At 35.7% G+C, this 72,089-nt stretch overlaps 3 protein-coding genes, 1 long non-coding RNA gene and 2 pseudogenes across 4 annotated transcripts in view; 2 read left to right on the forward strand and 4 right to left on the reverse strand.

Annotated features, from left to right (window-relative positions):
- LOC146937715 (putative disease resistance protein RGA1) overlaps window positions 1-1,784 on the reverse strand; it is a 4,006-nt gene extending 2,222 nt beyond the window's left edge. Inside the window, exon 1 of the mRNA XM_085751892.1 lies at window positions 1-1,784. This exon is cut by the window's left edge and continues 981 nt beyond it. Within this exon, the coding sequence (XP_085608018.1) occupies window positions 1-1,616 (1,616 nt within the window). The 5' untranslated portion in view covers window positions 1,617-1,784.
- Window positions 1,785-26,659: 24,875 nt separating this feature from the next.
- Window positions 26,660-41,202, reverse strand: LOC146937716 (uncharacterized). The gene is made up of 3 exons (XR_015031020.1): window positions 41,074-41,202; window positions 40,893-40,954; window positions 26,660-26,956 (listed from the first exon to the last, which is right to left on the reverse strand). It is a non-coding gene; the product is annotated as an uncharacterized LOC146937716 (long non-coding RNA).
- LOC146937717 (uncharacterized) lies at window positions 29,032-32,459 on the forward strand (annotated as a pseudogene).
- On the forward strand, window positions 34,916-40,084 carry LOC146937718 (uncharacterized). Its single transcript, XM_085757373.1, has 4 exons — window positions 34,916-35,755; window positions 36,098-36,397; window positions 38,975-39,073; window positions 39,479-40,084. Exons 1-4 carry the CDS (start codon window positions 34,916-34,918, stop codon window positions 40,013-40,015), a joined length of 1,776 nt encoding a protein of 591 aa, XP_085613499.1. The 3' UTR covers window positions 40,016-40,084.
- Window positions 41,203-45,467: 4,265 nt separating the features above from the next.
- Window positions 45,468-46,637, reverse strand: LOC146937719 (uncharacterized). The gene is made up of 3 exons (XM_085749507.1): window positions 46,255-46,637; window positions 46,079-46,160; window positions 45,468-45,932 (listed from the first exon to the last, which is right to left on the reverse strand). The coding sequence occupies exons 1-3, from the start codon at window positions 46,635-46,637 to the stop codon at window positions 45,468-45,470; spliced, it is 930 nt and encodes a 309-aa protein (XP_085605633.1).
- A 3,801-nt stretch (window positions 46,638-50,438) lies between these two features.
- LOC146937720 (uncharacterized) lies at window positions 50,439-51,958 on the reverse strand (annotated as a pseudogene).
- Window positions 51,959-72,089: the final 20,131 nt, after the last annotated feature.

Raw genomic sequence — 72,089 nt, forward strand, 5'->3', positions numbered from 1 at the left:
GACAGATGAAGGACATTCTCGAATATATTTTCATTATGAAATTTCAACAATTGAAACTCATCTTTTGCAACATACAATGCAAGATCATGCACTAAATCATGCAATTTAAATGAACAAACACCACCGCCAAAGTCTATAAAATCTTGAAGAAATGATCTAGACTGAAGCTCGTACAAACACTGAATGCTAATATCTTCCAAGGTTTTACCCCTAATTGGTGGCGGAAGAAAACCAAGTGCCTCCCATAGCACACTAACATCAAAGTTATGAAAATCAAAGTCCTTTTCAAAGAGGGAGAAGCAAGCAAAACATCGCTTTAAATAAGAAGGTAATTGATCATAACTTAATTTGATAGCAGGCAAAATGTCATCTTCTTTTTGTGGTAAATTCCAAATCTCACTGTCTCTGATGAACTTCCACTCTTCTATGTCAACTTTTAAGAATAGAGAACACCCCAATGTTCTTAGGGCCAAAGGAATCCCTCCACATTTTTTTACAATTTCATTCCCAATTTCCATCAATTCTGGATAATTTTTCTCTTCTCCTTCTTTAAAAGCCCATTTGACAAATACAGACAAGGAATCCTCTGTAGAAAGACCTTCCAGTTCCAAAATATATGATGTGTTGGTGCCCATCATTTTGGCAATTGAGTGGCTACGTGTAGTCACCAAGACTTTACTTCCTTCAGCACCTAGTTGTATTAAATTCTTCAACTCAACCCATTTGACAAGATCCTCATTCCATACATCGTCCAAGACGAGTAAGAACTTTTTACCAGCAATCACGTTCCTTAGACGATTTTGTAGCTGCTCCAAATCAAGGTTTCTAAAGTTCTCTTGGTGAATTGGGTTAGGATCAGCAGCAGAACCACTAACACTAGCTGAATTGAGGATTTTAACAAGCAGATTCTCAAGTTGAAAATCATCAGAGACACACACCCACATCTTCAACGAAAAATGCTCATCTAAACTCTTATCATTAAAAACCGCCTTTGCAAGTGTAGTTTTTCCTAATCCTCCAATTCCAACAATAGGAATAACAGAGAGACGATTACTATTACCACTATCTTGCAATAACAGATTAATGATTTTTTGTTTATCATGTTTTCTTCCTATCACATCAGAATCACTCACATATGAATGTGTCAATTCGCGCCTTTTGACAACACGATTATCACTATCATTGATTTGAAGACCAAACTTATGCCTATCAGCAGCAACCTTATCAAATCTCTCTTTGATGTGTTTGATTTGATGCACCATTTTAAGGCGATAAACAAGAGGATTAGAATTTGAGAAGAAACGTATTACCTTCCTTTTGATGCTACCTGAAGTGTTGATGATGTGCTTTCGCAAGGCCTCGCACTCGAAATCATCGATTACATCTTCAGCATGGTAGAAAACGCGCTTAATCTGTTTCAGCCATTCACGTAGTTCATTATTCTGCCATTGCTTTTGTTCAGCGTGCAACAACACTGCTTTGACGAGTGAGACAGTGTTTTTTATTTCTTGAAGATCGTCGTAGACACCGAGCGCTAGGGAAGCTTGTTCCACAGCAACGGATGCAAGTTTTCCGATGAATGATTCTGCCACGCCAAAGAGGAGTGATTCTGCCATTTTGTTTGGTTTTGGAAGCAATCAGGTAAAGCTCAAAGCACTTTGGAGGATAAGGTGGAAGATTAAGAGCCAAGAAGCAAAAGTGAAAGCAATCGGGTTAAAGCTCAATTGGTTTTCAGCTTTCTAGTGTCTATTTGCCACAAGAAGTAGGTCATCAGAAGTAATTGTAAATTTGATTTTGAAGTAAAGAAGTTGTACTTAAGAATGAAATAGATAAAAGATGACAAAGTTTTGGATAAGCAAGGAATAATTTCATGGAGAAGCATAAAGATGTTCAACTTTTTGTCTAAACGTTCCTAACTTACACAAACAGCATAAAGATTCTAAACTTTTTGTCATGTAAAAGTTACTTAATGATGGAGGGAATAGCATTAACTGAATGAAAACAAATGTATACTTTAGTTATTATATGTGCATTTTATTACATTATTACTTTCTTCTATGTACAGCAATGAAAGGCATTGCTGCAGTATCAGAGATTCTTTGCTTGTGCATTACTTGACAGCAAAACATTTTAATAGTATAAACAGATTATTATAGGGGATATTAAAGGTAAGGTCATACTAACTAGTGTCCTAGGGCACTTGTTAGCATTTCCGTTTAGATAAAAATGATTCTTATCTATTTATGTTGTTTGGATAGTTTAGATTAAAATTGCTTTTGCATATAACTGCCGAAATAGGTTTTAATGTTGTATTTAAAAGTATGATTTTGAAAAAATTGTCAAAGAGCATAAACACAATAAATGGTTGGAATCAATTCCATACAACGTAGAAGCTATCCAATGTAGCTTTGTGCTGGATCGATTCCAACGTCTAAAATTACGTTAAAAAATAATAAACCATGTGTTGCTTTCGAAAATATATAGTAGTATGTAGATTGGATATTCTAATCGTGTTATTTAAAGCGGCATTACCATAAGATATACTCTTGGACACTAATTTTTAGAAGATAGCCAAATACTTATGTAAGGTGTAAATACAAAAGTTTTTGTATACACCTTGTTTCAAAATATGCACTAATTCCTTGTATATCAAGTCATCCATAGAACTGAATGCTAGACTAATGACAAACCCTTTGGAACTTTGATTGGTTGGCCCAAAGCACAAAATATGGTGAATTCTTTATAACCCATAAATAAAAGGTGTATAAAGCTATCCATACTAAGTTGATACCAATCAAAATCATTTATTTGTCTTTCCTTATAAAAGTAATGTAGTTGTCACCATAAAACATAGTAAAAGTCAATGACTTCATCTAGCTGGGAAACAAATCGTAATCCAAAGTTCAAACCGAAGCAAGAGAGTTGTTTCATTTCATGCATAAATAACAAAAAAAAAAAAAAATATTCGTGTCGTGTCACATTGCTATTCTGTTCTTTTTCAATCTCTTTGTGTCTATTCCAGTTTCAGACTAAGACAGACAGGTTGGTGTTGTGTTAAATGCCTTTCAGTTTTGCATGCAAAGAGTTTGATAAAAGTTCTGATTGAATGTGGTGGCATTGATACTGGTCTCTTAAATGAACAAGAGTTATGGCGTAACTTCAAGTCCAAGAAATATGTGTTCGCTTGTTTCTACAAGGCTTATTCTCACCTTCCGATGCAAAAATTGGGTAGTGAGGTCAGTGGCTCAGTATGGTGTAGACATGTTCATTGCACTACTAGACTTCTGGGAAGTGTTGCAAAAACCTTATTAGTTTTGTACGTTAACAAAAATGGTCACAATGATGAGTCTCTGTTATGTCTGATAAACTACATTAATGAAGAACGCACAATCTGTAGATGAAGTCCAGAACAATGCCGCAAAAGATCCATATACACATTTCATATTCTTTTGAAAAGTAGACATCTCATATTCTTAATTTCATTATTCCCTTTCTGCATAGTTTACTCACTTTATGTTTTTGTTTTAGGAACTGTAAACACAACAGAAATACTCAACTCGCCCATAATTAAATTATAAGGTTAGTCTTAAATTGTACATTTTTTCTTTTTGTTTGCTTTTAGTTTTAACCTTCTGTTGAGTGGTTGGTGGAATCACTTTTTCCTTTAATTCTGCACTGCATACATTATATGTGGCTTTCCTACATAAGTTCTTCGGTCTTCACAATAAGTTCTTCATAATGAAGCCTAATTTAAAGGGTTTTGTCTGATGAATAACCAAACATGCAGTTTATGGTAGATCATGGTATTAATAGCTAATCTTCTGTGATTCTGTACCACCATTGTTCAGTTACAATAAACATGTACCTAATATGGACAATATAATTCATTGCAATTCTACAACTAATCAATAACTAACTTTTATGCATATCAACAGTCAGCGTGGAATAACTTGGTGATATTTTTTCTATTAAAATGTTTTTTTTAGATAGCTGCACAGGCCCAAAAGATGGTGGAAGCATCTGAAGAGAAGGCAAAAAAAACCAGAAAAGAGGCACCAAGTGTTGAAAAAGAAGAGAGAGGAAAAAAACTGTGTGCTGTGTGTAAGAGTAATAAGAAGAGAGTGAGAGCAAGGAAAAGAGAAAGGGACGTAGGGCAGAGAAAGCACTTATAAGATTGTTTGAGAAATGTTTATCCAAACATGACCCTATTTATTTTTTAAAACAAAACAACTGAGAATTTAATGCAAATAATGTTCTCTCTCCTGTGTTTCCTATATACATTTCATTTCCTACCTAATTTGAATTCAAATCATAATTTTTGTCAGACTGCTTGATATTTCAGCTAGGGATATACATGTTTTCATTGTGTGGTTTTTGTCTTTAATAGAATTTGTATTTTTCGGTGAACGAGGAGATGTGTTTTTCAGGCGTTTGCTTTGAGAGATGCTGGTGATTTGGTTGAGAATGCAACAAGTTACGTCAGCTTAGAGCCTTGAAATCATTTTGGGAGGACTCCACCTTGTACTGAAGTACTCATTATAGCCAAAATTGAAAAGGTTGTTGTTAGGATGGTGGATCCAAATCCTATTGTGGCTTCCAAAGGGGTGGATAGATTGAGAGGTGTTGGAATTGAAGTTGTTGTTGGTGTCAAAGAAGAATTGTGCAAGAGCCTCAATTAGGCTGGAGGCATATATTCATCGCATTTTGGCCAGAAAGCCTCGGGTAATTCATTTTCATCTATGTTTTAATGTATATACCCCACCACCTGCTTTTCACAAAAGATTAATTTTGGTTGTTTCTAGTGTTGTGAATTCTGGATCGTGGAAAATAGAAGTTCATTCAAATTCTGATATGCTATAGTGATGTAGGGTCGGTGTGGCTGCTATTTGACAACATTTTGTACTAAATAGCGTATTGCGGAATAATAGTGTTTAGTTCAACGGTAACTATTTATTTGAGTTCAAATTGGAGTTTGGTTTTGGATTTATTGACCGCCCTGCATTATTATTGATAGCAATTTGGCAAGTGTACCAAAACTATCGAAGTAGTAATAAATATCGATCCACAAGGACTGTGTTAATTTCAATTCTAGCAAGCGCATTATTCGTTAGGATGTGTAAAGATTATAATGGTTGCCGTAGGCAGAAGATTTTTGGTTCAATACTTGGTAAATAAAGTGTGAGAGAAAATTACTTTGAGATGAATGATTAAGCCGGTGAATCCGCCATTTGCTTTATATGACTAGTTTACCTCTCTTTACTCTCAATTACTATTCATTCTTTACGACAAATTAACTAAGTGGTTTTGATCAATCTCTTGACTCAAAACCCTTTCCTAAGTTATAACCCTATTAATCTCTTAACCAGATTGAATAACCGTGGAAGCAAAGACAGAACGTTAATTTATATGTCATAACTCTCAATTTCCTATCTCTAGGTTCCTAGTGTTGAGTTAAACAGAATTATTATTTCAGGATTAAAAGCTAGGGCTAGTAGTCATTCAATTCCTAAGATCAATTTATTTGATTGCAAGAAGCTAGGGTTAATAGTCATACAAACAATCATATGAAAAGCAATGAACACAAATAATTCTGAATAAAGACTGAATAACATTGATAATAAAGAGAGTTCAACTACTGATTCATATATTACAATAGGTTCATCATGGCTTAATCAAACTAAGAGTTTAGCTACTCATAACTAAACAATCATAAGCATAAACAAGAGAAAACATACATAAATCCGACCAACGGAGAGTTGGTATGAGATTCAGGGCTTGTTCTTCGGTCTCCTGGTGTCTCCTATGCCCAAAATCACAGTAATAATCGGTACCCTAATCCTTGCCTGCAGCTGGCTTTATATAGAAAGAATTTTAGCGTTTCAGAAAAGCCCATCATCATGCCACGTTATGACCCAATTGTGGCATGATCTCCTCATTAATTTGACGTGGCAGCAAGTCCATTGAACAATCGTGGCACGTTTCGTGTTGCTTTGTGCCACAAAATTTCCAAAACGTAACTATGGACTCCACATCCCTTCAATGTGCCACGTTCCTTGATCAACGTGGCACGATTCTTCATACTTAAGCAAAATTTCCTCTTTTTCTCAATTTCTTCCTTTGGGCTCTTATACCGGTTTTTGCTCTGACTTCACCATGAATTACAAGTAGTTGACTCTCTAATTACCAAAATAAAAACATAATCAAGACTAAAAAACTAGTGTTGATGCACAGTCATCACAACCCCAAACTTAAACCATTATTTGTCCTCAAGGAATCCAATTTGCAAATGGAAAAATCGCAGTAAGGTAACAAATTACCAACCAATGATATGTTCAAATTTCCGGTGTAATGATGTACCAGATGCCTAGCTCTTACCTCCAAATCCACAACTCCGCGCATATGTTTGAATAGGTTCACTCAATCATCATGCATGTCCGCTGTATTACCATAAGCTTGAGAAATTTCTAAACTGTCAATCAAAGTCAGAGTTAAGTACACACTTTTAAGGTCTTTCAGGGTTATAACGGGGCTTAGGTGAAAGGTGGATATATTTTGGGAAGTAGTGTTATAGAACAATGAAGTTAAGCTCATTCTACTTGGATATCTTTGATAACATCACAGTAAACCAATTCCTTCCTTCCAAATTTAAAACAGAAGAGTACTAGAGAACCTTTATTTTTCTTTCGAGACATATAAGCATTGTTGGTCTCATACACAAATTTCTTTGCTTTTCATTTTTTTTTCTGCACATTTTCAAGTGCTTTTTGCTTTGTTTTTCAAGAGATAAAATATAAAATTTAACGATTTGTCTTCTCTTGGTTCTCTAGTACCCCCACCCCAAACTTAGTAAGTTGCTAATTCCAGAAGCAACCCCAAACTTGAACATTTCACACAACCTAAATAGCTTAACTTCAAACAATTAATTGGGACTAAAAACCCAAGGTGCTTTTGGCTTTACAAAGGATAAATAACAAATAAATCAGGGTAGGCTCAAAAAGGCTCAAGGTACCAAGCACTTTGCCTTAGTGTGTACAAAAAAAGACCAATCAACAAATAGAGAAATATCGTAAGTTCTAGAAATAGCAGTTGCATGGAACACTCATATATGTAAAATTGGAAAAATAAAATTTTAGGCTATGGACCTTACAAGTTGAGTTATCTGGGAGTTGTGGCTACCTACTTCCTTTGTCGTACACTTCCCTTTGAATCAATTAGGCATCACCCTCCTTTGAACTTTTTGAGATAATTGGCATAACACTGTTATGAGACTGATAAATTTCCAAAAACAAACAGATTCATTAATAATAAACAAAGGAAAGCATTACAAACGGGGGATTAAAAACAAACTGACACGGCAACACAATGTTCGACACAAATTAAAAGTACAAATATAAAGGAACAAGAAATAGAAAGCTGAAAACTAAAATCTTGGACTCCAAGTCCAATCACTACTCATCATCCTCAGTATCGTCAGATTGCCCCTGCAAGCCAGCATAGAAATCATTAGCCCTCTGCTCACTGGCTGTCTTCCCACGCACAAAGTCGGCTCTAACACGATGCTCCCTTTCACCTGCACGTCATCTCTGATCCATAAAATAAGTCTCCATGTTTTCTTCAGTGCCAAATCGATCAAAGGCATTGCTCTGAAGAGATCTCTGACGGTGCTGATCAGCAGCAAGGGAAAGCTCCGCTCCAAAATAAGGATCGTCCACATACGCTGTGATGATGTGTCTTGGGCCCAGTTGGCCATTCCACATATGTAATCGAGCATCATCGGGTGTAGAGGTGGGTGTTGAGGTACATCCTCCTGCATAGGCTGCGCTTGAGGGGGTCCTCCATGAGCTTGGTGGCCCTACTGTCCTTCATGAACCTTCTTCCTCTCAAACTTCACCAGGGCTGTATCATCAATGTCCCCCTTAGACTTCAACATAATATCCCCATGTTCTTCCGGGACACCTTCTTTCTTGCACAAAGCATTAATTAGACAACAATGCCCCAAATGCACTGATGTCCCACAATCTGCCATCTGTTGAATGCTTAAGTTGAGCAGTCGCCCAACATTTATCTCATAGCCAAAGATAATAGCCTCCACAATATACAACCTCTCCATAGGCAATTCAGAAGTTGCAGAAACACTCTCCAATGTAGAATGAATGAAGCCCAAGCCTTGTATTGTGGCTTGAGATCCATCACATCCATCCGAGTAGGCAGTCCAGTGGCTCTAGATCTCACATAATCAGTACCTTCTTCCCCAATTTCCTGCAATATCTGCTGAAGCTCATCATCAGACGGAAAATTTCTCGTGCTTCTCTACCTCCTAAACTCAACATGGCATTGTCTTGGTGGCTTTATCCCTAGAAATGCATTGATGGCTCTAGGGCTGTAATCAACCAGCTTTCCATGGTCAAACACAACATGAAACGTCGATAAGCATTCGCAAAAAATTCGAGAGCGATGGTTCGATTGCTGTCTTTAGTGACGATGTTGTTGAACTTCTTCCACCCAAGAGTATTCATGGTTGTTTCGATCTGGGGGTACCTTTGAAGATTGATGAAATTGAACTTACGTTCACCAGAAAACTTAAACCCCTTGATTTTCTCAAAACGTTCGGCATGCTCGTCATCCTCAAATTTATCATAGGTAGGTTGTTGTGGTGGTTGGGTTGGTTGAGTGTTGCGGGTTCCTCTAGCACGTTTGTGGGATGATGAGGCCATTTATGGAGTTAGGTTGAGTGGGTTTGATAGATTAAGAATTGTTGGAGAAAAATGTGGTTTTGTAAAGTTAGGGTTTGGTTGGATTTGTGGGAAATAATGATGGGTTTGTGAAATTGATAGGTTAGGACATTTGTAAGGCTGATGAAGATGAATATTTGGTGGTTAGGGACGAATTTGAAGGGTTGGAGATATGTTCCTGGTATTTATTGAAAACAGAAATCGTGCCACGTTTAAAGGGGATCGTGCCACGATGCAGGTTTAACGGTCAAATGATTTCAAACTTCCCACTCACGTGCCACGATTCAAGCTAACGTGTCACGATCATGGTCCTGGGCTTCCATCGCGCCACGATCATAGTTCTTCCAGCAAAATGTGCCACGATTTGAAAACCAACGTGCCACAAAATTTCCAGTGGCTTTCCTCATTATTGTTGCTTTCAAATCGTGCCACGATGAAGGACAGGCGTGTCACGATGGTTATGACTTAGAAAAAAAATTTGTTTCCAACTTTCATAAAAATCTTTTTGCTGTTTTTGTTTGTAAAAATGCAATAAATAAATATAAACAATACCTGAGCGGATCTAAATCCGATGGGTTGTCTCCAATCTAGCGCTTCTTTACCGTCACTAGCTTGACTTATAATGACCCCTAAGGATCATTTAACACCACTCCTGCTCTATTCTTTGGGAGTTCTCCTCCAAGGTAAGGTTTCAACCTTTGAGCATTAATCTTGAAGGTTTCCTGTTCTCCAGGCTTACTCAGCTCCACCGCTCCATAGGGAGAAATGCTTACAACCATGAATGGCCCGAACCACTTGGATTTTAACTTCCTGGGGAATAACTTCAACCTAGAATTAAACAACAAAACAAATTGTCCAATATACAACTCTCTCCTCACTAAACCCTTGTCATGATACCTCTTGGTTTTCTCTTTGTAGATTACGGTGTTCTCATACGCACGTAACCTCATCTCCTCTAGCTCATTAAGCTTTAACAACCTTTTCTTTCCAGCTGAAGTTTGATCAAAATTTAGGGATTTGATAGCCCAATAAGCTTTATGTTCTAATTCAACTGGGAGATGACAAGCCTTTCCATAGACCAACTGATAGGGCGACAACCCAAGGTGCGTCTTAAATGCAGTCCTATATGCCCAAAGAGCGTCATCTAACTTCCTAGACCAATCTTTCCTAGAAGACGCTACAGTTTTCTCCAAAATTTGTTTCAACTGACGGTTTGAAACCTCCACTTGACCACTAGTTTGAGGGTGGTAGGGAGTTGCAACTTTATGCTTGATGTTATACTTTTTAAGCACGGTTTCAAGAAGATTGTTGCAAAAGTGCTTCCCCCCATCACTGATCAAAACTCTAGGGGTTCAAAACCTAGTGAAAATATTCTTCTTTAAGAAGTTGACCACATTTTTGGCATCATTAGCAACACAGGGTATCACTTCATCCCATTTGGTGACATAATCAACACACACAAGTATATGGAGATAAGAGTAAGAGGAGGGAAATGGTCCCATAAAATCTATGCCCCAACAATCAAAAGGTTCAACTTCAATGATTCCTGTTAGGGGCATTTCATTCCTCTTAGAGATACTACCTATTCTTTGGCATTCATCACACCGCTTTACGAACTCTTGGCAATCCTTGAAAAGAGTGGGCCACCAGAAGCCACTTTGCAAGACTTTTGCAGTGGTTCTTTCTCCACTATGGTGGCTCCCATAACCTGAGCTTTGGCAGTGCCACATAATACTATTGGCTTCTGTACCTGCAACACAACGTCTAATCAAACTGTCAGCACTTAACTTAAATAGATAAGGATCATCCCACAGATAGTGGTTTGCATCTTGAAGAACTTTTTCCTCTGATGCTGCTCCATGTCATCAGGAACTATGTTACCGGCCTTAAAATTCTCCATGTCGGCAAACCACGGTCTTTCTCCAATAGCAAACAACTTTTCATCTGGGAACTCGGCCGTGATGGCCTTCTCTTTCCTTGTCACCTCCTCATTTTCCAACCTTGAGAGGTGATCAGCTATCACGTTCTCTACTCCTTTCTTATCACGAATCTCAAGATCAAATTCTTGCAACAAAAGGATCCACCTCAACATTTGAGGTTTCGAATCCCCTTTCGTCAAGAGATATTTAAGAGCTGCATGATATGTAAAAACAATGACTTTGAAGCCTATTAGATAAGAACGAAATTTCTCCAATGCAAAGATTACTTCAAGCAATTTCCTTTTCAGTGGTGGAATAATTAACTTGATTTTCATTTAAAACTTTACTTGCATAGTAAATTGCATGGAAAAATTTGTGCTTTCGTTGGCCTAGGACTGCACCAACAACATAATCACTTGCATCGCACATAAGTTCAAAAGGTAGATCCCAATAGAGTGCAATTATTATTGGTGCAGTCACCAACTTGGTTTTAATCAAAGAAAAAGCATTTAAACATTCAGAATTAAAATTAAAATCATTTTTTTTTGACCAAGAGGTTACAAAGGGGCTTGGAAATTTTAGAAAAATCTTTTATTAAACGCCGATAGAAACCGGCATGCCCGAAGAAACTCCTCACTCCTTTAACATTAATAGGTGTAGGAAGTTTCTCTATAACCTCTATCTTAGCTTGATCCACCTCTATGCCTTAGCACTTATCTTATGCCCCAAAACTATACCTTCAGTTACCATAAAATGACATTTTTCCCAATTCAAAACAAGGTTAGTTTCGGTGCATCTTTTAAGGACATCATCTAAGTGAAACAATCATTGATCAAAAGACTTACCAAACACAGAAAAATCGTCCATAAATACCTCAATGTTCTTTTCTATCATGTCAGAGAAGATGGAGAGCATACGCACCTTTGAAAGGTCGCCGACGCATTACACAGCCCAAAGGGCATTCTCCTATAAGCAAACACAACAAAAGGACAAGTGAAGGCAGTCTTCTCTTGATCTGATCCAAGAAACAGTAAAAGGCTTGGCCAGCCAACCTCTCTAGCATTTGATCCATGAATGGTAACGGAAAGTGGTCTTTCCTTGTAGCGGTGTTCAATCTCTGGTAATCTATGCACATTCTCCAACCGGTGATGGTGCGGGTGGGTATCAATCAAATCATTTTTTTCATTAGCCACCACCTTCATTCCTCCCTTTTTAGGCACCACATGAACAGGACTTACCCAAGAGCTATCAGAGATAGGGTAAATCATACCTGCATCCAACAACTTTAACACTTCCTTCTTAACCACTGCCTTCATTGTCGGGTTTAGTCTTCTTTGAGGTTGAACCATAGGTTTATATTCAGACTCCGTGTGTATTTTTTGCATGCAATAAGCTGGACTAATACCCTTTAAATTAGAAATGCTCCACCCCAATGCTCCTTGGTTGCTTCTGAACACCCTCATGAGTTTCTCTTCTTCTAGAGGTGTCAATGTACTACTGATGATTGTTGATTTTTAAAAATCCTTGTTTAGAAAGACATACTTCAAGTGAGAAGGGAGTTCTTTTAATTCTGGATTTTTCTCTTTTTCACTACTCAAAGTTTGTGACCCCCCATACTTTTCACCAAGGATGTCTTCAATTTTTGGAGGTTGTATCTGCTACACGTTTGCCTCAAGTTGCTCAATACATTCCTTTACCTCAACATCTTCAACGTTTTCACCACTCTCTATAGAATTAACAATTGTCTTCTCCATAGGTTGTGATGGTTGAGGCTCACGGGACTTATCTTCATCTAATTCTTCAATAACATCAATCGGGTAACACTTAGGATTTTCAGCTTGATGCTTCATGGCTTCGAAGATATTAAACTCCACTTGCTCATTGTGGAATCTCAACATAAGCTGGCCCATTTCAACATCAATCAAAGCACGGCCTGTTGCAAGGAAGGGTCTTCCTAGAATGAGTGGCATGTCTTCATCTTCAGCCATATCTAAGATCACAAAATCAACAGGAAATACTAGCTCATTAACTTTAACGAGCACATCTTCAAGCCCACCAAAAGGGTAAGAGATTGACCGATCAGCTAGAGTGAGGGTCATTCTTGTTGGCTTTGGCCACCACATCCAATCTTCTTCATCATTGAAAGAGGCATCAAGTTGATACTTGCCCCTACATCACATAAAGCTCTACCAATGTCTACCGGTCCAATCGAGCAAGGGATAGTAAAAGCACCAGGATCTTTTAGCTTTGGTGGGAGTTTCTTTTGGAGAATAGCACTACAATTTTTGGAAAGAGAAATGTTCTCATCATCTTTTGGCTTTCTTCTACCCGTTAGCAAGTCTTTCATGAACTTCGCATAAACTGGCATTTGATCAAGAGCTTCACCGAAAGGGATATTCACTTGAAGTTGTGAGAAAAGTTGAATGAACTTCTTGAATTGACCTTCTTCCTTCTTCTTCTTCTTCTTCTTGGCTAAATGAGGGTAGGGAAGCTTCACATATGATGGAACAACTTGTGGTTTATCTCCATCCTTCAATATTTGGCTCTTAGACTTCCTCAAGATTGAGTCTTCATCTATTAAGTTCTCACTTTTTTTTGCCTATATTTTTTTCTTCCTTTCATTTTTAACTACTCTTGATCATTCTCATTTTCAACTACGCCATGTTCAATTTCTTTTTCAACTACATCCTCAACATTATTTTCAACTTCGCCATCTTTTTCTACCTCCATTACTACTTCATCAACCTTCTTTGAAGCTTTTGGAACTAAAGGTGTTAGAACCTTTTTGCTCCTCAATTCAATAGCATTGCAATACTCATTCTTAGGGTTTTCTTGTATGTTACCTGAAAATCCCCCTTTGTTCTGTTCAGCCAATTGCTTAGCTAATTGTCCCAGCTGAGTTTCAAGCATCTTTCTGGAGGCTTCATTGTTCTTTCTTTCAGCCTCTTGACTCTTCTTCATCTCTTCAAAGTTTCCTTGAGTCATCTTCATGAAGTTAATCATAGTTTCCTCAAGAGCTGAAGGCTTTCTTTGTTGTTGTTGTTGAGGATTAGGCATTGGAGGGTTCAAGGTGTTGTTATTTGAGTAGCTTAAGTTGGGATGCTTGTTGAAGCCTGAATTGTGTTATTGATTCTGCCTTTGATAGCTCCCCATGTAGTTGGCTTCCTCACTAGATCCTTCGGGTACACATTCTCTGTTAGCATGTCCTTCTCCACACAAATCACATCTGACGGCAGCCACTTGTTGTTGCTTGTTAGCCATAGTGAAACCGTGAAACTCCTTAGTTAGAGTCTCCAATTGCTTGTTCATGGATGCTTGGTTAGCTAATATTGCAGTTTGGTCACTCACCCCAAAAATTCCCCTTTTCTTCTTGTCAGCATCCGCACGATATTCATTTGCGGCCATGCTTTCAATTAGAGCTTGGACTTCATGATCAATTTTGGATTTCAGACTTCCACCAGTAGAGGCATCAAGGAACGTCCTATTGTTATGTGTTAAACCCTCAGTAAAGATTTGGAGGTATTGCTTGTCAGTGAATTCATGGTTATAACATCTCTTAAGAAGCAAGTTGAATCGTTCCTAAGCATCATATAGTGACTCACTCTCCCCTTGCCTAAAGTTTGAGATCTCTTGTTTCTTGTCAAGATATTTTGCCATAGGAAAGTATTTCTCTAGGAATTTTAGCTCCAGTTTATCCCATGTTTGAATTGTTCCAGTTGGAAAAGATAGCAACCAATCCTTGGCTCTTCTGGTTAAGGTGAATGGAAACAACCTAAGTCTCTTCTGACTCTCCGTAACATTAACTAGTGGTACACAAAACTCGCATGTTTCAGCAAAGTGACTCATGTGTTCATGAGGACTCATAATGTCGGTCCCGTCAAACTGTTTCTCCTTCAGCCCATTCTGAACAGATGTCTTGATATCAAAAGCCACAGATTAGCAGGTTGAAAAGTATGAGTTAGGCGACCACGATGAGTAGCTAGACCATAGTCTCCCAACTCCGGTCTTGGTGGTACATGTTCTCCCATAATGATAGATTTAGGAGAAGAGGTTGTTTCAGATTCAGTAGGTGTCGGCTTCGGTACCGGTACTCGTGCACTCGGTGGGACTGATTGAGACAACCTTAGCAACCGGACTGCTTTCCGAAGTGCTCTAGCAGTCCTTTCTATTTCCGGATCGTACTCTAAGCCGTCAGAGCTTATTTTACCTCGCATAAACAGCAAAATACCTTAGTAGCACTGCACGAAATAAAGTAATTAATGAATACTGAAACAAAGAAATTTTCAAAACAGAAAATTAAATTTGCAGAAATCCTAAATTATAACGTAATTGCCTTGTTGAAATAAATCAACAGTCCCCGGCAACGGAGCCAAAAACTTGATAGCAATTTGGCAAGTGTACCAAAACTATCGAAGTAGTAATAAAAATCGATCCGCAAGGACAGTGTTTATTTCAATTCTAGCAAGCGCGTTATTCGTTAGGATGTGTAAAGATTATAATGGTTGCCGTAGGCAGAAGATTTTTGGTTCAATACTTGGTAAATAAAGTGTGAGAGAAAATTACTTTGAGATGAATGATTAAGCCGGTGAATCCGCTATTGCTTTATATGACTAGTTTACCTCTCTTTACTCTCAATTACTATTCATTCTTTACGACAAATTAACTAAGTGGTTTTGATCAATCTCTTGACTCAAAACCCTTTCCTAAGTTATAACCCTATTAATCTCTTAACCAGATTAAATAATCGTGGAAGCAAAGTCAGAACGTTAATTTATATGTCATAACTCTCAATTTCATATCTCTAGGTTCCTAGTGTTGAGTTAAACAGAATTATTATTTCAGGATTAAAAGCTAAGGCTAGTAGTCATTCAATTCCTAAGATCAATTTGTTTGATTGTAAGAAGCTAGGGTTAATAGTCATACAAACAATCATATGAAAAGCAATGAACACAAATAATTCTGAATAAAGACTGAATAACATTGATAATAAAGAGAGTTCAACTATTGATTCATATATTACAATAGGTTCATCATGGCTTAATCAAACTAAGAGTTTAGCTACTCATAACTAAACAATCATAAGCATAAACAAGAGAAAACATACATAAATCCGACCAACGGAGAGTTGGTATGAGATTTAGGGCTTGTTCTTCGGTCTCCTGGTGTCTCCTATGCTCAAAATCGCAGTAATAATTAGTACCCTAATCCTTGCTTGCAGCTGGCTTTATATAGAAAGAATTTTAGGGTTTCAGAAAAGCCCATCATCGTGCCACGCTATGACCCAATCGTGGCACGATCTCCTCATTGATCTGACGTGGCAGCAAGTCCATTGAACAATCGTGGCACGTTTTGTGTTGCTTCGTGCCATGAAATTTCCAGAATGTAACTATGGACTCCACATCCCTTCAACATGCCACGTTCCTTGATCAACGTGGCACGATTCTTCATACTTAGGCAAAATTTCCTCTTTTTCTCAATTTCTTCCTTTGGGCTCTTGTACCTGTTTTTGCTCTGACTTCACCATGAATTACAAGTAGTTGACTCTCTAATTACCAAAATAAAGACATAAACAAGACTAAAAAACTAGTGTTGATGCACAGTGATCAATTATTTTAATTCTCGGAAAGACATACGTTTCATCACTTAGTATTTTCCTGCATCACATGTATTCTCCTTTTGTCAATGGGAACTTGTTGGACTCACTTGGGAAGTGCAGTTTGCAACTTTGGTGGATACTATTCTATGTTATTACCAGAATACGATGTAGTTATATTGTCTTCTTCCTTATTTCGCGAAAATTTGTCAGTAGACTAAGTACCCACATTTCAAGAATCTTGAGGCATTCAACCTATGGAGATTAAAATGTATATAGATTCAACCTTGAGGCATGCAAAATATATAATTTATTTCTTGTCCTTTAATATATGATAGGCTTAATTGCACTTTTGGCCCCCTATCTTTCCAAAACTTGCGGTTACAGCCCCCTAACTAATTTAAATACAAAACAGCCCCATAAGTATTGAATCTTTGGCAATTTTGGCCCCCAACGCTGACGTGGCACACTAAATGAGGTGCCACGTGTCATTTTTTTTATTTTTTTTGGCCTTGGGGGGCCAAAAACTGCCAAAAATTCAATACTTAGGGGGCTGTTTTGTATTTAAATTAGTTAGGGGGCTGTAACCGCAAGTTTTGGAAAGATAGGGGGCCAAAAGTGCAATTAAGCCTATATGATATAATTATATTGAGGCAGTTTTTTTTACTTTGTCTTATCTGTAGAAAAATATTGTTTTATTTGTTGTTCATTTTCAAAGATCAATACAAACATTAATGATTTGATTTGTTAAGTGACTTAAGTTATTTATAGCAGAGAAAAAATGGATGAAAGACATAAATTATTATTTGCATTTGAAGTTAAAAGAAATATAACTTTATTTTTCATTTTGAATTTAATCTTTTCAAACATAAGATAAGCCTCATCTATCAAAACGTTGCCCGGTGTCCGACACGTCAGTAGTGTCCAACACCTACACGATATTTATACACATGATTACATTCAATTATGTTATTTTTTTCAAATAGTTATCGGCATGAATCTGTTAGTATCATGTATGTGCTTCATTGATTATAAGTAGCTTCCCAATTTGCACAAGTATATCAGTGATCAATCCTAACCACAAATCACCACAACAATAACACAATATCTATTCATTCATTATTGTTGTTATTATCTGTTTTCAATTCATAATTCCTAATTTTTGTCATAAATTGGATTTTATGCATGTTTTGGTGCTTGTAGCTCTAATTAAGTTGTCTTTTTTATTTCAGTTTATACTTGCAAGTTTGGAATCCTGTCCTGCATACATTTGTCAATCAAGCACCAACTTATTAACATCCTGCTCCACACACATATGTCAATCAAACACTGACTAATTACTTTCCTTTATCATATTATTATAGAAATTGAAATTGTAATTGACAAAGAAGATTAGTAGTATGTATGGATTTAATTTTAATTTAGGGGTAGTCAAAGTCATTTCAGCAACATATCATTGATTTTAATTTGGTTGTTGAGTTGAATTATTTTTGCTTGTAACTTGAAGAATGGATGTGAATTTTGGGTCATCTTTTTTGAAAGATGTCTCAAATATTTCTACTGCACTATTTTCCTTGCACTTTGCATATTAAACCAGTGTCATTATACCTTAATCCCTGCATTTTTACCATCATGCATACCATGCAGTTTTATAATCACTGCATATTGTAATCCATGCACTTATACTATCATACACACTTGCATATTAAATTTCAAATTACACATTGCATATTAAACATCCAATTACAAACTTTAGCACATACAACTTCAAATATCAAATTACAACTCATATAGTTCACTTAAAATTATACCAGATAAATTTTCAATATAAATTAAAATGATAGTTCACTTAAATGATTTGATATGATAGTTTACTCAAATGACTTGGTAAAAACAAATAACTTTCAACTTCAAACATCTTTATTGACTTGCATCAGAAATTCACCATCCTAAAATCAAATAAACACATGGTTATAGACCATTGAATTTATTTCCAATTTGAATATATCAAATTAATGTTAACCTTAGATTGCTTTCATTATTCATCTTTCCAAGCCACAAAATGTTGGGTTGAAGCTTAAACGTGAGTGTGTGAAGAGGAATATTAATAAAATGTGTAGTGGTATTAGCATTAATAGGAATCATGATGCAAAACGGCCAAAATAAATATCACACAACATACCACTTCAACTTTGCCTAGAGCATTTTTCAATTTTCCTTTTAGTTGTTGATTTTCGTTTGACAGAGCCTCAAACTGCATATATGCTTGTAAGTCAGTACACAACTTATATGAAATATGGGATAATCAGACCCCCAAAAATAGTAAGCTTAAACGTGGCATCATGATTTTTTTTCTTTTCTAAAATGAATAAATTAAAAACAAAACCTGCTTATGGGAATCAATGTATATTCTCCGATAACCGAGTGCCATCGATGGGGCTTCATATAAGCCAACATTTCCATCAACCTGTTATGTATTTAGAATATACTCTTCAATGAGGCATCACACTTATAACAACAAAAATAACAATGTCTTAAGTTTGGGTATACAGTTTACCTCGGCTTTCAACGATTATATGATCTTATACAAATCATCAATTTTCTTAGTCAACTTTTACATCCACACTCTTTTCACTTACATTTTCAGTAGTCAAGTTCAAACTCAGACTCGGAACAAATATCACAAATTGATATTTTCATCAAAGATTGAAACATGATAGTTAACTCTCTAAAGTGAGAGTTCACTTCATAGAAGATAAATCCGAAATGGTGAAATTCATTGTTGAGAATGATACTAAAATGGTTGTCATTATTCACCGCTCAACTTATAAAATAACACATCATGTTGTAAGTGTACTTTTTATACTGTTTACACATACATTTTTTTTAGAAGTGTACTTCTGAACGACACAATTATTGTTTTTTTTAATGTTTATATATACAAATTCCTACTGAGTGGTAGACAAAGTCTTTCCCATTCAAATATAGTATATAGGAACCAGAAATATGGTTTACAATAAAAAAGTTAAAAGTTATTATTTCAATATACTTATTGTTTTTATCTGCTGTTTATTTTTCAATCAGTGTTTGAAATACTCACTTTACTCTCTAAAGTGACTTCCCTTCTTTAGAGGACCCAAATTCGATTCAACCACGATGAACACACACCACTCACACAAAATCGTATACCATGTTAAAAACAGATAACCATAAAAAGTGAAAATATCTTTAAAAAATGGTAAAAAATACTTCAAAAATTAGATAAAAGAAGTAAGTTTTCCACAAAGTGAAAGCTCTAATATTTCTCCACATTCATCCATGCAAACATTAGAAAATCGGAAAACCCTACCTAAACTATAGCCCTAAACAAGATCTGTCAAAAAAAATAACCAAAATAGGAACACGGTAATAGAAACACAACAACAACTACAACAACAAGAAAACAATAATAACGTAAATGTAAACATAAAACAAAAACGAAACAACGGAAGAAAAAAAAAACAGAGAGAGAAACAAAGAGAAATAGAAATTTTCATGTAGATGAAGCTCAAATTGATGTTAAAAAGACAATATTGAGTGAACATATATGATTCTATATATTATTTGTTTATTCAACCATAAATCCATCTATTTAGATGCACTAAAGCAAACAATAAATCAATATTTGATAAACAAATATCGCAAATTGATATTTTCATCAAAGATTGAAACATGATAGTTAACTCTCTAAAGTGAGAGTTCACTTCAAAGAAGATTAATCCGAAATGGTGAAATCCATTGTTGAGAATGATACTAAAAAGTTTGTTATTATTCACCGCTCAACTTATAAAATAACACATCATGTTGAAAGTGTATTTTTTATACTGTTTACATGTACATTTTTTATTTTTAGAAGTGTACTTCTGAACGACACAATTACTGTTTTTTTTAATGTTTACATATACAAATTCCTACTAAGTGGTAGACAAAGTCTTTCCCATTCAAATATAGTATATAGGAAGCACAAATATGGTTTACCATAAAAAAGTTAAAAGTTATTATTTCAACATACTTATTGTTTTTATCTGCTGTTTATTTTTCAATCAGTGTTTGAAATACTCACTTTACTCTCTAAAGTGACTTCCCTTCTTTAGAGGACCCAAATTCGATTCAACCACGATGAACACACACCACTCACACAAAATCGTATACCATGTTAAAAACAGATAACCATAAAAAGTGAAAATATCTTTAAAAAATGGTAAAAAATACTTCAAAAATTAGATAAAAGAAGTAAGTTTTCCACAAAGTGAAAGCTCTAATATTTCTCCACATTCATCCATGCAAACATTAGAAAATCGGAAAACCCTACCTAAACTATAGCCCTAAACAAGATCTGTCAAAAAAAATAACCAAAATAGGAACACGGTAATAGAAACACAACAACAACTACAACAACAAGAAAACAATAATAACGTAAATGTAAACATAAAACAAAAACGAAACAACGGAAGAAAAAAAAAACAGAGAGAGAAACAAAGAGAAATAGAAATTTTCATGTAGATGAAGCTCAAATTGATGTTAAAAAGACAATATTGAGTGAACATATATGATTCTATATATTATTTGTTTATTCAACCATAAATCCATCTATTTAGATGCACTAAAGCAAACAATAAATCAATATTTGATAAACAAATATCGCAAATTGATATTTTCATCAAAGATTGAAACATGATAGTTAACTCTCTAAAGTGAGAGTTCACTTCAAAGAAGATTAATCCGAAATGGTGAAATCCATTGTTGAGAATGATACTAAAAAGTTTGTTATTATTCACCGCTCAACTTATAAAATAACACATCATGTTGAAAGTGTATTTTTTATACTGTTTACATGTACATTTTTTATTTTTAGAAGTGTACTTCTGAACGACACAATTACTGTTTTTTTTAATGTTTACATATACAAATTCCTACTAAGTGGTAGACAAAGTCTTTCCCATTCAAATATAGTATATAGGAAGCACAAATATGGTTTACCATAAAAAAGTTAAAAGTTATTATTTCAACATACTTATTGTTTTTATCTGCTGTTTATTTTTCAATCAGTGTTTTAAATACTCACTTTACTCTCTAAAGTGACTTCCTCACTTTAGAGGAGCCAAATTCGATTCAACCACCATGAACACACATCACCCACAGAAAATCGTATACCATGTTAAAAACATATAACAATAAAAAGTGAAAATATCTTTAAAAAAATGGTAATAAATACTTTAAAAATTAGATAAAAGAAGTAAGTTTTCCACAAAGAGAAAGCTCTCATATTTCTCCACATTCATCCATGCAAACATTGGAAAATCAGAAAACCCTACCAAAACTATAGCTCTAAACAAGATTTGTCAAAAAAAAAAATAACCAAAATAGGAACATGGTAAGCCATCGATGGGGCTTCATATAAGCCAACATTTCCATCAACCTGTTATGTATTCAAAATATACTCACCAAAAATAACAATGTCTTAAGTTTGGGTATATAGTATACCTCGGCTTTCAACGATTCTATGATCTTATACAAATCATAGATTTTCTTAGTCAGCTTTTACATGCACACTCTTTTCACTTACGTTTTCAGTAGGCAAGTTCAAGCTCAGACTCGGGCCCAAGCAATAACTGTTCCATTTGAGCATTTGGCTTAGTAAATGCATGTTCAATTTGAGCATGTTTGTTGTGGTACCACTTGCTTATTTTAAGTATTTTCCTATAGCAATACTCGAAATTGCTAAGTCTGTGTACTCTCCAGTGGCAATACTTAAACTGGCTCAGTTTGAGTATCTATTAGATTTTGTTGTGGCAATACTTGCTTGGTAGTTTGAGCATCAGTTTCATCTTTCTCACCATCTCTAACAGTCAAATCCACAAAGCATTTAACGCCCAACTTCAAATTGGTGGATTTAACTTTAACAACCCTGCTTCTAATGCGTTCAAAACGCCTCACACTCATATTACAATTTTGTCGGGTTGTGGGTTTCTGGGTTCACTGGGTTTTACTTTTCGGATATTTCGGTTTATGAACAAATTCAAGCAGAGAAGAAAATCAAGAGAAATAAATTTTTTAATGTACATGAAGCTCAATTTGATATTAAAAAGACAATACTAAGTGAACATATATCATTCTATATATTATTTGTTTATTCAACCATAAATCCATCAAGTTAGATGCACTAAAGCAAACAATAAATCAATATTTGATATTACATGTGGAACAAATATCACAAATTGATATTTTTATCAAAGATTGAAACATGATAGTTAACTCTCTAAAGTGAGAGTTCACTTCATAGAAGATAAATCTGAAATGGTGAAATTCATTGTTGAGAATGATACTAAAAAGGGTGTTATTACTCACCGCTCAACTTATAAAATAACACATCATGTTGAAAGTGTACTTTTTATACTGTTTACATATACATTTTTTTTAGAAGTGTACTTCTGAACGACACAATTTTTTTTTTTTAATGTTTACATATACAAATTTCTACTGAGTGGTAGACAAAGTCTTTCCCATTCAAATATAGTATATAGGAAGCACAAATATGGTTTACCATAAAAAAGTTAAAAGTTATTATTTCAACATGCTTATTGTTTTTGTCTGCTGTTTATTTTTCAATCAGTGTTTGAAATACTCACTTTACTCTCTAAAGTGACTTCCTCACTTTAGAGGAGCCAAATTCGATTCAACCACCATGAAGACACACCACTCACACAAAATCGTATACCATGTTAAAAACAGATAACCATAAAAGTGAAAATATCTTTAAAAAATCGTAAAAAATACTTCAAAAGTTAGATAAAAGAGGTAAGTTTTCCACAAAGTGAAAGCTCTCATATTTCTCTACATTCATCCATGCAAACATTGGAAAATCAAAAAACCCTACCTAAACTATAGCCCTAAAGAAGATCTGTCAAAAAAAAAACCAAAATAGGAACATGGTAATAGAAACACAACAACAACAACAACAACAACAACAACAACAACAACAACAACAACAAGAAGAAAACAATAATAATGTAAATGTAAACAGATTACAAAAACGAAACAACAGAAGGAAAAAAAACAGAGAGAGAAACAAAGAGAAATAGAAATTTTAATGTAGATGAAGCTCAATTTGATGTTAAAAAGACAATATTGAGTGAACATATATGATTCTATCTATTATTTGTTTATTCAGCAATAAATCCATCAATTTAGATGCACTAAAGCAAACAATTCATTTTTTTTCATAAATCAATATTTGATATTACATGTGGAACAAATATCACAAATTGATATTTTCATCAATGATTGAAACATGATAGTTAACTCTCTAAAGTGAGAGTCCACTTCATAGAAGATAAATCCGAAATGGTGAAATTCATTGTTGAGACTGGTACTAAAAAGGGTGTTATTTTTCACCGCTCAACTAAAAAGGGTGTTATTCTTCATTCTCTTTTTCTTACTACAATATCAAAAGGTATATGGTTAAATAAATCAAGTCAACTAAAAGCTCAAGGAATTAATATATTCAGTTTTATTAGTGTCTTGTAACCTGTAAATATCGTCAAGATCAGATGCTACACCAGGAACAAAATAAGACAACAGACAAAATTTTAATTATTTCATTTGCACGAAGCAACCACATTCAAATTAGTACATATTATTTTATAAAGTTTTTTTGAAAACCGTTTGTTGATTTACACCTAAATGCTTGAGCTTTTGAGACAGTAGTCAGTTCATAACATGATATTAGAGCTTCGATGACAACGAGATTGGAAGTTTAATATTTTTCGCTAAAGCCCACTAAAAGGAGTAATAGAAAGAAAAAAAGGAAGTTGGAGGCAACAAAATTATGATATCAGATAAAAATAAAAAATACATTCACAATAATAGAAATCATAATGCAACATGGCCAAAATAAATATCACACAACATACCACTTCAACTTTGCCTAGAGCATTTTTCAATTTTTCTTTTAGTTGTTGATTTTCTTTTGACAAAGCCTCAAACTGCATATATGCTTGTAAGTCAGTACACAACTTATATGAAATATGGGATAATCAGACCCCAAAAGTAGTAGGCTTAAAAATGGCGTCAGGATTTTTTTTTCTTTCTAAAATGAATAAATTTAAAACAAAACCTTCTTCTGCGAATCAATGTATATCCTCCGATAACCGAGTGCCATCGATGGGGCTTCATATAAGCCAACATTTCCATCAACCTGTTATGTATTCAAATTATACTCACCAATGAGGCATCAAACTTATAATAACAAAAATAACAGGCTTTCAACGATTCTATGATCTTATACAAATCATCGATTTTCTTAGTCAACTTTTACATGCACACTCTTTTCACTTACATTTTCAGTAGGCAAGTTTAAGCTCGGACTCGGGCTCAAGCAATAATTGTTCCATTTGAGCATTTGGTTTAGTAAATGCAGGTTCAATTTGAGCATGTTGTTGTGGTACCTCTTGCTTATTTTGAGTGTTTTCCTATCGCAATACTCGAAATTGCTAAGTCTCAGTACTCTCCAGTGGCAATACTTAAACTGGCTCAGTTTGAGTATCTGTTGGATTTGGTTGTGGCAATACTTGCTTAGTAGTTTGAACATCAGTTTCATCTTTCTCGCTATCTCTAACAGTCAAATCCACAAAGCATTTAACACCCAGCTTCAAACTGGTGGATTTAACTTTAACAATCCTGATTCTAACGCGTTCAGAACGCCTCACACTCATATTACAATTTTGTCGGGTTGTGGGTTTCCGGGTTCACTGGGTTTTACTTTTCGGATATTTCGGTTTATGAACAAATTCAAGCACAGAAGAAAATCAAGAGAAATAAATTTTTTAATGTAGATGAAGCTCAATTTGATATTAAAAAGACAATACTGAGTGAACATATATCATTCTATATATTATTTGTTTATTCAACCATAAATCCATCAATTTAGATGCACTAAAGCAAACAATAAATCAATATTTGATATTACATGTGGAACAAATATCACAAATTGATATTTTTATCAAAGATTGAAACATGATAGTTAACTCAATAAGATGAGAGTTCACTTCATAGAAGATAAATCCAAAATGGTGAAATTCATTGTTGAGAATGATACTAAAAAGGGTGTTATTGCTCACCGCTCAACTTATAAAATAACACATCATGTTGAAAGTGTACTTTTTATACTGTTTACATATGTTGAAAGTGTACTTCTGAACGACACAATTATTGTTTTTTTTAATGTTTACATATACAAATTCCTACTGAGTGGTAGACAAAGTCTTTCCCATTCAAATATAGTATATATGAAGCACAAATATGGTTTACCATAAAAAAGTTAAAAGTTATTATTTCAACATACTTAGTGTTTTTATCTGCTGTTTATTTTTCAATCAGTGTTTGAAATACTCACTTTATGGAAACAATAATAACGTAATAACAACAACAACAACAACAACAACAACAAGAAAACAATAATAACGTAAATGTAAACAGAAAACAAAAATGAAACAACGGAAGAAAAAAAAACAGAGAGAGAAACAAAGAGAAATAGAAATTTTAATGTAGATGAAGCTCAATTTGATGTTAAAAAGACAATATTGAGTGAACATATATGATTCTATATATTATTTGTTTATTCAACAATAAATCCATCAATTTAGATGCACTAAAGCAAACAATTCATTTTTTTTTCATAAATCAATATTTGATATTACATGTGGAACAAATATCACAAATTGATATTTTCATCAATGATTGAAACATGATAGTTAACTCTCTAAAGTGAGAGTCCACTTCATAATAGATAAATCCGAAATGGTGAAATCCATTGTTGAGACTGATACAAAAAAGGGTGTTATTTTTTACTTCTCAACTAAAAAGGGTGTTATTTTTTACGCAACGCCACAAAAACGTGGACAGAAGGCGAAAAATCGTTGTCTAAACATTTAATCCACGGATATAAGGGTGTGGCATATACGGCCGTTGCCTAAAGTATAAGCCACGGTTTTTGCACTTTTTGCAACGGAATCAAAATACGGTGGTCTGAATGCATCTAAATGCCACGGTTTTTATGAAAGTTTGAGGCTACGGTTTCCAAATTAACAACGATAGCTAACCGTGGCCTATATGTTTAAGCTACGGAATTAACAATTGCTATACACTTTAGACTATATGTATTAAGCGTTGCCTATTTACTTAACCTACATATATAAAACCGTGGCCTTACACATATTAAGAAAAAAAAAATAGTGCAGTTTTGTTTCGCTTTTTTTTCCCTGCAACTTAAACACAATCAATATGATACTTTGCTTATATATCCAATCTTGTGTCTTATGATAGTCTTTTAAAATTGACAATTATCAAATTTATGTAAAACAATTACATTAAAATACTTATGAAAACAATCATTTTTATTCACTACATCAAAGAATAATTTCACAACAAACAATAGTATATAAAGTTCAACTCTTTCTGAAGTTAAATATACAACATAAACACATTCACAAACAACATTCTTAACTTATAATCTCATTCTAAAGTGGAAAGTGCTAGTGAATGTGGAAATTATACTACACCAGATAATGAAGCTCTTAAGCTAGCTCCTTGTGCAATAGCATCACAAGATGAAAATGCTAATGTCTCAAATTTGTTGGCCTTACGTTGAAAAAATTGGTCAAATCTTCCCACATCTGTAATGCACAATTAAACCAATAAAAACACACATTAATGCTTTCAGTAATTATGTTATTTTTAAGTTGAGTTTCGATATGCGACATATGCCTAAGACACTCTAATTTGAAAAAAATTGAACCTTACAATAAGTAGGAATCCAATAACATAGTTTATCAACTTAGTTTCAATTACAAGGACTTATTTATGTCGCTTATCCAACACCCAATTACTAATTAATTTCAAATACGTAAAGGAACAACCTTAAATTCACAATTTCCCGATCCAACACGGGATTAGAATTGATATCGACATTAACTCTCATTCCAACCTCTATGGATCAAAGTCCAAAAACAAAGCACATACCAAGAAAGGTCCTAATGACATAAACAATTTGTACTAACTAAGAAGCCATACTTAGATTCAATGTCCGCTAGCTCCAATTTTTTATCATCGTCTATTAATATAAAAAAACATTCCAAATCATAAGCCACACTATTTCAAATATATTTTTTTTGTAATAAGTCACACTATATTCAAATTCAAAATCAATGTCCCACTAATATAAAAACAAAGAATCAATTTATAAAGTTGAAAGCTCCAATTTTTAATTCAAAATTCACTAGCTCATTGTACAAAAATTCACAATTGAATGAGTTACTCTTCTTTTTATAAATGTGAGTTGAGCACTTTTATACTTAAAATTAGAAGTGTAAGCAATTAAAGTAATTTCTAAGGTCAAAATAAACACAAAATTAATGCTAAAATTCGGATTTAGAAGAGCATGGGAAATTAGAGTTCAATACAAATTGGGAATCTTTTCTTTAGGTTTACAAACTGAACATCATGATTAAATTAAACATGTCACTACAAGAAATTCTAGATTTTCCTACGAAAGTTACCTAGGAAATTTCCGAGGAAATGTTTTCCGACGAATTACCGACGAAAATTTCGTCGAAAAGCATCTGTCAGTCAAAGGGGGTCCCATATACGCAGAAAAGTGGGGCGTGGCAGCTTGTGAATGGCTGTGATTACCGCGGAAACTTTTCGTCGGAAAGCTTCGGTCCACATGCAGAATAACGTTCGGAAAAGGGTGCGTGGCAGTTTGTAATTGGCTTGATTTACCGAGGAAAAATTTCGTCGGAAATCACCGGCCCCACACAGGAAATTAAAGCGCAGAGATCCGTTGGTGTTACCGTTGGCAGCTTGTGTACATATATGCTTCTGCATTCTAACTCACAGACCAATTCCAAATATTTTCCTTACCATTTTCTTCACTTATTCTCAATCAAATTTTTCTTAATATCACTCAAATTTTATTCTTCATTATTTACACTATTCTCCATCATTTTATCATCATTGTTAAAGTTGCTGGCACAGGTTATTATTGTTATTTTTTTATATTGATTTCAATTTTATGTGTTTGAATTTATATATTTTTAATGTAGTTATTAAAATAAGTTACATTTTTTTTTATATAGTTTTGTTGGTTCCGATCCATTTTGAGGTTGGTGTTGTTGTTCGTTGCCGTTGATTTTGCTGCCTCCGCTTAGTTCATCGATTTATTATTTGAGGTTGGTATATTTCTAACTTACTTTAAATAATTGCTACAATGGTATGATTAGTAATAAATATTAGTTATTAATTAGAAAGATAGTTAGTAAAATTATATTGTAAATAAAAATGTTATTGGGATTTTTCTTAAAAAAATGCTAGTCGGATTAACTTCTTCAAAAAATATTTAGTGGGGCTAAATTAAATTTCAACTTATTAGTGTTGATCTTTCAAAAAAAAAAAAAAACTTTTTAGTGTTAGAGAGTATAATTAAAAAAGTGTTAGCTTGTAGAAAAACTTGTAGTTTAATTAGTTAAAATGGTTATTAGAAAAATAGTAAGTAAAATTATATTATAATAAAATTATATTATTTATATATTGTTAATTTAGTTATTAAAATATATATGTTGCATAAAATATGACTAAAGTATAAAATATTATATAATTTTTATGCGATAGCATGTTTATTTTGTACAAATTTCTAAACATTTAGGTGATTAGAAAATGGAACTAATTTGAGTCAATTGCAGCGACGCGAAAAATGGATCAACATATTTTCCATCGTAGTTGGATGTATGATAGAAAATATCCGAGGAAAGGGACACTTAAGGCGGCTTTTGTGGATGGAGTTCGTGATTTTGTTGCTTACGCCATGTCGCAACATGCCTTTCAATTGGAGGGAGGGATAAGATGTTCGTGTGTTAAATGTACGTGTAGGTTGATTCGGAGCCCAAAAGATGTTCTAAACCATTTAAAGGAGCTTGGTTTTATGGAGAATTATTATGTGTGGATTTATCATGGTGAACAAGAGCCGACAAATAATACCGAGCCTGGTGTTAATATGCACGCTTCAAGCAGTGGGGAGCGTATGGAGTGTGAAAACTTTGGCGTGATGGAAGATATGGTCGGTGATGCTCTTGGGGTGAACTTGTCTTACAACGAGGGTGGCGAAGAGGAAACAATCCTGAATGAGAAGGCGTTGAAGTTTTACGAAATGATGAAAGAAGTAAACAAGCCGTTGTTTGAAGGATCGTCTGATTCTAAGTTATCCATGAGTGCGAGGCTTATAGCTGCCGCGTCAGATTGGAGTGTAGCTGAAGAAGGCACAGAGTGTTATACAAAAATCATGAGGGACGCAACTCCTATAAAGGACAATTTGCCCTTGACTTTTTATGAGGCTCAAAAGTTGGTGGAGAAGTTGGGATTGGAAGTTAAAACTATCGATTGTTGCGTTAACGGGTGCATGTTGTTTTACAACAACGAATTTGGTAAAAATGATGGGGCGTTGGTGGCGTGTAAATTTTGCAATGCACCGAGGTATGAAGTATGTGATGATGCTAATTCTCGGAAGCAGAAACGAGTCTCAGTCAAGTCAATGTTTTATCTGCCAATAATACCAAGATTGCAGAGATTGTTTGCATCAACTCACACGGCTGGTAAAATGATGTGGCATTATTACAATAAAACTAATTCAGGTGTGATGCGACATCCTTGTGACGGGGTGGCATGGAAGCACTTTGATAAAGTACATCGTGAATTTGAAGAAGATCCACGTAATGTGAGGCTTGGATTATGCTCTGATGGCTTTATTCCGTATATCCAAGCATCAGTAACGCCTTATTCTTGTTGGCCAATTCTTCTTACTCCGTATAATCTTCCTCCTGAGATGTGCATGTTAAAGCCTTATTTGTTTTTGAGTTGTATTGTACCATGACATACGAGCCCCTTAGATGGTATAGATGTGTATCTACAACCCTTAATTGATGATTTGAATAGATTGTGGATCGGTGTATCGACATATGATATTGCAAGGAAGGAGAATTTTAGAATGAGGGTAGCTTTGATGTGGACTATTAACGACTTTCCTGCATATGGAATGTTGTCTGGATGGTCGACTCATGGCAGATTGGCTTGTCCACATTGCATGGAACACACAAAGGCCATATATTTGCATCACGGAAGAAAGCATTCGTGGTTTGATTGCCATCGTCCATTTTTACCAGCGACACATGAATTTCGTAAGAAGAGGAATTTGTTTACTAAAGGAAAAACAGAACAAGATGGTCCGCCTCCTAGGACAACATCAGAGGAAGTATTCCGTAGAGTCAATGAACTAGGACTTTTGAAATTCTCAGATGTTGGCAAAAGAGTCAGACACCCAGAATATGGTGACAACCACCATTGGACCAAAAGAAGTATCTTCTGGGATCTCCCTTACTGGAAAGATAATTTACTGAGACATAATCTTGATGTTATGCATATTGAAAAGAATTTTTGCGACAATATAATTCACACAGTGATGAATGTTTTTGGTAAAACAAAAGATAATGAGAAGGCTAGAATGGACTTGCCATTGCATTGTAAGAGACCAGATATGGAGCTACAACTTCTTCCAAATGGAAAATATCTAAAACCCAAGGTTGTTTATAGTCTAACTGCCGATGAAGCAAAATCTGTTTGTTAGTGGTTGAAAGAATTGAGAATGCTAGACAGATATTGTTCTAACTTGTCGAGGTGTGCAGATGTCAACTCTGGAAAACTGCGTGGAATGAAAAGTCATGATTCCCACATTTTCTTGGAACGCTTACTTCAATTGCATTTAGTTCATTGCCAAACAATGTTATAAACCCATTGACTGAAATTAGCCAATTTTTTAAAGACTTGTGTGCTTCAACCTTGAGGATGGATGAACTTGTTAAAATGGATCAGAATGTTCCTATCACTCTTTGTAAACTGGAGCAAGTTTTTCCCCCGGGTTTCTTTGATTCTATGGAACATCTTCCAGTGTATCTCGCTTATGAATCTTGGCTCGGTGGACCTATTCAATATAGGTAGATGTATCCTTTTGAAAGGTTCATGGGTGTTGCAAAGCGAATGGTGAGAAATAAAGCAAGGGTTGAGGGATCAATAGTTGCAGCTTACGTGCGTCGGGAAACAAACTATTTCATCTCTCATTACTTCAACCGGCTTATGTTGAACCCAAGAAATACACGAAATGAAGTTATTGTTGAAAGTGAAGGGTTTCAGTCTGCCTTATCAGTTTTTCGTGACCACGAACGTCTTTGTCATCCTGGGAAATTTTACTGGATGAACGACGCAGAGTTGCAGTCAGCGACAATTCATGTGATGATTAATTGCAACGAAGTTGGACCATACATTCAGATATTTCAAGGATTAAATATCGGTAACATATATACAAGTTTTCAAGGATGGTTTAAGCATCAATTGTTAAATTCTCATCGGAATACACAAATATATCATTTGAGGGGATTAGTCGAAGGTCCGGTAAGAAAACTCAAACAATGGGACATTTACTTTGTCAATGGATTTAAATTTCATACTCAATCACGATCAGTGGGCAAAAAAATAATTAACAGTGGTGTTTACGTCAAAGGAATCAGTGATGGAGGTGAAGATGACTTCTATGGTGTGATCAAACACATATTTGAAGTAACTTACCTACATGTAAATGAACCTAACAAAGTTGTATTGTTTTATTGTAACTGGTTTGACCCTGCAAATGGGATGAAAATTGATCCAAAGCATAAAATTGTTGATGTACGAATGAACAGAATGTATAATGCATTTGACCCTTTCATTTTGGTAAGTAAAGTTAGTCAAGTGTATTATGTACCTTATCCTTCTCATCACCGACGCAAACATGGATGGTGTGCTGCTATCAAGCGTAAACCAAGAGGTCAAATTGAGACAGAAGTTTCAGATAAAGAAATACCTTACCAAGTTGATGAAATATCACATGTTCCAAATGTGATTGAAGTTGATCCTGTTACAGATTTGGTTGATAGAAATGTTGACAGTCAACAAGTTGATGCTGAAATGTTAGCTCAAATGTTACTTATTGACACTGACAGTGGGGAAGATTCAAGCAATTCTAGAGACAACAGAGAAGATGCAAATGACTCTGACAACAATAATGTGGATGATTTTTATCGTGACAATGATGAATAACCCTTGATATAAAACACATGATGTCTTTGATGTAATTATTTTATCATAATAATGACACATTTATGTTCAATGTAATGATTTTATCATATAGTTATCTATCTAATGTATTTATTTAACTTTTTATATCATTTATTATCTATTTAATATATTAAAAAAAATAAAATTAAATTTTATAAGAAATTAAATTATTTATAGGATCCTTAAAAAAAAAATTAAATTTTTTATTGGATATTGTAAAAAATAAAAGTCAAATTCCATTCCAATTTCAGTCTCCCTCTTTTCACTCAAGCTGGGTCGCAGGTTTTTCACACTCCCCCTCTTTTCCAAATTCCAATTTCAGTCTCCCTCCACACCTCCAAAACACTTCATCCCTAAATTTCACTTTCCCCCCAAATATAAAACCTAAGTCTCCATACACACCTCCAAAACACTTTAATCCCTAAATTTCACTTTCCTCCCAAATCTAAAACCTAAGTCTCCATACACACCTCCAAAACCGAATCAAAGCAATCGGTTGGAGTTATTGAGTCCGAACATGGTAATCGCACATGGTAATCGAAGCAAATTTTGAGTTCCCTGTTGCTTTCATTTGTGCACTTCTGCGACTATAATCTTCTCCAATTCCTCAATCTCAATCTCACCTCCAAAACCGAATCGAAACAATCGAAGCTTTCCTTCACCGTTCCTCTTCTTCCTTTCCTTCACCGTTCCTCATTCCTTCACTCAATCGAAGCATAACTCTTCACTGTTCCTTGGTTCCTTCACTCAATCGATTCTGCTTCAAATCTCCTTTCCCAACTCAAGGTACACTCTAACCCTAGTTTCTTTCTTACAGTAATGTTGTTTTTTATTATATTTTTTATTTAATTAGTTAATTTGTAACCTAAGGAATAAAATAAAATGAAGAGGGGTTGTGAGAAATTGGGTTTTACTCTTGATTTTAATGTATATATAACCTAAAAAAGAAACATATTTTAAAGAGAAACTGTAGAAAAATTTATGGGTGAGGAACAGTGAATTATTTAAAAATTCTTCTGTAGACAATTTTTTGTGTTCCTTTTGTTTTCAATCCTTTGCCATGTTTACGGAGCCTTGAATGTTACGCTTATGGGAGATTATAAGTTTTTTTTGAATCAACATATTTTCTTGAATTGTTATGTATGGTTGAGACGTGTCTAAAAGTATGCTCTTATAATTACATTGATTTTTGTTGATGTTCTTTTGACTGTGGTGTTCTGTTTAGAAAGTAGATGTAGAATCAATTGAGTAAGTTAAAGAAAGAATAGATTGAAAATTCTGCAATTTGCAGCTTGGCTACCCTGTTAGTAAATTGATCATAGATTTTTAGAAATAGATCATTTGAGAGTGAAACTTGAACCTTTGTAAAGTAGACAAAAATACCTACATAATAGGCTCAAGAATAGTTGAATTTCATTGAGTAAAGTATGAGAAATTCATGTTGTAAGTTGAGTAAAAGTTTCTGCCCTGTTTCTGTACATGTACATGTTCTTTAGTAAAACTGTACCTGTACTTTGATTAGATTCTGATAGTAGATTGTTTTGTGCCTTTTTTCCTTTGAGTTCCAGATTGTTTAGGCAAGCGGACTGGGGACAAGATCGAAACACAACTTAGGACTGTAAGAGCCGAGGCGTCTTCACAATCCATTGCTGCAACTAGGTAATAACTTGAGGTGTTATGGGAATAGTTTATTTTCTTGAATTGTTATGCATGGTTGAGACGTGTCTATAAGTATGCTCTTATAATTACATTGATTTTTGTTGATTTTCTTTTGACTGTGGTGTTCTGTTTAGAAAGTAGATGTAGAATCAATTGAGTAAGTTAAAGAAAGAATAGATTGAAAATTCTGCAATTTGCAGCTTGGCTACCCTGTTAGTAAATTGATCATAGATTTTTATACATAGATCATTTGAGAGTGAAACTTGAACCTTTGAAAAATAGACAAAAATACCTACATAATAGGCTCAAGAATAGTTGAATTTCATTGAGTAAAGTATGAGAAATTCATGTTGTAAGTTGAGTAAAAGTTTCTGCCCTGTTTCTGTACCTGTACATGTTCTTTAGTAAAACTGTACAAATTTTTATCCCGTAATTTTACTATTGAGTTTTCGTCAGTTTTTCATTGTGTATGATGATGACGTCGATGGTTATATTGTGAATTTGAACGAACAAGAATAATAGTTTGTTATCATTTTAGTTTATTCGTTGATCTATTTGCTGTTTGTTGGATGACACTCTTATTATTGTTGTCCTTGTTTTTTTGGTAATTTTCGCAGTGGTGGTCTGTTCGATTTCAGTGTTTGTTTGTTAATTCTGCTACTATGGTGTTTTATTATCTAAAACTTATAAAAATGATTGACACAAATTTAAGGTCTAGTGTTTTATCATCAGATTCTTGTGTGTGTGCGTGTGTATTAATTGTTGTGTATTGTATAATTATGCCAGGGATGTCTGGACGAGACAATGATAGGGGTAAGGCTCATGCTATACCTCATGGGAAGAAAAATAAGTTTCGAAATAGAATAGATGTAACCTCAGACCCTACCAGACAGTGGGTTCGGCCGACGGGGGTTACCTTCCGTAACATTGATGAACGGAATGGTACTCCTATTCCTACTGCTACTACTCCACCACCTACTCCACCACCTTTCTCCACTCCATTCCCAACTATTCTTCCAGCAGCTACTACTAGTCAGCCCCCCATACATTCTATGCCTGGTTTTGCAATGCCCGGATTTACTCCGCCATCCACACATTCGCCAGGTTACAACACCACCCCATATATTCATCCCGCATCATTTTCAGCAGCTTCTACTAGTCAGCCCCCCGCACATTCTATGCCTGGTTTTGCCATTCCCGGATTTACTCTGTCATCCACACATTCGCCAGGCTACAACACCACCCCATATATTCCTCCCACATCATTTTCAACAGCTACTACTAGTCAGTCCCCCACACATTCTATGCCTGGTTGTACCATGCCCGGATTTACTCCGCGATCTACACATTCGCCAGGTTACAACACCACCCCATATATTGTCCGAGAGGGCTTTAACACATTCGTTCCACCACCATTATCAAACCTGGAGAGGATGCAAGACATTATGAGAGAGGGAAATTTCCTAGATTTAATGCAACTTACTGAACAACCACAACAACAACAACAACAACAACAAAACAACCAAGATGAAGAGGTACCGTCTGGGGGCGATCAGCAACGACGACCACCACGACGTCACATCAATGAAGCATGGGAGTATGTGGATGATCTTCTTGTGGTTACACCGACACCTGAAACGTAAGTAATAAAAATTTAATTTGTTACTTATGTTTGACTTAATTCTTATTATTTTTTAAATGCATAATTTAATTAACAATTCAAATTTTGTAAGTCGGAGCCATCCAAGGGAGTATCAGAATATATTAGATTGGCGATCCATTTGTTTTACCCTAAACATAAGTGTTGGGTTGTATACAAAGATCTTACTGTCGACGACAGGGCCACAATTTTTAATTACTTTTCGGTAAACACATTTTATTGAATATTAAATAATTGTATTTACTTTATAATATGGTTTATTTTTTAAATTATTGAGTGTCTAATAATTTTTTTATTGTAGAAATTTTGTGTATGGCAACCTCATCATCACGCTCTTGTAGAAAAAAACTTTCATAAGGTAGCTGCAAAACGTTTATCTGATTTTTATTATGATGAACAGAAAGAATTGAAGAAACGCAAGGGCATTTATCGTCCGTCTTGGATCGGAGAAAAAAGCTGGGAGTTATTAAACAAGTATTGGATGGAAGATCCACATTTTAACAACCGGTCCAAAGCTAACAAGGTGAACAGGGCATCTAATGTAGGAGGACAGTTGCACGCACAAGGCTGTGTCAGTACCGCTACCCATGCTAGAAATTTGGTAAAAAAATATTAACTGTTTATATTTAACTATTTATATTTCTATATATGTATATATTAAATTTGCCAAATGTTCTAATTGGTTAATATTTTTGTGTGTGCAATTAGAAAATAACTTTGCAAAGAGATCCTTGTAACACCCATACTAGACGTATCTAGAAAGTCTAGCACGTGTGTTGAATTTAGTACTGGATACATTAAAATATACAACAATAAAATTTTCGAATGAATATTTATACAACAAATTGCGTTCGTGCATACAATAACATACACATCTCAACCATACATAGAATTTACATCCTTGTTTTCCTTGGCATCTTGAAGCAATACGAACGCGCACTTGTTGAAACATCCATCCGGCTTCAAGCTTGCATAACATCCTGCTTATCTTAAACAAATAAGGATTGGGATGAGACATAATGTCTCAGTGAGTTCCCCTAAATCCTAGGCTATAGGCAACCTCAAGGGAAAACCTACGGTCACCACGTGTCTACTTTACAACCTGACGGTTGATTATACGTGTGTGGGGACTTGCATACTTAGACGGTCGTGCATACTAGGCGTCATAGTCTTATCTCACTTGTTATAGGCTTCACTTCCTATACGTGTCATGGCGGTCGAGGGGAAAATCTAGGACCGCATTGCCAAGAATACACTTTAAGTATCAAGGCCTAAACATAACATAATCATGGCACGATTCTAAACCGGACGATTAGGGGAAACCTAATATCGTCATCGGTATCACATTCATAACTTGCTCTCTACATAACTTGTACTTGTCTTAAAGCATCTAATGCTCTTATTCTTATACATAATCGTGCATGGAATCATAATCATATCATACATAAACGTACTTAAGTTCATTCATATTGGTTAGCGTTGAACAAACAATATTATCTTGATTCATTTTACGGATAGTCCCGGGTGGAGTAACCCCGAGATCAATCCCATACATGACCGACGTACGTACATCGGACTCCCTCAGTGTCGTGCGGGTCCCTTGCGGCTTAAACCGTTCCCCTTAGGTCGAGAACCTCCCGTATCCCCCTGGCGTGGATAACAAGAGACACGAACACCTACATCTTGTTTACTCGGTGACATGCGGGTCCCTTACGGCTTAAATCGTTCTCATCATGAGAACCCCTTGTATTCCCCTGATGTGGATAGCAAGAGACATGCCACCTACACTTATTAAGTCATAGTCTTGTCGTGCATATAAGTCAAACATATACATACTTGCTTGTTTACCTCGGAACCTTAATCGATCCGATTAGCGGTAACTTATACTTGTTCATGTACATACTTATTCAAGGTGGAGAGATTAACTATCCTATCCACATCTTAACATACTTGTTCTATCATTCTTAATCATGTGCGAATATAATATAATTAGCGTCTTAACATCCTAGGATTTCTTGCTACACTTGCTAGTTCTCGACTACTATGTCGAGGCTCTAGTTTTCCCTTACTTATGGATAACTTGCTACCCGTCTCTTGTCATGAATTCTCTCGTATGCCATGCCTTACTAACATGCTTAATACTTGCTTCACATCATAAGAATCATGCTTTCTTTGATCATCATTTAGGACCTTGGTTTGAGGGGTTTACATTCGTAAAAAGACACCACGGAGAAAACCGCATCGCGAATCCCCATGCCTGCCTGAGGCAAGCAAAACAGTGAGATTTCTCACTGTCTTACTCGCCTAGGCGAGTGATTTCACTGGGGAGGCGAGTGGTAGCTCGCCGTGGCGAGTTGGGGGCGAGCAGGACCCCCCTTTCGGAGTTCTAGCTCGCCGTGGAGAGTAATAGCTCGCCGTGGCGAGTTAGGACAGTCCAGAACACTTAAAAATGGTATTTTTGACCCAAAAACCTCAAACCAAGTGTCTCTATGTGTTTTGGAACATATTTGATCATTGGAAACTTATAAAACATGCATATGACAAGTATTAACATGTATAGCATGCATGACATAAAAAGGGGCAACTAGACTAATACATAAACCCTAGAATTTCATGTTATTCATACTAAACATACATGGCATAATCATAATCCCAAAGGGTAGGAAAACTAGCTATGGAACTCACCTCATAAGTTCTTGAAGCATCAATAAGCTCCTAAGCAAAAACCCTAGCTTCTTGCTCAAAACCAAACCCTAGATTATGAATCCATTCTTGGAAGAAAGATTAGAGAAAACCAACAAATCCCAAGCTTCCTTGAGTTAGAGAGATCAAAGGGGAGTAAGATGAATTCACTTATCATGGGAGGAAGAAGATTTAGAAAGATTGGTGAAGATAAGAGAGGAAGAGGGCGTGAGACTAGAGAGAGAAGGGAGGGGAAAAATCTTTGCCATTTTAGAGAGAGAAAGAAAATAGAGAATGAGATATTTTTGGGATAAAATCAATTAAATATCCTTCCCACGTGAAATTACCAATTTGCCCTTGCCTTGATCGTGTTAAAAACGACTCTGATAATTTTCCCGTAAATAGCTGACATGTCATAAAATATTTCCCATTAACTTACTTGTCATGAATTTAATTCCTCTGGCACGATCGACTGGTAATATCTCGATACTGACAGGCGGGATATTACAATCCTTATCCGGAAGAGATCCATGAAGAGACTCGTTTCAGTCAGCGTAAGGGTCGGTATGTCGATGCTCGAGCTAGCAATACCCGGGTAAATTTGTAATCATTTTCTGTTCTCTGCTGTGTTCAAATGATGAACTATTCATTTTAATGGATTGTGTTTATGGTTGGATGACTGAATGAGGTCTGTCTAAGTTGCAATGTATGTTGGAAATTTGGGTCCTTATGTGGTAATTTGCAATGTCTATGTGGTAATTCTTTTCAATGTCTATGAGTGGTAATTTGCATCTGTTTTGGTGTTGAGCTAACAGCACAACTCTAAGAACACTAGCAGGAAACATTGGATTTCTAGTAGTTTAGACTTTAGTGAGAAGAAACTATGTTGTTGCTGCTGCACATCCTCAAATAGCTAGAAATTATGCTCTACAAATAGCTTGCTGATGTGTGTTTGTTTTGTATCGATTTTGACTTTATTATTTATTACTTTTATTTATAGGACGATTATGACACGAATGTAGCGAAGTACTTGGCAGAGAATTATGGGATTCCATCATATCCAGAAATTCCCTACCCCATTAAACTTCAATTATGGGGAAAGGCTACAGGAAAAGGAAGACCGGGTAGAATGTACGGTCTTGGGCCGTTAGCCGACAATGTGGTACATGGAAATTTGTTTTATGTTCCTCCTCCACCAGAGTCCTCATCTCGTTCTAGAGAGTTGCCTCTTGAAATGCAATCAATGATACAACGAATGAACCAAGAGTTGCAATCTCAAAAGGAGGTGTTTGCAAGGAAAGAAGAATCAAAGAATGAGTTAAGGGAATTGTTGGCCAAACAGGCAGAGGAAATGAGAAAATTACAAAGGATGGTTACAAAAAGGATGGGTGGCATGAAGAGTAGGAAGACATCTGAATCATCATCGCCATCGAGTCAATTATCACTGTCGGTTCAAGAAGACCAAATACATGACGACAACGACGACAACGTTGATGATGAGGAGGACGAGGTGAGGGATGATGATGATAGCGAGTAATTTTTATTCTTGTTGTGTATTCAGCTGTTTTTTTTTTGAGGTAATGTATTCAGCTGTTTTTTGGTTAGGGACTAGTTTGGGGCGGGCACTTTTGGGGTGTTTTAGGTGGTTTGCAGTGGTTATGTTCCACTGTCAAAGAAAATGCTAGTTGCCCCAATTATCAACATGATGTCTTTCATCGGAAACAACTTTTTTTTTGAAATTTTGGCGTAATTTTTTTATTTTCGTTTTTTTTGAAATTTTGATGCGTTTTTGCCCCAATTATTTTATTTTAATTAATTAATTTACCGACGAAAATTTTGTCGGAAACAATATCAAATATTTTGGCGCCTCTTTTGAATAATTCCGTGCCTTTTTCAAAATCAAAATTTGAATTTAATTTTTTAATTTAAATATAATTATTTCCTAGGAACATTTCGTCGGAAAGCATGTGTCAGACGACAGTCTGCAAACTGTTTTCCTGCCAACAGCTCCTCGGTAATTTCCTCGGAAATTCTCGGATACATAATTTCCTCAGAAATTCCTCGAAAAGTCGTAGGAACAAGTCCAAAATTTCCTATGGCTACTTTCCTCGGTAATTTCCTCGGAAAACAATGTTTTCGACGAATTTGGGATGTTTTCCGAGGAAAAAATTCCTAGGAAAATCCAGGATTTCTTGTAGTGTGTTAGCTCCATCTATCTTAAAAAAATATGTCTATTTTTTTAAGCAAAATAGAGGAGGTAGAAGGGCTGCCATCCACCAAGATTCATTGAAAACAAAAAGAACAAGTACAAAGAGCTTCTAAATAAGGATAATAAGGTTTTCTCTTCAACAACAAAATATGAGCCTCTAAATTTTGAAGAATTAATTGAGTAAGCTAGAAGAATATATACTTACCCAAAAGAGAGAAAACACACACAATTATGTCACTTTTCCGGCGCATGGTGGTGATAATTGAGCTACAAGAAAAGAAAAAAAAAAGAAAAACAATAAGAGGAAAGAAAAATCTTAGTGCACGGTGAGAAAATATGAACAAAGAAGAAGAAAAACAAATCAAAGTTGCCAAAAACGTGCTTACCGTAGAAGAGGAAGAAAAAGGGTCGACGAAAAAGTTTCTCCTTTCGTGAAATTAATAGGACCAATGGAAAGATCTCGTCGAGAGGATGAAGAAAATTGTCTTACTTTGTTCGATCGGTGAAAACGGCGCCGGAAAGAAGGTGGCGGTGGTGGTTTGTCAAAGGAAGGGGAAGGTCGCGTTGCTTTCTTTCATTTATGGGAGAGAGAGAAGATATGATATGTGGTGTGGGGTAGGTTCAAGTGAAAAAGACATAAAATAAACAAAAATAAAATATGTGGCTAGTGTATGTCCAACGAAAGAAGATAAGGATAAATAAAAATAAATATCTCTCATGGCAAAAAAATAAAACAAATATCTCATTAAATGTAATCTTATTAATGGTTGAGATATCACTATTAAAAACAAAATTAAATAAAATATCTAAAGGACTAAAAAGGAAAAGTTTCAATTGGAAAATTACTCTTTTTTTGGTACATGGAGAGAAAGAAAAAAGAAAACAAACAAACAATTATCTAGTAAAAGTAACCCCACTAGCGTCAGCTAGTAGGAGGAGACTAATCCCAACTGGTGGAACAATGATTGGGTTATAAGCCTCAAGATTGCGAGCTCCCATCTTAGCAAAGTAGTCAGCACACGCGTTGCCCTCCCGAAGAGTATGCAATAAATTGACTTTCCAGTTGTAACACCCCGTTTTCCCAACGTAAAAATTTCATAACAATTATCAGAGTTTTTCATCACAAAACGGAATGTCACATTTCTTAAAAATCATAAATGGAATAAATAATAATTTATCCTTCAAAACGTTCAACAACATAATATATAAAACTTCGCAGCAGAATAGTTTGACAACTTAAATAATCTTTGGCACAAGGGCCTCAATATAAAATCTCATAAAACTTAGTTCAACATCAATTCTTGAAAGATTCATAAAGTAATATGTAAGGAACAGAAAGTAAAGACATAATCCCATCCTGTTACGTATCAGAGCACCTAAGACACACACACACACTTGTGAGGAGTCCACTCACGACCGCAACTAATCTTGGTTACCTGCAAGTTACCCATACGAAGAGCAACATTTTCAAGCAGAATGGGTGAGATTTCCCAAAACAATAATATTAGGCATATAATTCAACAATTATATCTAACATCTTAAACTTCATTAACTAGCATCATTAATCTTCCTACATTAGTCATAAACTTCATCATACATCATCAAAAATACAATCATGAACATCATCATATATCTTCATAAATATAATCATAAGACATCATCTTATAGCATCATAAGTACAAACATAAACGTCATCATATATCATCATAAATATATTCATAAAAGCATTATCGCATATCATCAAATACTAATCGCAAACAATCATCACATATCATCAAATAATAAACATAACATCGTCACATATCATCAATTAATAATCATAACATCGTCACATATCATCATCTAATAGACATAGACACCATATCATAAATCATATAGCATCATATCATAAATCATATAGCATCAACATAACATCATCATCATAAACCACTTCATAATCAATCATCATAAACAACTTCATAATCATTCATCATAAACAACTTCACAATCATTCATCATAAACAACTTCATAATCATTCATCATAAACAACTTCATAATCATTCATCATAAACATCTTCATAATCATTCATCTATAGTCACTTCGTTAACTTAACATCTTGACTCGACAATGCATCTAAACTCGACTATGCAACTCTTAACGTCTTAAACCATCTCGAATCATCATGAAATACAAATACATGTGGTACCATTCTAGGGCATAAGCCCTCATCGTCGTTGAGCATAAATATACTCCTAGGGCATAAGCCCTCATCGTCGTGGGTTGAGCAAAAGCTCCTAGGGCATAAGCCCTCATCGTCTTGGGTTGAGCAAAAGCTCCAGGGCATGAGCCCTCATCTATAAATGAGTATGCATGGACTCAACATCTTACGTCTTAGAAACTTCATGAACATCTATGACATCTTAACAACTTGACGACTTCATAACGACAAGACGACTTAACAACTTCATATCATCTTAACGTCATAACATCTTAACATCTTAGCATCTTTAAACATCATATATAATTCACATTAATACTCATATAACAATATCACATTGATAATATTAACAGCAACATGACAGCACACAATTAATTCATCATATATCATCGTATTCAAGTATCAACAATTCATCATGCATCTTTGCAAGAACATAAACAATCATGCACAACATATTTTCATGTCAAACCAAGGCTACTGGAAAGATATCACAATTATCAACAACTTTCATGTTTACAACAAAGATCAATTCAAAACAGAAACATATGAACAAAACGCAAAAACATGAAACAGAGAATGCTGTCACCGTACAATTTCGCTAAGACCTCCTTGGAGTATTTTCTTCATAACTCAAAAATTAAAAATCATATTCATGTCAAACCAAAGCCACTGGAAAACTAACAAAATTGTCTAAAACTTTCATGTTTACGCCTAAGAGCAATTCTGTACTGATCAATACCAGTTTTCATTTTAAATTCGGAAAAGTTGTGCTGCAAGTCCATAAAAATTCACTGTGACCTACGTGCAGTAATTTGACCATAACTCAAGTTCTATAAATCCTTTTGAAGTTAAACCAACGGCATTAGAAATCTAACATCCATACCTACAACTTTCGTGTTTACACCTAAAGCCAATTCAAAACTGAAATGTGTGAAAAAGATGCAAAAACATGAAACAGAGAATGCTGTCAGAGATAGCTCTCGGGAAAACTCCATTTTTCATCCCAAAATCCCAATTTTGAATCCCCTAAGCCCAAATTTGGTCCCAAAGTTTGTTTAAACGTTTCTAAACATGAAAAGACACCCAAATCCATATAAAACTTGAACTAAAACACCCTTTCAACAAAAATCACCATTTGACCCATTTTTTATGAAAACCTTCAAGAACAACATAAATTCACTTCAAGTTCTATGATTATGATTACCCATTGCATCAATCATTAACAAAAACATATCATAACAATAACAGCAACAAGCAGCCATGAATTCATCAACAACAACATTATATTTCATCAATTTTGAGTGAAACCTAATTTCTCTAATCATCAAAATCAAACAACAACAACCATTAATTCTCAATTCTTCACTTATACCCTAATTCTCGATCTCTCAAAAACTCTTCCTACAACTCGTTAAATCTAATCGTTAGAATCATACACATAATAAGATTGAATGCTAGTCTCACCCTTACCTTAGAATTATCGATGTAGCCTCTTCTCTCTTCTCTTTGTCTTCTCTTCTCTCCTTGTTCTCCTCTTTTCCAAAAAACGGTTTAACGTAAAAACTCGTTCTAACCTAAGCTTCCTTATTTTTAATATTAAATACTCTTCCTAAATCTGTTTAGGCCAATAACTCTTTCTTCTTTCTATTCTAACCCCCAAATTTACTTACTCTAATAATTCTCATATTCTAATAAATAATAGAATAAAGCCACTTAATAAAATACCAACACATCACATATTTAAAATAAATCACATAAATAGACTCTAACTTAATAAAAATAATTAAATATCAAAGTGGGCGTTACACCAGTCCCTAGCTAAAAGCTCTTGAATATTATGGAGGATAGCTGCATAATGATGGCAAGTGTTAACTGGTTCAGAAATTAACTTTATTGCTAGTTTTGAGTCGGAATAGCACCACAATTCCGAACAACCGACCTCCGAAGCCATGACCAAACCGTAATACACACCCAATAATTCTGCATGAAGGATGTTGGAGAAACCAATATTTCCAGTAAACCCCTGAATCCATGTACCATCAGAATTTCGGATCAACCCTCCAAAGCCTGAAACGCCGGGGTTACCGAGACTACTACCATCCACATTCTATATCATACCGGTGCCACCCTGATCATTCCATCGAATCACTCTCATAGGGGAAATCGATTGCTGCTGCCAGAAACAATTGATCAACGAATGGGCATAATTCTCCGTACAGATCTTCAGAGAGACAGGTGAAACCAATTCATTCTCCATACACAATTTATTTCTAGCGCGCCAAAGCCACCAAACAGCCGCTAGGAACATATAAATAGATAAACCTTTAACACCAGTTCGTAGCCACTCATACAAATCATCAGTCTGGAAAAAGGAGTTACCTGAGAATCCAATAGATCTCCAAAACCGATTCACACAAGCACAATCATGCAAGCAGTGAAGCGTAGTCTCAGGTTCCTGATTACATCTTGGGCAGAGGTTCAGCTGAAGCACACCATGATGGCTTAACATCGAACGCGTTGGCAGGGAGTTCCGAAGAGCAGTCCAGAGAAAGAATTTTATCTTTTCTGGTGCTGGAAGCTTTCATATCCAAGTCCACGAAACAGTCTCTACTCCACCAATAGCAAAAGCGAACCTGTTGAGCCAATAATATCCATCCCGCGCTGAGTAAATACCATTGAGATTACCTTTCCAAGTATACCCATCAATCACACAAGAATTCAGGCAAATTGGAAGCGCTTCTAAGATATTTGTAATAGTTGTAGGGAGTGTTGTGTGAAGATGATTAAAATTCCAAGACCCATTCACGAAGACATCTTTCACTCTTAGATTGAGATCGTGAATGTCCACATAAAGAACCTTTTCCGCTAACTTTCCAATGCCAGACCAATTAACAAACCAAAATGAAGAGCTTTCGTCACCCAAGCGGAATTCAAAACCATCCCTTAAGGCAAGCCTAGCTTTCATAATAGCATTCCAAGTGACCGATCCCGGTTTCCTACTAACAGTGAGAAGCTTGTCTGCATGAATATACTTGTGAGTTAAAACCTGCACCCATAAAGAATCACAATTTTGATGTAACCTCCAAACTAACTTGCCCAACAGCGACGTGTTAGCCTCTCTAGCCTTCCTGATTCGGAGACCACCTAGCTTTTTGGGTTTGGTTATTTTCTCCCAGCCAACTAAGTGGATACCTGAATTAGAAGAACCTTTCCACAAGAAATTTCTAGCCAATCTATCAATATACTCACATGTGGATTGGGGCAGCCAAGCCACCTACATATAATAATTAGGAATAGAATTCAATACTGATTTAACCAGAGTCATTCGACCAACCTTATTTAATAGGTTGTGCTGCCACGAGGCTAACCGTTGGCTTATTTTCTCCTCCAAAAACTCAAAATCTTTCCTTTGGAGGCGTCCATGCATCATGGGAAAACCCAAATATTTCTCAAGGGAAAGAGTACGGCCGATACATGTAGTCGTTACAATAGATGTCATCTTACATCTCTTAGTGGAAGATGAGAAAAACACCTTGGATTTAGCAATATTAACCTTCAACCCAGAGCAATCAGCGAAACTCTTAAGAGTATTAGCAATGGTTAACGCTTGCGAATTAGTCGCCTTTGCAAAAAGGAGCACTTCATCAGCGAAGAAAAGGTGTGAAAGAGGGGGACCATTTCTAGAAAGTCGGACTGGTTTCCACTGACCATCTTCCACATGTTTGATAATAACTTGAGACAAAAATTCCATACACAACACAAACAAATAGGGAGAGAGAAGATCGCCTTGCCGTAAACCTCAAGTTGGAGTAAAACTAGGAAGTCGATTCCCATTCCATAGAATAGTCATAGAGGAACTAGTAACACAATGCATAATCAACTTAATAGTTATAGGAGGAAAGCCATTCCTTTGCAAGCAAAACTTTAAGAATTCCCAATTAACATTGTCATAAGCTTTCTCAAGGTCGATTTTAAATACCATATCACCTTTCTTCCTTTTAGATTTCCTCATAGAGTAGATAGCTTCCTGGAGAATAATACCATTATCAGTTATTCCTCTCCCAGGTATGAAACTACTTTGAAAAGGTCCAACAATCTGATCAAGGTAAGGACGCAACCTATTCAACAAAATCTTAGTAATAAGCTTGTAAACTGTATTACAGAGGCTGATGGGTCGAAATTCCTTAAAGTTCTGAGGACAATCCACTTTTGAAATTAAAGCAATAAGAGTTTCAGATAGAGAGGATGGGAAACTCCCTGTCTCAAAAGCAATCGAAATAAGACGAACAATATCATCACCCACTATATGCCAATATTGTTTAAAGAAAATACCCTGAAATCCGTCTAGGCCAGGAGCCTTAAAGGGATTCATCTGATTTAACGCATGGGTAACTTCCTCCCTCGTCACCTGCTGGGTTATGGACTGATACGCCTCCTCATCAAGAACCGGAGTAAAAGGTAAACCACTCATCCTCCCTGTAACAAGAGAATCATGGGAGCAAAAGAGCTTTTTATAGAAAGAAAGAGCTTCCTCTTTGAGCATAGTATCATCACTACACCAGACACCATTAGGAAGATGCAGCCCATGGATTTTATTTCTTTTTCTTCGAATAATTGTCTTAGTATGGAAGAACTTAGTGTTCTGATCCCCCAACTTAAGCCAATCATCTCGAGCTTTTTGAAACCAATGCATCTCTTCCTGCGCTAGAATCTGATCATATTCTTGTTGCAGCTCCCTCTAAAGATAAACTAAACGCGCAGAATCAATCCGCTCAAGAGAGAGTTGGATCCCTTTTAACCTTTTTTCTATTTTAATCTTCCTCTTCCTAATGTTACCAAAAACGTCTCTATTAAAGAGAAGCGAGTCTTGCTGAACATTTTGAAGGGAGGAAACAACATTTCCTGGAGATTTCTGCTAAGTCACTTTCACAATATCTGTATAGGTAGGGTGAGTAATCCAAGCTGCCTCAAATCTAAAGGGATGTGGTCCATATTCTTGCAAAGGAAGGCCGCATCTAAGAAGGAGAAGGTTATGGTCAGAGTGAGATTTACACAGCCGATCAACATAAGCATCTGGAAAAGCCACTCTCTAGGGAACATCAGCTAAGGCTCTATCAAGCCTTCGATACACCATACGATTACCTGCACACTGCCTATTCCAAGTAAAGTTGCCACCAGTCATACCTACATCCATAAGATTGCAATCATCCACAACTTTCAAAAGTGTCGTAGCTCTTGAATGAGAAAAGTTACCACCACGTTGCACACTCGAATGAGTAATATCGTTAAAATCTCCCATCAATAACCAAGGCCTGTCTATATTTAGGCTAAGATCAGTAAAATGATGCCACAGTTCTTGAAGTAGATAAAATAGTCACAAGAAAGGGGGGGTTTGAATTGTGACCCTTTAAAAATTATCCTGAAACTTAAAAGTTATTCTCAAGTAGTTTACTTGGAATGGTTAAGTTAACTTTCTGAACTCAGAACGTTCTGAAGTTCATACACAGAAACTGATTAATAAAGTAAATGTGTTGGTGTGTGTTGTGTATACTGAAATTAAAGAGTGTAAGGAAGAAAGAAAGAACACACAGAGATTTATAGAGGTTCACCCAATGTGGGCTAGTCCTCTCCTCACAATCTTGTGAGAGTTTCCACTATGATGCTTGAGATAACCTCTCAAGTCCTGCACCTTACAATCTTTGTTCACCTGAACAATTACAATCCTGTATTCTCTAAGCCTCAGCAGGCTTGCACCTTCTTGCTAAGTTACCCACTTAGACTTTTACAACCTTTGCTCAAACTAACACTTTAGTACCCCTAAAGCTAGATGAGACTTAGTTACAATTTGTATGGAAGTTGAATGTTTGTGAATCAAACAGAGGAGGAAGAAGAGAGAGGAGTTATCTTAGAGATAACAAAGAGTATTGATTTGCACTAAGTAATGAAAGCCTTAGAGATTGATCAATTTCAGTTTGCAAGAGCTTCAAACAAAATCAAAGTTGTTTTCTTGTATGCTTTGCAATGGTGCAAGTAATGCTGAGCCTTTGAACTGTATTTATAGAGTCCTTGGGCTCAAATAGTCGTTGTGGGGTGTCCAATGGTGTTATGCCATGTGTCCTGGGTCCCACAAGCTTTTACTTGAAATTCTGGGCAAACATTCTGATCTCTGATGAACTTCAGAATGTTGTTGCGTTCATGATGATCTTCATCTGGGTTCATCATGTTCTTCATCTGGGTTCATCATATATGAATGAACATATGAAGTTCTGGGCGTGTCATATGCTTTTCATATGAATTTCTGGGCAATAACCAAAGTATGGACTTTTCTTCATACTTCAGAAAGTTCAGTTGCCAGATCTGCCTTGGAACTTGGTGCAGGAGGATATAGTGGGATTCTGCATCTTCATACACAGGCTTTGAGAGATTGTGTGGTCCTTGTTCTGTACCAACTCTCATACGTGTCTATCTCTGATTGAGCAAGACAGATTTGCTTTGCTTTGGCTTTTGCTTTTCACCTACTGTACTGTTCATAAAGTAAGCCTGTGCTGAGCTGAACATTCTGATCATCAGAATGTTCCATTTGTTTCACCTAGGATGATTTGTAAGACTACCATTTGATGTAATCAAATCCTAATAGTGAAACACAATGAAGAGCAGTAAATATAACATCTAGGATGATATTCCCTTGTGGAATATTCCTAGGACTTTAATGTTCATAGTCTTAAATGAACATAAAGTATCCTTTTTGACATAATCCTTGTATATGCCTTTATTGCTTGATTGATTTATGCAGAAGTACTTCTCTTGACATTTATTTATGTCACATGTGCCTTGCATGACCTTGATCCATGTTCTTGAGATTCTGGGCTTGTATAAAAGCAACCTTCTGATCTCTTGTGCGAACATTCTGATCTCTGAGCAACATTCTGATCTAACTTTCTGACCTCAGTGTTAGATCTTGAATTCAAATGTCCTTTGATTTCTTTATACTTGGTATGATTTAAACCTTGTTCCTGTCTTAGTAAAACACTCAAGAGCACAAGTTAAATACCAAGGAATTAATCAAAGTCCATTAATTCTTTAATCATATTGGTTTATTATCTTTAAAATTAATTAGGGATTTTGCCTCAACAGTTCTAACCTCGTAGAATATACCAGACTAGCATAAACACCAGTTAGAAACCAAGAATTGTTTCCCAAAGAAAGTTTAATAGTAATAGTATCCATATATACCTCATGTACAGTAGACACAATACTGCTTCCATTTTGTTTTAATAACCAGATACCTCCAGAATGTCCGCGGGCATCCACATAATGAATACATTCATATCCTGCTTTATGCCAAAAAGCCTTAGTCTTAAGAAAACCAACATGAGTTTCCATAATAATAAGAAACGTTGGAGTGTGTTTCCTAATTAAATCTAACAAATGTTTTTTTGCTTTGTTATTTGCTGCTCCCCAGATATTCCAGGACAGCACAGCTACTTCTTTGAATCCTAACATCATTAACAATTATAATATGAAGGAAACAAAGACAACATCAAAGACTAGCTTACGTAACAGGCTCCCACTCAATGGGAGACTCTCTGACAAAATCCTCACCTTGGCTATCACCTTCTTCCATGGCGTTGTGACTAGTTATAGGGGTTGGTGTCGGATCCTTATTTGACTGCCTCATATAGTCTTTATCTTTAGGATTATGTCGAACTTGAGGACTCTTGGGGGTGTGGAGAGCAATGTTTCTAGTAGTTGTCATGCCTGGGCCAAGATTGTGACTAAGCCTAGACTTAGTGTGTATCCCACTATCAATTTGTTGGACCAATGACTGCCCTTTTTTTTCTTTGTTGTGTGTATCTCCCACCATACTGAACTGTCGCGTCTCCATGTGGGCTCCACTCTTGTCATAACGGCGCTTTTTGGGATTGGTATCTGGATGGTTTGGCCCCACTGCTTTCACTCTACTTTCGTGTGCTCCCTTTGAGCTATCTTGGACTCCCTTGTTGTTAGGATTCCCCACCTCTTTATGCCTATTATTAGCTAATGATGATGTTTGACCATAATTGCCTTGTTGTTCCTTCTTTTTCGCTGCACCACTAGCCAATCCCCATGCACCTCATTAATTTCACCATTATCAGTTCCCAAATTTTCGGTGTGAGTAGCCTGATTTGATGCGAAAACCATTCCTCTACCAGCACCTGTGTCTACCAGACCACTATTCACAGCTGCCACGGGCACTGATGGTTGCGACAATTGTATTGGCTTCATTGTACAATCTCTAGTGTGATGCTCATAGCAACCACAACTGCCACAAATAATGTGTAGCCCTTCATACTGAACGTTATACCAGTGGCCATTGACATTAACCTTACCCACCACCGGCAAAGTGAGGTCAATTTCGACACAAATACTAGCAAACCTGCCTCTCTCCACTTTCAAAGTATTTGGATCAACCTTCACTGGTGTCCCAACAACAGAGGCTAGCCCCAGAAGAACGCTTTCATCATAATACACCAAATTAAGACCTGGGAAACGAATCCAAACCAAGGTCTTCTCTACCTTAGCATGGGGAGAAGCAAAATCAGGAGTCCATCTTGCCACTGCCAAGTAGTGATCGAACAACATCCATGGTCCGTCAGACATAATCTTTTCCCTATCTGCAAATAATTCACACTTCACCATATAGAAACCGTTATCAACATCCATGATTTCAAACCCTTCCGTGAGTGTCCACATCTTTTTCAATCGATCTTTCATTAAGTGATAACCCACCTACTTTCCTAGGAGCTTCACGACCAAGGCCTCCTTCCAAGGGCTGCACAAATCCTGAAATAGCTTTTCATCCATCGTTACCTTAGGCAGTAGCCTATTTCCATCCTCTAGTGTTACCTTCATTAGACCTTTCTCAATCAGATCCACCCTCTCTTTGGCTTGTGTTGTTCCCTGTCCTTCTGTTAGGATATCCCGAAAGGATGTCTTCTTTGGCTTACTCGCCTCCCCATCTGGAGGTTTTTGAGGTGGCTGCATGGTTGCAGAAAAAACAAAGGTTTTCGGAGGTTTCAGATCGCTGGACATACTCTAAATAATTGTTTTTACTTGGTTCACGAATAGCAACAAATTGTCGCCGACGTAGGAAAACAATTGAAAAGGAACGATGCACTTGATTTTGCTATCGCATACGTTTTCACACTTGCTGTTCTAATCGCTATCGCAGAAAGTAATCGCATAAAGTAATCGCAGAAAGTAATCGCTTTCCTTAATCGCTATCTGAGATATTTGGAAAATTAATCTAAAAATATTTGTTGAGATATTCTCTCTTAAAATTAAAATTAAAAGAGAGTCATCCTAGAATCAAATTAGATATAAAATTAAACTAAATAAAATAAAGTACACCTCACCAGTATTTTTTTTTATAAAAAGTTAAACAACAAGGATTGGAAAACTAATTTATTTTCTTACCATCCTTAAAAAAAAAAAAAAAATTCTCACTACCAAACTCGCACACTAATTAACTAAGTGGAAGTTAAAAATACATAAATATATTTATAAATATAAATAAAAACATCTATACTATTATATATAAAGAAAATAGTCCTCGTGAGCTTAGCTAAGTTGGTATGGACCATGCATAAAAATATGCAAGGTCCGGGGTTCGAACCCCGGCCACCACCAAAATCTGGGGTTCGAACCCCGGCCACCACCAAAAAAATATATATAAAAAAAATAGTCTTAAAATACAATTGTTTGAGCTGACTTTTTCATTACCTATTTTTCCCATCATTTAAACTATTTTATTTACTATTTTATTTTTAATAATATTTTTTAAAATTTTAATTAAAAAAAATAAATCTTATTAAAATAATAAATATCTCACTACACTAGGAACAATACTATATATGAAGGGAATATAGATTTTTGAATGAATTTTTTATAATTCCAATTATACCCTTAAATAAATTTTCTTATATTAATGTTATATTGAGGGGTAACATGGACGCAACTGGTAAAGTTGTCATCATGTGACTGAAAGGTCATGGGTTCAAGTATTGGAAACAACCTCTTGTGTAAAAACGAGGGTAAAGTTGTGTACAATACACCAAACGGTGGGACCCCTTCCCAGACCCTGCATATGCCGAAGCTTTAGTGCACCAGATTGTCTTTTAATGTTATATTGTTCCTAATATCTACGCATTGGCGCAATAAATTATTTTCATATATTTATGTCATAATACATTGTCCTTTTCTAATTATATTTAATAGCAAACTAGTGAGTTTAAGAGTCTAATCGAGGACATCTTTAAAAAATAATTTTGTAAAAGGTTTAATTTTATTTTATTCTTTTAAAAATAAAAGAAAAATTTCTTTAAATTTTTTATTAATAATTATTCTCAATAAAAGCTTTTATTTATTAATGAACAAAACTGATTTTTATAATTATTCTTTTAAAAAATAATAGGTCTACGTGATTAGTTTTCTTTAATGAACAAAAATGATTTTTTAATTATTCTTTAAAAAATAATTCTATAAAAGCTTTAATTTTATTTTATTCTTTTAAAAAATAAAATAAAAATTTCTTTAAATATTTTTTATATAATTATTCTCAATAAAAGCTTTGATTTATTGATGAACAAAACTGATTTTTATAATTATTCTTTTAAAAAATAATTGCTCTACCTGATTAGTTTTCTTTAATGAACAAAAATGATTTTTTAATTATTCTTTAAAAAATAATTCTTTAAAATTTTTAATTTTATTATATTCATTAACAAAGTAAAAATAAATTATTCTTTAAAAAGAATTATTTAATTTTATTTTATAAATATCCTCAATAAAAATAAAGAACAAAATAATAATAAAACATAATAATATCATTGAAACTTAAAAAAAAAAAAGTCCAGGACCAATACCAAAGTGCAAGGATCAATATAAAAAATTACTGAAAGTGCAGAGACTAATGTTATTTTTAAGTCAAAAAATAAAGAATAAAATAATAATAAAAAAGTCGGAATTTTATATGTATTTTAGTGTGCCACGTGGCATGTAATGATTTGTCCACGAGACACACCGTGTAACAGCCCGATTTTCGCTAGTTTTATTTTATTATTTATTTATGTGTGTTATATGTGCTCTTATGTGATTATTTGCCTCTGTGTGTATTTTTGGTTGGGAATCGTAGAATTCGGTGTGAGAAGGGTATTTTAGTCATTTTGGACTTGGGGGCATTTTGGTCATTTTGAGGGCAGTGGCAATTTTGTAATTTTGCAGAAAGTTATTTTTAGTGCTTAGTGAGGGTTTTATTTTACTAATTGCTAGAGGGTGTAGTAATTATTTTAGTTTACCGTTAAGTGACCGTTAGCGTTGTATTTTACCGTTAAGTGAGTAGTAACATTTTGAGTGTTAGAATAGAAATGGGTTAGGCCCATTAAGGTTTAAGGAATAAGCCCAATTGAGTAGAGCTAGTATATAGACTCTAGTTGTTGGTAAAACTAGGTTTTACAAAACATTTTCATTTCATTTGAGAAGAGAAGAGAAAGAGGCTAGAGGGAAGAACAAGGGTTAGAGCTTGAAGAGAGGATTCATCATCTAGGAGCTCAATTGAAGTTTGGGTTAGAGATTCTTGGTGCTAGAGGTAAGAGGGTTAGGCTTCAACCATAATTCATCTTTTTTTTTCTCTTTACCCATTTTTGTTAAATTGATGAATTGAACCTAATTGTTGTCAAATTCGTGCATAATTGTTGTTGTTATGTTTGAGAACATGATTTATGTGATAATTGCATGTTAGTATGTGAATTAACATGTTCAAATGTATAGTTGTTGGTGTTTTGTGTTCTTGAGCAAGTTTGATGAGAATTGATGTTGTGATGTTGAATTGTGCATGAATTTGTACTCATTAGTTGTTGTTATTGATTTAGAATATGTTGTTGTTGAATTGGTACTTTGGGTATCAAGATTGGTGAATTAATGATGAGATTTGATATTGCTATTGAAAGTTGAGAATGAATTGAGAAATTGGTGAATTTGGTCATGTTGATGTTTTAATTCCAAAACTTGTATGTGTTTAAGTGTATTGAACCTATTTTGACCTATAAACACTTTCTGGAACTTGTTTTGGTGATTTGGGGGATTGAAAATTTGATTTTGGGATGAATTTGGGTTAGAACCCGTAACTGAGTTCTGGGAATCTAATGTAGGACGCTTTCGCGTGCTTAGGACGCTTAAGCATCCCATCAGCGTCCCAGAAGCGTCCCAAAAGCGTGCTGTTCCAGGAGTTCTGGAACTAGGACGCTAAAGCGTGCAGAGGACGCTTTCGCGTCCTAGCCCCAGTTCAGCAATTTTTGATTTTTGTTTTCGAGCACTTGGGGACCAATCCGATACTTCTAAAATGTTTATTTGGACTTAATTAACCTCTGTTTATGCCTTTAATCCTACTGGAACATGATTTGATTTGGTTTGGACTTGAATTCGTGAAAATCGTCTAACTTTTGTAAAAACGGTCCAAACGTTGATTTTTCCAAAAACCCGTTTTCTCCGGAAATTGAAGTGGGATTAGAGATGTATAATGTTTATATGACTTTTAAAAATGGTGGTGATTGGTTCCATCAAGTTTGAACTTGTTTTGCTTTGAAAATGGAAAATTTTGTGAAAAGTGATAAAATGAGACGAACCTTGTGATTTTTATGAATTCATCGTATTTGGCCGATGAAATGCTTATGTAACCTCTACTGCACACATATGTGAATTGTGAGAATACAAGGCATAGGCAATGGAGCTTGTTTACTTGGTTTTGACTCAAATGTTTAATTAATTTAATGATGTGATTTTGAGAGAAGAAATTGACTAAAGATGACTTTTGAGAATCAATTGATTGTGAATCCTTTATGGAAAGTTATTATATGTTATGTGGAGATGATTGGTGTTGTAATTATGCGACAACTATATGTTGTGTGATTTTTGGATGTGGTTGGTAATTGTATCTATAATATGTAATGGTGAATTGTTAATGATTGCATATATACAGGTATTGGTGATTGTGAGGTGATTATTGTTTGTGTGAACATATGCATTTGTAGTTGAGTCATATGTTCATGCATACATGACTGATGGTGGTGGATTTTATATCCAATGGAGGTGATTACGATGTTTTTGTTGCATCAAAGGTGACGACCTTGAGGTGTTTTGGTACCACATGCATCTAGATGAGTCTAGAGCCATTGCATAGACTGTTGGTGAATTGAATTGCATTGAGATGTGTTTGGTGATTGATTGCTAATTGTAATTATGGATTGAAGTGTTAATTGTTAATTATTGATTGACAAGGTGAAGTTGTGATATGTGTAGGATACACTTGTGGACATGAACTTGGTATAATGATAATGAATGATCGTGGAATATTTATATGTTGTGAATATTGTGGAATTATGTATTGTCATTCTTTATCCTTGATTATATCTTCCATCTGCAAGTCCTTGTTAATCTTATATGGATTATGATGATGTAATGCTAACCCTCAGTGGTTTACCACCTACCTTTCCGTATGGACGGGTAGATGGAGTGCAGGATGCTTAGTTGTTGCTTGTTGATGCCGAGGAATGGAGTTCCTCTTTTTCATGCAAGTGTCTAGATTAGGGCTCTGATCTAGGACAGTCTTTGCATATTGTTTATTTGACTTTGTGTTTTGGAGTTGTGATGTTATTTGTTATTTGAGAATTGGAGAATACATTTGTATCAGGTTGAGATTTGAAGATGTTTAAGAATTATATGTATGTTCCGCTGCTATATTATGTAACATGATCTTTATGCATGTGTGTTTGAATTCGAAGACGTAGCATCTATTTCTAGAATATGTTTGTATATTCGCGCGTTTTACCGCTTATTAGGAATAGGGTGTTACACACCGTTAGTTTTTTTTTTTAACTTGGACTTAACAGAAGGACCAATAACAAACTTGTACAAAGTGCAGGGATCAATGCCAAAATATGGTGAACGTGTAGGGACCAATGACATATTTAAGCAAAAAAAAATTATACGTTTTTGTAGAAAAACATAAAATGATATATATATATATATATATATATATATATATATATACTTTCTATTTTATTATTTATTGAAGGGAATCACCGAAAAAGTAGAGGAAAATTTCCATAAAATAATTTTATTCGCAGCAGTTATCACATGTGGCATAATATTTAACAAAACCGCGGTGAGGTGTTTATGCCACGCCTATTTAGATGCAACCTATTCAACTAAAGAAAAGCGACGCTTTTCAGTTGTGGTTTGAATAACAACATCCAAAATCCGTTGCTTAAAGGGAATAGGCAACGGATATACTATTCCCACGGTTATAGAATTGTGGATATATATGAATCGGCAACGGTTTTCATCTGGGTAACAGACAAACTATAAAAACCTGTCAACGTGTAGAAATTCGTGGCCTATTACCACTTTAGCCTACGGTTTTTCAGCCGTAGGCTAAAGTTTCGTTGCCTGAAGCCAAAAATGTTGTAGTCAAATGGTATGTGGTTAAATACATCAAGTCAACTAAAAGCTCAAGGAATTAATATATTTAGTTTTATTAGGGTCTTGTAACCTGTAAATATCCTCAAGATCAGATGCTACACCAGGAACAAAATAAGACCACAAACAAAATTTTAATTATTTCATTTGCACGAAGCAACCACATTCAAATTAGCACATATTATTTTATAAAGTTTTTTTTGAAAACCCGTTTGTAGATTTGCACCTAAATGCTTGAGCTTTTAAGACAGTAGTCAGTTCATAACATGATATTAGAGCTTCGATGACAACAAGATTGGAAGTTTAATATTTTTCGCTAATGCTCACTAAAAGGAGTAATAAAAAGGAAAAAGGAAGTTAGAGGCAACAAAATTATGATATCAGATAAAAATAAAAAAATACATTCACAATAATAGAAATCATGATGAAACATGGCCAAAATAAATATCACACAACATACCATTTAAACTTTGCCTAGAGCATTTTTCAATTTTCCTTTTAGTTGTTGATTTTCATTTGACAGAGCCTCAAACTGCATATATGCTTGTAAGTCAGTACACAACTTATATGAAATATGGGATAATCAGACCCCAAAAGTAGTAGGCTTAAAAATGGCATCAAGATTTTTTTTTCTTTCTAAAATGAATAAATTAAAAACAAAACCGCTTCTGGAAATCAATGTATATCCTCCGATAACCGAGTGCCATCGATGGGGCTTCATATAAGCCAACATTTCCATCAACCTGTTATGTATTCAAAATATACTCATCAATGAGGCATCACACTTATAACAACAAAAATAACAATGTCTTAAGTTTGGGTATACAATATACCTTGGCTTTCAACGGTTCTATGATCTTATACAAATCATCGATTTTCTTAGTCAACTTTTACATGAACACTCTTTCACTTACATTTTCAGTAGGCAAGTTCAAGCTCAGACTCGGGCTCAAGCAATAACTGTTCCATTTGAGCATTTGGCTTAGTAAATGCATGTTCAATTTGAGCATGTTGTTGTGGTACCTCTTGCTTATTTTGAGTATTTTCCTATAGCAATACTCGAAATTGCTACGTCTGAATACTCTCTTGTGGCAATACTTAAACTGGCTTAGTTTGAGTATCTGTTGGATTTGGTTGTGGCAATACTTGCTTAGTAGTTTGAGCATCAGTATCATCTTTCTCGCCATTTTGATTCTTTTGTTTTGTGTACTTAAGGACTAATCCGAGCTTTCTAAAATGATTCTTTTAACTTGTTTAACCTCTGTTTATACCTTTAATCCTACTGGAACATTGTATGAGTTGAATGGGACTTGAATTTGTGAAATTTACTTAACTTTTGAAAAACGGTCCAAGAATGTCAATTTTTCGAAAAACCGTTTTTCTCATGGAATTGAAGTAGGATTGAAGTTGTATGCTGTTTATATGATTTTTGAAAATGGATGTGATTGGTTTCATCAAGTTTTAACTTGTTTTGCTTTGAGAATTGCATTCTTTGAGAACTGAATTGATGTCAATTATTTAATTATGAATTATGATTAATGTAAAGCTAACCTCCAGTGGTTTTTGCCGCCTACTTGTCTGTATAGATGGGCAGAGTTGATGCTTGGATGACGGGAGTTGTCTCGTCGTCGGTTGTCGAGTCTAGATGTAAGGCTCTGATTAGGGGTCTGTTATTTTGGATTTTATGTACTGACTACTGTTGAGGAGTTATCCATTGTCGGATTTTTTTTGGAGATTCACTTATGGCATATGATGTTTTATGACATGTAAGTTGTGGCGACGTATGATTTGTATTCCGCTGTGACTGTTGAGAATTTTACATGCATGTCTGATGGATTTTGTTTAGACGTAGCGTCTAATTCTTGAATATTTGCTATATTCGCATGTTTTATTGCTTAAATAGAATTAGGTCGTTACAAGTTGGTATCAGAGCCGTGGTCAGTCTTGTCCGGACTAGCATCCGTTGAATTTTCATGTTAGTTTGTGAATGGTAATGAGCTACCTTCGGTACATGTCTGTTGTGTTGTGGTTCTTATCTGTTGGTTGGTTTTGTGTAGAAGTGAGATGGCTGGTGGTAGAGATGATGCGGCGATTGCGCAGGCTTTGGCTTCGATGGCTCAGGTGTTGGCTCAGGCTAACGAGCAGGCGGCAATTGGTCATCGTGATCCTGGAGAAGCTGAGGAGCGGAGGCTTGATCGTTTCTTGCGAAACAGTCCGCCGACGTTCAAGGGTAGGTATGACCCGGATGGAGCTCAGACATGGATGCAGACCATGGAGAGGATCTTTTGTTCTATGGTGACTAGTGAGGATCTGAAGGTCAGATTGGCTTGCTTGGGAGGCTGAGTATTGGCGGACCAATGCTAAGGGAAGGCTTGAGGCTGGTGGAGAGGCTGTGACTTGGGCTAGGTTCAAGACTGGGTTTTTGAGGAAGTACTTTCCTGAGGATTTGAGGACCAAGAAGGAAGTGGAATTCTTGAACTTGAAGCAAGAGAACTGTTCAGTGGCTGAGTATGCTGCAAAGTTTGTGGAGCTTTCGAGGTTTTGCCCGTACATCAATGCGGAGGATGCTATGGTTTCCAAGTGTGTGAAATTCGAGAGCGGTTTGAGGCCCGACATCTATCAGTATATGTGTATTCAGGAGATCCGTGACTTTGACACTTTGGTGCACAAGTGTCGTATGTTTGATGATGTCGGAAGGACTAAGGTTAATCACTACAAGGCTCAGAATGAGAAAAAGGGAAAGGGTCGTGGATTTGGGAAGCCATACAACAAGGACAAAGGGAAGAAGAAAGAATCTAGTGGAGGCTCTAAGTCGAATGTTGCTGAGGTGAGATGCTACAAGTGTGGGGAAGCAGGTCACAAGGCGTTTGAGTGCAAGAAGGAGATCACTTGCTACAATTGTGGTGAGAAGGGGCATATCAGTACTAAGTGTACCAAGCCAAAGAAGGCGGCGGGGAAGGTGTTTGCATTGAATGCGGAAGAGGTGGAGCATCCGAATAATCTCATCCTAGGTATGTGTTTTATCAATAGTACTCCTTTGATTGCAATTATTGATACTGGTGCTACTCATTCTTTTATCGCGGTTAGTTGTGTTAAGTGTTTAGGTTTGGTTGTGACTATGCTGTCTCGAGGGATGGTTATGGACACCCCAGCTAGTGGTTCGGTGACTACTTTTTTAGTGTGTGCTAAGTGTTCTGTTAGTTTTGGCAATGTTGATTTTGAGTTGGATCTTGTGTATCTTCCGTTGAAGCATATGGACATGATTTTTGGTATGGATTGGATGTTGACTTTTGGTGTTAACATTAATTGTTTGACCAAGGGTATAACGTTTTCTAAGTCAGTAGTTGAGGAAAGTGGGAAGTTCTTAACTGCGGAGCAAGTGAAGAAGTCTTTGGATGGCGAAGCTAGTGTGTTCATGATGTTTGCTTCCTTGAAGGAAAATAGTGAGAAAGGAGTTGGTGATTTGCCGGTAGTGCAAGAGTTTCCAGAAGTTTTTCCGGACGACATTACCGAGTTGCCACCAGAGAGGTAAGTTGAGTTTGCAATTGATTTGGTACTAGGAACGAGTCCTATTTCAATTGCGCCGTATCGGATGTCTGCATCAAAGTTGGGTGAATTGAAGAAGCAGTTAGAAGAGTTGCTCGAGAAGCAGTTTATCATGCCGAGTGTTTCTCCTTGGGGTGCTCCAGTGTTGTTGGTTAAGAAGAAATATGGAAGCATGAGGTTGTGTGTGGATTATCGGCAGTTGAATAAGGTGACGATTAAGAATCGGTATCCACTTTCGAGGATTGATGATTTGATGGATCAGTTGGTTGGTGCAGAAGTGTTCAGCAAGATTGATTTGAGATTAGGATATCATCAGATTAGAGTGAAGGCAGAAGATATATCCAAAACTACGTTTTGAACGAGGTATGGACACTATGAGTATTTTGTGATGCCATTTGGGGTATCTAATGCGCCAGGTGTTTTCATGGAATATATGAATAGAATATTTCATCCTTTTCTGGACCTTTTTGTGGTGGTGTTTATAGATGATATTTTGGTGTATACGAAGTCAGAAGAAGAGCATGCTGAGCATTTGAGGATTGTGTTGGGAGTCTTTAAGGAGAAGAATTTGTTTGCTAAGTTGTCGAAGTGTGAGTTTTGGTTGCGTGAAGTGAGTTTCCTTGGTCATGTGATTTCTAAGGGTGGTATTGCCGTGGATCTATCGAAGGTTGATGCAGTGTTGCAGTGGGAATCACCTAAGACTATTTTTGAAGTTAGAAGCTTCCTTGGATTAGCAGGTTATTATCGGAGGTTCATTGAGGGATTCTATAAGTTGGCGTTGCCATTGACGCAGTTGACTCGAAAAGGACAAGCTTATGTTTGGGATGCTAAGTGTGAGAAGAGTTTCCAAGAGTTGAAGAAGAGGTTGACTTCAGCTCCAGTGTTGATTTTGTCGAATCCGAAGGAATCGTTTGTTGTGTATTGTGATGCTTCTAAGATGGGTCTTGGTGGTGTGCTTATGCAGAATCGTTAGGTTGTGGCTTATGCTTCGAGGTAGTTGAAAGTGCATGAGAAGAACTATCCGACTCATGACTTGGAATTGGCGGCTGTTGTGTATGTGTTGAAGATTTGGAGGCATTATTTGTATGGTTAAAAGTTTGAAGTGTTCAGTGACCATAAGAGTTTGAAGTACTTGTTTGATCAGAAGGAGTTGAATATGAGGCAGAGAAGATGGTTGGAATATCTTAAGGATTTCGATTTTCAGCTAAGTTATCATCCTGGGAAGGCGAATGTTGTTGCTGATGCTCTGAGTAGGAAGTCGTTGCATATGTCTGCTTTGATGGTTAAAGAGTTGGAGTTGATTGAGCAGTTTTGAGATTTGAGTTTGGTTAGTGAGTTGACACCGGAGGGTGTGAGATTGGGAATGTTGAAGCTGACGAGTAATATTTTGAAAGAGGTCAAGAATAGACAAAAGGAAGATTTGGAACTTGTAGATCGAGTGGTGTTAGTTAACCAAGGTAAGGGTGGAGACTTCAGGTTGAGTGAGAACGGTGTTTTGATGTTTCGTGATCGTGTTTGTGTACCAGATGTTCTTGAGTTTAAGAGACGGATTTTGGAGGAAGGTCACAGAAGTAGTTTGAGTATTCATCCAGGAGCGACTAAGATGTATCAGGATTTGAAGAGGTTGTTTTGGTGGCCTGGAATGAAGAAGGAGATCGCAGAGTTTGTGTATGCTTGTTTGGTTTGTTAGAAGTCTAAGGTTGAACATCAGAAACCGTCGGGTTTGATGCAACCGTTGTTTGTGCCAGAGTGGAAGTGGGATAGTATCTCTATGGATTTTGTTGGAGCGTTGCCAAAGACTGTTAAGGGTTTTGATTCGATTTGGGTGATTGTTGATCGGATGACGAAGTTGGCACATTTTGTTCCTATTAAGACCGGTATGTCTGTGGCGAGGTTGGCTGAGATCTACATTGAGCAGATTGTTAGATTGCATGGTATTCCTTTTAGTATTGTGTCGGATCGGGATCCGAGGTTTACTTCTAAGTTTTGGGAGAGTTTGTAAGCACCTTTGTGAACTAAGTTGAGGATGAGTTCTGCTTATCATCCCCATACTGATGGTCAGACGGAGAGGACTATTCAGAGTTTGGAAGATTTGTTGAGTGCTTGTGTTTTGGAGCAAGGTGTCAGTTGGGTCGAATGTTTACCGTTGATTGAGTTTACTTACAACAACAGTTTTTATTCTAGTATCAAAATGACACCGTTTGAGGCTTTGTATGGTAGAAGGTGTAGAACGCCGTTATATCGGTATGAGTCAGGTGAAAGTGCTTTGTTAGGACCGGAAGTTGTGCAAGAGACTACGCAAAAGATTAAGATGATCTAAGAGAAGATGAGAGTGTCTCAGAGTAGGCAGAAGAGTTATCATGATAAGAGGAGGAAGGACATTGAGTTTCAGGTTGGTGATCATGTGTTTTTGAGAGTGAATCCTGTAACCGGTGTTGGACGTGCTTTGAAGTGTCAGAAGTTGACTCCTCGTTTTGTTGGACCGTTTGAGATTGTTGAGAAGACTGGGGTTGTAGCGTATCTGATTGCGTTACCACCGTCTTTGTCGAATCTTCATGACGTGTTTCATGTGTCTCAGTTGCGGAAATATGTGTATGATGCGTCTCATGTGATTCATGTGGATGATTTGGAAGTAAGAGATAATTTGACCGTTGAGACTTGGCCAGTTAGGATTGAGGATCGTGAAGTGAAGCGTTTGCGTTGCAAGGAGATCGTTTTGGTTAAAGTGATTTGGGTTGGACCAACTGATGAGAGTGCCACTTGGGAATCAGAGAGTAGGATGAGGGTTTCGTATCCAGAGTTGTTTCCGTCAGGTAATTTTCGAGGGCGAAAATTCTTTTTAGCGGAGGAGAGTTGTAAAAGCCCGATTTTTCGCTAGATTTATTTTATTATTTATTTAATTGCTTTTATGTGTTCTGGTATGTGCTCATATGTGATTATTTGCCTCTGTGTATATTTTTGGCCAGGAATTGTAGAATTCGGTATTAGAAGGGTATTTTAGTCATTTTGGACTTAGGGGTATTTTGGTCATTTTATGAGTAGGGGTAATTTAGTAATTTTGATGAGGATTATTTTTAGAGCATAGTGAGAGTGGTTATTTAACTAAGTGCTAGGGAGTTGTAGTAATTTATTTTGTTACCGGTAGGTGACCGTTAGTAATACATTTTACCGTTAAGTGAGTAGTAACATTTTGGGTTAGAATAGAAATGGGTTAGGCCCATTAAGGTGTTGTGAGTTGAGCCCAATTAGATAGGACGTATATAAACTCTTGTTTGTAGAGAAAATAGGGTTTTTACCAACATTTTCACAATTGAGTAGAGATAGAGATAGAGAGAAGATAAGGGTTTGAAGAGGAAGATCTAGAGAGGGCTAGAGGAGGCTAGAGATTCAAGCTTTGGGAGCTAAAGTGAAGCCTTGGTGTTGATTTTGAAGAATTAAGGTAAGCGGGTTAGACTTTAATCATAATTAATAGTTGTAGATTCTACCCTAATTCTTTCATTAAGTGGTTAATTTGAATTTAGTTGTAGAAATTTGTGCTTAATTGTGATGATATGATTATGTACATGAATTGAATGATAATTGTGTTGTTGTTGTTGTTGAATTTGTATGTTAAAATGGGTAGTTATGAACATGATGAGTTTTTGTATGAAATTGAGGATGAATAATGTTGTGGTTGCTAGATTGATGATGAATTCATGTTCCAATGTTATTGTTGTTGTTGTTGTTGGATGTGTTGTTGTTGAATTGATGCATTGGGTATCATGAATTGGGTGAATTGATGATAAAATTTGTTGTTGTTGTTGAAAGTTGAGAAAGTATTGGTGAAGTGATGAATTTTGATGTGTTGATGTTTTAATTTCAAAACTTATGCATGTTTAAGTGTTTTAGAGCATATATGACCTATAAACATCTTTGGGATTGAGTTTTGGGGTTTGGGATGATCAAAATTGGGATTTTGGGGCAAAAAGGGGTTGAAACCCGAAAGTTATTTTTCTGAACTGATGAAGCTTCGCTTAAACGAGCTCCAAGCGAGATAGTCAAGTGCTTTCTGGAACTATTTCGCTTAAGCGAAACAGACCTCGCTTAAGCGAGATTTGCCTAGTTCAGCCATTTTGATTCTTTTGTTTTGTGTACTTAGGGACCAATCCGAGCTTTCTAAAATGATTCTTTTAACTTGTTTAACCTCTGTTTATACCTTTAATCCTACTGGAACATTGTATGAGTTGAATGGGACTTGAATTTATGAAATTCACTTAACTTTTGAAAAACGGTCCAAGAATGTCAATTTTCCGAAAAACCGTTTTTCTCATGGAATTGAAGTAGGATTGAAGTTGTATACTGTTTATATGATTTTTGAAAATGGATGTGATTGGTTTCATCAAGTTTTAACTTGTTTTGCTTTGAGAATTGCATTCTTTGGAAAAGTGATAAATAGAGACGAACTTTGTGAATTTCATGATTTCATCGCTTTTGGCCGGTGAAACATGAATGTATGCTCTACCACACTTATATGTAGTCTAGAGACATACTTAGTTGAGGCATTGAATTTTGTTTACTTGGTTTTGGTTCAATAACTTCAATTATTTTGAATTTGTGAAACGTTAGACGAACTTGATTGAAAATGGTGCTTTTGTACCAATTACCTTGTAACTCTTTCATGAATGGTTTTATATGTTTAATTGAGGATATATGAGTGGTTATGTGAAGTTGATTGATGTATATCCATGATAATTATATGTGGATTGAATTGTGAATGTTGTTGGTGATTGTATATATGTTAAGTGGTGGTGAATTGTTGTCGGATGCATATATACTAGTTGTTGGTGATGTTGAGGTGAATTTGTTTGTGCGAACATATGCATTTGTAGTCAAGTCATATGTTCATGCATTCATGACTGATGGTGGCGGATTTTATATCCAATTGAGGTGATTGTGATGTTTTTGTTGCATCATGGGTGCCGACCTGGAGGTGACTTGGTACCACATGCATATATGAGTCGAGCATAGGCGCATATCATATTTGCATGAGTCTTGAATTGTTGCATTGAATGATGAGCGTGGTGATAATTGTGTTTACTGAATACGTACTTGTGATGATCGGTTTGCTGGATGAATGTATGTGCATATCTGTATATGGATGTTAATTAATTATGCAACTATTTTAGAACTGAATTGATGTCAATTATTTAATTATCAATTATGATTAATGTAAAGCTAACCTCCAGTGGTTTTTGCCGTCTACCTGTCTGTATGGATGGGTAGACGCCGTGCAGGATTAGTTGCTTCGATGAGTTGATGCTTGGATGGCGGGAGTTGTCTCGTCGTCGGTTGTCGAGTCTAGATGTTAGGCTCTGATTAGGGGTCTGTTATTTTGGATTTTAGGTACTACTATTGTTGAGGAGTTATCCATTGCCGGATTTTTTTTTGGAGATTCACTTATGACTTATGATGTTTTATGACATGTAAATTGTGGCGTCGTATGATTTGTATTCCGCTGTGACTGTTGAGAATTTTATATGCATGTCTGATGGACTTTGTTTAGACGTAGCGTCTAATTCTTGAATATTTGCTATATTCGCATGTTTTATTGCTTAAATAGAATTAGGTCATTACAAAATTCATTGTTGAGAATGATACAAAAAAAGGTGTTATTATTCACCGCTCAACTTATAAAATAACACATCATGTTTTTTTTTTTTGACAAACTATAACACATCATGTTGAAAGTGTACTTTTTATACTGTATACATATACATATTTTTTTGGAAGTGTACTTTTGAACGACACAATTATTACTGAGTGGTAGACAAAGTCTTTCCCATTCAAATATAGTATCTAGGAAGCAAAAATATGGTTTAACACAAAAAAAGTTAAAAGTTATTATTTCAACATACTTATTGTTTTTATCTGTTGTTTATTCTTCAATCAGTGTTTGAAATACTCACTTTACTCTCTAAAGTAACTTCCTCAATTTAGAGGAGCCAAATTCGATTCAACCACCATGAACACACACCACTCACACAAAATCGTATACCATGTTAAAAACAGATAGCCATAAAAAGTGAAAATATCTTTAAAAAATGGTAAAAAAATACTTAAAAAATTAGATAAAAGAAGTAAGTTTTCCACAAAGTGAAATGTAACACCCATACTAAACGTACCTAGGAAGTTTAGCATGTGCGTTACCTTTAGTACATGATACATTAAAAATTTACAACATAAAATACATACGAATGAATATGTATAAAACAATTTGCGTTCGTTCAATAAAAAATACAATACATCTCGTCCATACATAAAGAATACATCCTTGATATCCATGACATCCTGCGACGATACGAACGCGCACTTGTTGAGATATCCATCCGGCTTCGATCTTGCATACCAACCTGCTTATCTGAAACAAATAAGGATTGGGATGAGACATAATGTCTCAGTGAGTTCTACCTAATCCTAGGCTATAGGTAACCTCAGGGGAAAACCTACGGTCACCACGTGTCTACAATACAACCCGGCGGTTGATTATACGTGTGTGGGGACTTGCATACTTAGACGGTCGTGCATGCTAGGGCCGTCATAGTCTCATCTTACTTGTCATAGGCCTTACTATCACCATACGTGTCATGGCGGTAAAGGGATCCTAGAACCGCAATCTCAAGATACGATATACGCATCAAGACTTAACATAACATATTCATGCCACGGTCCTAAACCGGACGATTAGGGAAACTTAAGATCGTCATCGATATACATTCATAACTCATTCAATTCATATCTTGTTCTTGGCTAACAGCATAACATAATCATAATCGTATCATACATCATCATATCGTACATAGTCATATCATTCATTCATTCATTATGTTAGCGTTGAACAAACAATCATTATCTTGATTCATTTTACTGAGAGCCCCGGGTGGAGTAACCCCGAGTGCAATCCCATACATACTGATGAAAACCTAGCTAGGGCTCACCGAACTCCCTCAGTGAAGTGCGGGCCCTCCTTACGAAGCTTATCCCGTTCTCACGATACCTACAACTCAGTGACATGCGGGCCCCCCTTTCGGAGCTTATCCCGTTCTCATGCCACCTACAACATCATTAAGTCATAGTCTTAAACATTCATGAAAGGTTTCTAACCTATACATTCTTACTCATTTACCTCGGATCCGGGGTCGATCCGATTAACGGTAAACTACCTTCATATTCATTCATGTTCATGCCTATTCATAGTGGAGAGATTAACTTATCAATCCACGACTTATCTTACATGCTTAATCCTTCTTAATCATATGCGAAGGAAATATACTTCGCGTCTTATCGTACTTAGGATTCTTGCTTACATTCTAGTTCTCGATAAGCTATGTCAAGGCTCTACAGTCATACCCTTTCTTAGTTCATCATTTACCCGAGTAAATCGGCTTAAACACTTTTGTGCCATCCTTGCCATACATGCTAAGATTGCCATGATTTTGATTTCAAGAATCATTTGATGTTATGTGCATTGCCTAGATGTTGTTTTAGGGTTATAAAGTTGTAAAACGTCGAATGAAAGGCTTCGGAATGCACCACTGACCCTAGAATGGGCCAACAGGCCAAAAGCATATTGGCCCATCTAGAGACTTTCGCTAATGGCGTGATTTTCTGGGCAGTGTTTTATCTTGGTTTTTCGGGTGTCAAACATTGATTACGTTTGAACCTTTTAAACCGGTGATATCTTATTTTTTCTTGGGAAGGGAAAAAGTAAGCAAACCCCTTGAGAATCGAGGTCCGGGAGTTGTTTTCGCTACGGGAAGGTGTTAGGCACCCATAACGACTATAGTAACCTATAGGAACCGTCTTTAATTTCTACGCGCGCGCTCTATTTTTAAATGCTATTTTGAAAGATGTTATTTAACCTAAGAATGTTCTAAGTGAAGAATTGGAGGGAGAAGAATGTTTTTGGATTTTTATTTTAGCTGAATTGAAGGAATTTTGTTCCTTGCCTACGTACCCGTTTAAGGGATCAAATCCACCGTAGTTCTCTCCCAAAAAATGTTTTTTTGTTTTTGTTGGTTGATTTTAAGTTTGAAAATAGGATTTTGAAGAATGGAGATTGAGAGGCCTTGAAGGCATGAGGATTTAAGAAAAGAGTGAGGTTTGATTAGTTATTTGCAAAAACAAGTCAAAGTATGATTAAAGTTTATTGAAATTTGATTAAGAAAATGAAAAGGAAAATCAATGGGGTTTTGACCCCAAGGTTTATTGTGAAAATGGTTTGAGTGGTGTTGTTCATGTTTCTTTGGAAAATGATTTTTCTAAGTATAAAGCCTAAACATTCATCTAAACATACAATCCTAAACATACATCTAAACATGCATATTCTAGCTATATACCTAAAGTGATGTGTGTGCATGTGTCGGTGCTTGTGTCGGTGTACATTATTAGAGTCCATTGTCCTTTACATCATACCCTAGATACATTCTATGGCCTCTTTGCCAAGAAAATTAAAAGTGCATGAAGGGAAATATTACAAAACTCCTAAGTATTTATATTTTAAACTTGGCATGAAATTGAAACCTAAAGTGCAAGAAATTAGATGAAGAGGAAGATGAAGTGGGAATGCTTATGATGAATATGAAACATGAAATGAAAAGGTTAGTAGCATAAGGCAATATCAAAGGAAATAAAGCAAGAGAAACACTAGAACATAAAGGATAGAAAATAAAGGCAAAATGAGTGCAAATGTGGCTAAAATTTGTTCATAAAATGCAAGAACCAAGTGACCCATAATTCTCACATTCCAATACATTTTAAAGGTTTAGAATCAAGTCTTGGAATGGGATTTAAGGCAACATGATTTACTTGGCATTTTAAAACAAACTTTAAGCATATTTGTATTATTTAACTATTCAACTAACTTGTAAGCTAAGTAACTAATCAAGATTCATACCCATGCATTAATATCAACACAAACAGTAGCTAAAACCCTATGGAATCAAATAGTATAGGTCACCAACATTCATCAAGCAATTGGAATTAAAATCAAGTGAATTTTCATTTATTTTTAGCACAAAATGCCACAAAATAGTAGGAAAATTAACACCTTATTTTTTGACTAATTTTAACGTGTGAAAATTATCACAAAATGCTACAAAAATATCAAGAGACCTATATGAATTTTTTTTAGAAGTTTTTAAAGGTTTTTGGACTAAAAAAAAATGCAAGAAAATTACTAATTCTAACAAAAAAATGGGAAAAAATGTTTCACACACTTTTCTCAATTTTTAGCACAAAAAATGCCACAAACATGTTAAAAGAAATATTAAGAACACATAGAAAATTTTTTAGGATTTTTCATGAAAAGATTAAGTGGACAGGGGTGCAAATAGCGAAAATCAACAAGAACAGCAGATACAAAGGGGGTGCGCATATCAAACGTGCAGGAAAGGGCTCAGGCATGGAATTGGGCCCTAAGAGGTGGGCCAGGGTTGAACCATGGGTTGAACCGGTTCATTGGCCTATATAAGGCCTTGAACCGGTTCAGGTTCATTTCCCCCTTTCTACTTCTCTCTCTAAAACACAGACTAGAGAGAGAGAGTCTGCAAATGACTCTCTCCTCTCCGACGAGGCCTCCTTCCTCCGACGTGGTGGCCCAGGGTGGCGCCGCCGCGTCGGAGCTTCAACCAACTCTGATCTAAAATCTAAACACATCATCCTGAAGCTCTTTCTCTCCTCTATATGATTCTTGCACTCGTTTTTCAAAATAAGGCACGGATTCGAACAGATCTACACTTGTTTCTACGACCTAGGGTTTTGAAAATTTCTTCTGATTTCTTTGAAACTAAACCCTATCCTGGCTTATTTTACATGCTGATGATGAATTTATGCTTTAAATTGAAAAACAAACGGTGAACTTCATGATTTTCATTTTTAGGGTTCGGTCTTCGATCTTTTTCAAATCTTTTCGAATTTCCATTTCAATTCACCGTTTAATCTTTCAATTAGAATCTTCGATGATGATTACAAACTGAATGAGAAGGTTTTCGTGTACTTACCTGAGTTGATTTGGAGATTCGAACGAAATTCTTCAGAAAACCTTGAAGCTTGGATGTTCTTGATGCTTCTGGTAAGTTCTTGCGCAGAAACTGAAAATAAATCAGTTCTTCACTCTCTTCTTCTTCACTGATCGAACTCAATCTTCGATTTCTTCGCCTTCTCCACTGTGATCGTGTGGATTTGCTGCTTTGGTGGCAAATTCACGCTGGAATTGCAGTGTTTCAAGTTCGATGATGAAGATTCAGTGATGAATCTCTGAGAACTTCATTGAATTCACTTCAATTCTTCATTCTGGTGAAGCTAGGGTTCATCAATGTTCTTCGTGTTCTTGTTATTTCTGACTTTTTGATCGTAACTGAATAGAGAGAGAAAGAAGAATTCTGTTTCTGTGTGTTTGATGTGTTGGCAAATTGTGTATGGTATCCCCTGTGCATTGATGACTTGGTCCCTTATATAGGCTGCCATGTGGCCTTGGTGGCCAATGGTAGCTTGCCACCTGTCTGGACGTGACCCTTGCTGAGTTTGGGACTTGGGGGTCTTTCTGCAATTGTTGAAAATTTCATGGACCATTCTGTAATTCGAAAAAAAAGACTGGACTGCAAGTAAAAAGGACCAAAAAAATTGGACATAAAAAAGGACTTAAATGTAATTGACCACAAAACAAAAGTTTGACCTAACAAGGAAAAAGGACTAAAGTGCAATTTTAAAAAGTTTTTAAAGGACTGAAATGTAATTCTTAACAGTTTTAGGGACTAAAATAAAAATAAAAATAAAATTGGAATAAAATTGGTAACTTGGAAAAAATGTAAAGTGAAACGATTAAAATTGACAAAACGGACTAAAACGAACCAATGGCCTAAATGAGGTACTTTAAAGTACCTCTCTGCCGAAATTTCGTGTGAAATGACCAAAATGCCCCTGGGGCTAAAACGACTGAAAATGACTCAGATGCAAATTTAAAATGGATTTTTAACAGAGAAATGAAACAACAGTTTATTTAAACCAACTTGAAAAACTCAAAGACAATTTTTAAGATTTGAACAGAGTCTTGACACTTGAAAAGACTAAAATGCCCTTAGGGGCAAAACTGACTCGAAATGACTTC

This window comes from Medicago sativa, chromosome 3 (assembly GCF_051527215.1).
Source record: "Medicago sativa cultivar Bolivia chromosome 3, Bolivia_mono, whole genome shotgun sequence".
Lineage (NCBI taxonomy): Eukaryota > Viridiplantae > Streptophyta > Magnoliopsida > Fabales > Fabaceae > Medicago > Medicago sativa.

Coding starts and splice junctions, on each gene's coding strand:
- LOC146937718 (XM_085757373.1), top strand. CDS start 34,916: ATGCCAGGGATGTCTGGACGAGACAATGATAGGGGTAAGGCTCATGCT. Junction 36,398..38,974: donor CTACCCATGCTAGAAATTTG/GTAAAAAAATAT, acceptor CGATACTGACAG/GCGGGATATTACAATCCTTA. Junction 39,074..39,478: donor CTCGAGCTAGCAATACCCGG/GTAAATTTGTAA, acceptor TTTTATTTATAG/GACGATTATGACACGAATGT.
- LOC146937719 (XM_085749507.1), bottom strand. CDS start 46,637: ATGGAATTTTTGTCTCAAGTTATTATCAAACATGTGGAAGATGGTCAG. Junction 46,161..46,254: donor GAGGAGAAAATAAGCCAACG/GTTAGCCTCGTG, acceptor TATTATATGTAG/GTGGCTTGGCTGCCCCAATC. Junction 45,933..46,078: donor GAAAGGTTCTTCTAATTCAG/GTATCCACTTAG, acceptor TTATGGGTGCAG/GTTTTAACTCACAAGTATAT.